The sequence below is a fragment of the Carex rostrata genome, chromosome 6, assembly GCF_964058835.1.
Source record: "Carex rostrata chromosome 6, lpCarRost1.2, whole genome shotgun sequence".
Lineage (NCBI taxonomy): Eukaryota > Viridiplantae > Streptophyta > Magnoliopsida > Poales > Cyperaceae > Carex > Carex rostrata.
This window is the reverse complement of record NC_135923.1, coordinates 8,529,772-8,601,860: the sequence shown is the minus strand read 5'-3', so window position 1 is coordinate 8,601,860 and position 72,089 is coordinate 8,529,772. Positions and strand designations below refer to the sequence as shown.

At 32.4% G+C, this 72,089-nt stretch overlaps 5 protein-coding genes and 2 long non-coding RNA genes across 9 annotated transcripts; 2 read left to right on the top strand and 5 right to left on the bottom strand.

The window, feature by feature from the left end:
- Positions 1-17,233: 17,233 nt before the first annotated feature.
- HEME2 (Uroporphyrinogen decarboxylase) lies at positions 17,234-19,969 on the bottom strand. The gene is made up of 6 exons (XM_078303653.1): positions 19,693-19,969; positions 19,499-19,620; positions 18,980-19,090; positions 18,333-18,521; positions 18,122-18,247; positions 17,234-17,924 (listed from the first exon to the last, which is right to left on the bottom strand). Exons 1-6 carry the CDS (start codon positions 19,802-19,804, stop codon positions 17,409-17,411), a joined length of 1,176 nt encoding a protein of 391 aa, XP_078159779.1. The 5' UTR covers positions 19,805-19,969; the 3' UTR covers positions 17,234-17,408.
- A 3,934-nt stretch (positions 19,970-23,903) lies between these two features.
- Positions 23,904-25,850, bottom strand: LOC144555941 (HMG-box (high mobility group) DNA-binding family protein). Its single transcript, XM_078304385.1, has 6 exons — positions 25,686-25,850; positions 25,386-25,589; positions 25,188-25,275; positions 25,017-25,106; positions 24,657-24,707; positions 23,904-24,281 (listed from the first exon to the last, which is right to left on the bottom strand). Exons 1-6 carry the CDS (start codon positions 25,754-25,756, stop codon positions 24,234-24,236), a joined length of 552 nt encoding a protein of 183 aa, XP_078160511.1. The 5' UTR covers positions 25,757-25,850; the 3' UTR covers positions 23,904-24,233.
- A 1,154-nt stretch (positions 25,851-27,004) lies between these two features.
- On the bottom strand, positions 27,005-28,217 carry LOC144555354 (EPIDERMAL PATTERNING FACTOR-like protein 6). Its single transcript, XM_078303652.1, has 3 exons — positions 27,999-28,217; positions 27,803-27,837; positions 27,005-27,309 (listed from the first exon to the last, which is right to left on the bottom strand). The coding sequence occupies exons 1-3, from the start codon at positions 28,069-28,071 to the stop codon at positions 27,085-27,087; spliced, it is 333 nt and encodes a 110-aa protein (XP_078159778.1). The 5' UTR covers positions 28,072-28,217; the 3' UTR covers positions 27,005-27,084.
- Positions 28,218-34,995: 6,778 nt separating this feature from the next.
- Positions 34,996-41,066, bottom strand: KT2 (potassium transporter 2). The gene is made up of 11 exons (XM_078303651.1): positions 40,854-41,066; positions 40,585-40,705; positions 40,114-40,348; positions 39,525-39,770; positions 39,369-39,422; positions 38,783-39,043; positions 38,644-38,696; positions 38,291-38,414; positions 37,894-38,148; positions 36,200-36,701; positions 34,996-35,708 (listed from the first exon to the last, which is right to left on the bottom strand). The coding sequence occupies exons 2-11, from the start codon at positions 40,621-40,623 to the stop codon at positions 35,177-35,179; spliced, it is 2,301 nt and encodes a 766-aa protein (XP_078159777.1). The 5' UTR covers positions 40,624-40,705; positions 40,854-41,066; the 3' UTR covers positions 34,996-35,176.
- Positions 41,067-59,422: 18,356 nt separating this feature from the next.
- LOC144555836 (uncharacterized) lies at positions 59,423-60,297 on the top strand. The gene is made up of 2 exons (XR_013512137.1): positions 59,423-59,661; positions 60,077-60,297. It is a non-coding gene; the product is annotated as an uncharacterized LOC144555836 (long non-coding RNA).
- A 120-nt stretch (positions 60,298-60,417) lies between these two features.
- Positions 60,418-62,442, bottom strand: LOC144555835 (uncharacterized). 3 transcript variants are annotated; one of them, XR_013512136.1, is made up of 4 exons: positions 62,228-62,442; positions 61,532-62,010; positions 60,985-61,059; positions 60,418-60,692 (listed from the first exon to the last, which is right to left on the bottom strand). It is a non-coding gene; the product is annotated as an uncharacterized LOC144555835 (long non-coding RNA). The 3 variants fall into 3 exon arrangements; XR_013512135.1 differs by having other exon boundaries at positions 60,985-62,010; XR_013512134.1 differs by lacking the exon at positions 61,532-62,010.
- Positions 62,443-63,804: 1,362 nt separating this feature from the next.
- LOC144555606 (uncharacterized) lies at positions 63,805-65,157 on the top strand. The gene has a single exon (XM_078304003.1). The coding sequence runs from the start codon at positions 63,872-63,874 to the stop codon at positions 65,018-65,020; it is 1,149 nt and encodes a 382-aa protein (XP_078160129.1). The 5' UTR covers positions 63,805-63,871; the 3' UTR covers positions 65,021-65,157.
- The last annotated feature ends 6,932 nt before the right edge of the window (positions 65,158-72,089 follow it).

Sequence of the window (72,089 nt, the reverse complement as noted above, 5' to 3'; positions counted from 1 at the left end):
AACTTGTTTATTTACTAATCTATTTAAGTTTCGTTCCTTCTATTGATTTAAATTGATAATCATGATTTCCTTGCTTCTATTGAAGTTTTATTTGAATTGATGTAGTCTCATGCGTGTATGCATTATATGAACATTGATTTGAATTTTAATTGTATCATTTACTGTTCAATAACGGATCTCGCATTATCTGATGGTCTGATTTGAAATGCATAGTTTGTTTTCTTTATGTCGTTGTTTTGAATTGTCTGATGTACGAAATTACATGATTCTATATTTTATTTTACAGTATTCGATTTCACATTCGAAAGAAGAACACGACAGAATTTTGTCGTCTCTGAAGTAGTCAATTAACACATACCACTTCAGATCTGGTGAAATACGTAGAGTATTTTTACATGATATAGTTGACATTTTTAGATGATATATGCACTATTTTATAGTATCTATTATTATTGATGTTTACAGGTTTATAGTATATAATTCACAATTTTACATGATATAGTTCACTATTTTAGATGATACATAGAGTATTTTATATGATATAGTTAACAGTTTTACAGTACCTACATGTAATAAATTCAATTTGTTACATTGTTTATTTTATTTGTATGCATGGTGATATCTCAAAAAAAAGTGTGGTTCTTGTGATGAGGCTTTTTACTCATCCCAACAATGTTCACAGTAGGTTGTTAATGTAGAAGTTTTATTTTTTCATAGTTTGTTTGATGCTATATTGGATGTTGAATGATATACTTATGTTTGGTATTGTGTGGTGAATATTATGGATGTGTTGAACAGATGCTGCTGAACTGATGTGTTTTGTTGAGCAATTGTGTATTACAATTTAGAATTGTTATATTTGTAGTTAAGATGTGTCATTTTACAGTATTGAGCTATTGTTGTTTTTTATTTTTTGATCTTTTATTTTGAATGTTCTAGATGTTATACACATGCAATTGATTTATAGTTTAGATATAACAATTTTATAGTATTGGTTTTTGTAGGTGTATTTTTTGTTTTTGTAGCTTAAGTTGACAATTTTATAGTATTGAAATTTTGTATTTTTTACATTTTGTTTTATTGTTTTCATCTGCTTATTTTATATTATTGAAATTTTATAGTTTTTACGTTTTGTTTTCACAGTTTAAATTGATAATTTTACAGTATTGAAAATTGATATTTTTTAAAAATTTTATTTAATCATTTTCATCTGCTAATTTTACATTGTTAAAAATTTATAGTTTTTACGTGTTGTTTTTACAGTTTAACTTGATATTTTTATAGTATTGAAAATTGATATATTTTAACATTATATTTTATCGTTTTCATCTGTGAATTTTGCATTATGTAATTTTATAGTTTGTACATTTTATTTTTATAGGTAAAGTGGTCAATTTTATAGTATTCAATATTTTGATGATTTATTTGTGTGTTCATTAAATCGAGAAAAAAGAATAAAAAAATTAATCGGAAAATTAAATTTTTCCTTTTTATCACTTTTTTTTATCAAAATAACTAATAATAACTAACATTAATTGCCAATAACTTTCTATAACTACAATATCCTAAAGTACAATTTTTTTGTCCTGTAGTGCAAGTTGCAATCTGTTTTTAACTATTATAGGACCACTTCAAATAGTTGCTGGACGTTTTGTGATTAACTGATATATTTTATGTGATATATTGTATAATTATACAGCATGTATATAAGTAGTTTTACAGTATTCGCACAAGTCAAAGATGTGGACAAATGGTGGACAAAAAAAGTATGTGAACAATTAGACACTTCCATTATATATAATTTTTACTAGTTGAGAACTATGATTCAAAATTTCGAAAACAGTAAAAAACAATGTAAAAATAGTAAATTTAGTGTCAATAAATTTTGATATGAAGATTCATTAAGCAGCTTGGATCTACTATAAAAAAAGAGAGAGAAGGAATTGCTTGTATATAGATCAAATAACAAGTATTTGTATAAATATCTAATGCACCAAATATTTTTTTTTTGAAATTATGAGTTGGAAGTCAAACCGTCTAATGCATTTTTAAATTTCTATATATAATACATAAATTTTTTCTATTTCGTGAGTTTTGAATTCATAGTCTCTCACATAGAAGACATGTAGTTTCATATAATACCTAAAGCACCATATTATTTTCTTCGTGTCTGAATGTGATCTATGTATATTATATCAATATCTTATAAGATATGAAGTTTTGTTTTGATTAAAAGAAGACCTCATTTGATGTGCATATATTTATAGTTTTTACTTGATGAGGACTACGATTCAAAATTTCAAAAACAGTAAAAAAAAAGAAAAAAAAATGTTCTGGTTTCTCGAGCAATCATATCCGAGCACGTCCTTCGAGTAATTTAATAGAAAAAACCTTCCAATGTTGTCTAACTTCTATTTTCAACGCTATTATTCAAACATTTAAAGCTATGTTTATAACATTTCAAAATGTTACTCGCAAATATTTAAACATCTATCTAAAATTATTTCTAGATAGTTTTAACTCTTAACTACTTTTGTCTTCAAGCTACAAAAAGAAAGATTATTTTCACCCACTCTTTTTTATTTTTTCTCTGATCATTTTAATCCATTTTTCTGATGATCCGTGATGAATTTTACGAATCTAAAAATACGAACGTTTTCTATTCGATTTTATCTGTCAAATAAGATCCATGAAAAAATATTTTTTTGTAATTTTGAAGTTATTTGTTTTTTTTAAGTAAAACTCATGAGAACTTAAAATTTTCAAGTTTTTAAATCTCAGTCTACAACCATTAAATTTTTCAAGGCTTTGTACATGAGATTTGTACATGCAGTATTATTGTTGAGGTTTATACACTTTGAAGTGTTATTGTTGAGGTTTAAATTCTTTGTACATGATGTTTATATGTTTCATTCTAGATATTTAAAGTGTTATTAATGAGGTTTATATGTTTACACATAAGGTTTATACGAAAGATTTGAAGGCTTGTAAACAGAGGTTTAAATTGTTTTGAAGCAAAATAAAAAAAAATTGAAAGTCACATAGATTTAAAGTGGTAAAAAAACGATGACACAAATATAATTCGAAAGTTATTCTTCATGAATCTCATTTGAAAGAAAAAATAGAGTAAAAAACATTCGTATTTTTAGATTCACATAATTCATCATGGATCATCGGAAAAATAGACAAGAATGATTAGAGAAAAAAAAAGTGAGTGAAAGAAATCTTTATTCTTTTGACTTAAAGACAGAAGTAGTTAGGAGTTAAAACAATCTAAATTTAGAATTTAAATGATTTCAGATAAAAGTTTAAATGCTTGCGAGAATATTTTAAAATGTTACAAACAGAGATTTAAATTTTTACTTTTTTAGATATTAGCACTGGAAATGAAAGTTAGAAATCTTTTATTATTATTATTTTTTTGTGAAAAACAAGTGGCTATGTTATGTTTAAATCTTTACCCCTAAAATTATCTACAAAAGAAGTGTAATTCGTATTTCATTTGGGGTCTGTGATATCTAATTCGGGTGATCGAAAATTTGTTTCCGATTAAATTTGAAGCGGCATTTATATATTCGGACAACACTTGATTTCAAGCAAACAAATCAAAATCAAATACGAAGTACAAAAAACAAAAATGGCAATGCACCGGACAAAAAGGTTCCTACTAGCTCCAGTTCCTGACAAGAACCAAGGCAAATATGGTCGTTATTTTGTTGGTTAGATTTCAGTGATTTTTAGATTTGGGGATGCATATGTGCCACACAGAAAGAGTATGGGTCAGATCGCAATATTTTTGGAAACCGACACTTGTTGGAGTATTCTGTAATCTGTATACCTGCCGCGTCCCTTTTGGTTTTCATTTTCAATTATGTGAATAAAACGCAAAAATCAATTATTTGGAGCACTCAACGTTCTCTATATCAGAATGTGCTTAGTAATTATATTATATTTTTAAAAAAAAAATTATTATATTTTCAGAATTTTTCAGAACAGTGATATTTTAAAAAATTCTGAAAAAATAATAAAAAAAATTTCAAAAAATTTAAAATTTGATCTCCAAACACATATTAATATGGAGAACATGTGGACTGCTACAGATTAATCATTTGGACATTGAAAATACAAAAATGACTTATAAGCATATGCTCTCATATGCTTATGGAAGTAGAGTAGCCAACCTCTTTCATACGAATATCCGATCCATATCCGTATGTATTCGTGTAATATCCAATCCGTATTCGGATACCAAAATTAAAAATGGATATGAATTTGATTTTACCACTACCCGATCCGTTTGCACCCCTAAAAATTTATATTTTTTTAGAGTTATTTTAATATCAAGTCGTGACATTTTATGTTAGAACACATAGGTCAGTCACGTGATATGTCCCCCTTTGATAAAAAATAGCATGTCACGGTATGTCACATAAACTAACCCGACTATGTCATATTACATCACATGACACAATACTTGACCAATGTTTCCAACATTGATTCTTCATTTTAATTTATTTTACAATATTTTTTTTATATTTTGTATGAACTAATTTCAAATATGCAGAAAATAAATAAATTACATGACCAGTCAAAACACGTCATTCGTGTGACATAATTGTCTTTCATTTTAGACATATCACGTCACGTCACGTGAATATTTCTTTTATCACATATCAATATGTGACGTGACCAAGTCACAATGTATTAGTTGTGTTACTCCTTTTCTTTGCCGAGTACCGACGGAGTCATTGACGTAGCAACTTTGTTGGTTGAAAAGACCACTACATTGCATACTACCACAATTGTATGTTTTTCGATGTCATTAACTAATAACTCTCATATAAAAGTTTCTAGTTGTAAGCGACGACATAAGCGACAAAGAAAAAAAAAAGCTAGAGTTTTGCCGTTTTGAGAGTCGGAGGCGTCCTCCTCTCCGCCTCCGCCCCGTTGCTCCTCACCCCGCCCCCATAATCAATCCATCCACTTAATTACTTAGCAGACGAGGTTCTCTTTTCGAGCTAAACCGACGAGGTCCTCCTTTCGAGCCAAGCCACCAAGCCGACACGATTTCTCCTTTCGAGTCGACGCTTCACCAATTACCACCATTTCGTTTTTGTTGAGCTGACGCTTCCACTTTGGATCTATTCGCGGCTCATTCACTTCACCTCGTTTTGCTCCGTCATTCCATCTCTAGTTGTGCCGCTCGGGTAGTCTTAGGGTTTGGTCCGCTCCGTCGTTAATATCGTTAATGACGACAACGAGGTGATAAGGGGGTTTTGAGGTCCACCACCCTACCTTGGCTCCTTCGCTTTGCCGCTCTTCACCTCTGTCTCGATTCAACAGGTTCTGATGAGGGTGTTGTAAATTCGTTCACCTGTACTATAGTATCTACTATATCAAAGTATAAATAAGGTATAGTTAGATGATGATGATGATGCTGACAATGACCTCTTTCTATCTCCTCCTATCTCCTTTCTCCGTGTTTTTTTTTAAATAACTCAGGTACAAAACTAATATGAGCATGAAGGCTCTCCTGGATACCCCTACCTCGTCTTGATTATAACAACACTACTTTGTGCTAATGACAATGAATTATGCAGATTCACAATCTGCTAATTTGATCATGAGCACAGAAAATCATGCAAGCTCGCTACCTATAAACTGCAGTGCAGCACAGAGGACGACTGCATTACTTTGTATTCTGTTCTCTTAATTCGGTCTAATATTAATTATTTTATGATTTGTCAGCAAATAATGCAGAATTTATTTTCATTATTGGAAAGTTATGGCACAAATGTGATCAAAATCCAGCTATTGTTGTTGAATAATGTTTAAATTTTAGATGAGATGTTTAGAGCCTGGAACTCCCGTACCCTTAACTTATTTTGTATATATAAAATAGGGACTCGATCTCTATTTTTCGTCAAAAAAAATTAGATGAGGTGCTTTTGCATATTTCGTTCAACTGGATATTAAAAAAACCAAACACTTTTTTTTTCTCAAACTTTTTGCTTCCACGATAATTTTGTGTACAAATGACAACCATAGAAGATTGTAGATAAAATCGGCTAACTAATCAGCAACCAATTTTTTATAGCAAACAACATGTCTAACAGTGTCACATCTTGATATAAAAGTTATAATTTTAAAGTTGCTAAACACAACTGAAATTGTAAGAATAAAGACCGTACAAATTTCAAAAATTTTAAAAATACCCTCAACCAAAAAATAATAAATCAAAAGACCACATATTTGGGAGAATTCAAAATTTATTCGGACCTCAACATGAAATGGCGGACCCCAAAGACTGGGACTGCCATTTGTCGTTGCGGCTCTGCAAAAAAAAAAAAAATTCAATTGATTCGGCCATTTTTTATAGATTTGTTTAATAATTTTAATAATAGAAAAAACAACTGATAATTTGAATATGTTAAAAAGAACATCAAACAAAAAAGATAAAACATCTTATAATTTAGATGTACTAGAAGAACTCCAAAATACTTTTTTAGACATGATTTTTCTGGATGTAAAAAGAATTAAATTATTTCTTGGCGTGTTACTAAAAAAAAAAAAATGCTTTGGATCTGAATTATTGGTCTCGGTTCAGAAGTCACTTCTAGTAAATAAAAAAATTATCATTGTTCTTCTAGTACATTAAAATTGTAGGGCACTCCATCTATTTTGAAAAAAAAATTGCTATCATCACAAAATGTCAAATAATTTATATTTTCAAAAATATATAGATTACCTTACAATTTGAATTTATTAGAAAGTTCACGATAATTTATTTATTTGCTAGAAGTAGTTTTTGAACCGGGATCAATAATTTAGATCCAAAGCATATTTTTTCCAGTAACACACAAAAAATAGTTTAATATATTTTTACAGTAGGAAAAATTCATGTCTGAAAAATATTTTCGAAGTCCTTCTAATACATATAAATTGTAAAATATTTTATCTATTTTGTTTGATGTTCTTTTTAACATATTCAAATTATTAATTATTCTTTTTATATTTGAAACTTGAATAATTATATTAAATTTAAACATTTTGGCCGAAATTTTGTTTTCAAATGGGGCCGCAACGTGATAAATAAATTTGTTATGGTGTGAATTACGACACAGAAAAGAAGTATCGCAAGAGAATATGTGACGACAGCACAATAAAAAAAATCAACTTTTGTCCGAATCATTACATAAGGTGTCCGGACGACTTAATTAACCATGATTTGAACGATACTTTGTCTTTAATTAGGCAATAATCTATAGGTTTGATTCCACTAATCATAGAGAATCTTAATTACTCCATTTAAATTGAGAGTTTTTATGTGTTATTTTTGCGATGCACCGTACCCATCAACTTGCGTAGTTACAAAAAAATAGACATCAACTAATTTGTCATCATTTTGATGTATTATGCTTAAAAAAAAAAAAATATATTTCGTACATGTGATTCAACGCATTAATTTGTCCATATTAACAATGTTATGCTGGAGAATTCCAGCATTAATTAGATGCATTAATTAATTGTTTAGTACGAAAATATGTCCTAAAGGACTTGTTGCTTTCCACGCGTCAATTAGTGCATCGAATGCATAAATTCACATAAAAATTTAAACATTGATCATATTTGACTGTAGAGTTAGAAGTGGAATAAACTTCTATCTTACAATTCTTACACACTTAAGTTTCCAAATAAAATGTGAAACATGGCGGATTGTAATATGAAATTACAGTGAAATAAATTAAAATATCTCCATAGACGAATTAACTTATTTTCTATTTACTCCGTATATATAGGATTTACTGTCAGAGATAAAGATTTATTTTTCAATTTTTCTAAACTTAGTAGTCGATAATTTCAACGCATAACTTAAGTTATCAAATAAGGAGTAAAATAAGAGAAAGATAGAGGGAAAGTACAACTTAATTAATCTCTCTTTAAAATTTAAGTAGCAACCAAACAGACTGCTGCTTAATTAGTCTAAAATTCTGAACCATTTTAATTTGTCATAACTATGTCTTCACTTAAATCCTTACTGATAACACTAATATATATGTAAATAGTAGGAGTGTACAACGGGTGGGTCGATGATATTTTATTAAAATTTGAATTCAACTCAATTACACCGGATTAAAAAAATTCTTTACTTGACCTACCTATAACCCAACCCAACCCATCTATTTTTTTTTATATACGGGTTATGTGGGTTAGACGGATTAAAAGGGTTATAATTTTGATTGAAAATTTTAATAAAATATCATCGACCCACCCGTTGTACACCCCTACAAATAGTTTGTTATTATTTTTGTTATTTTTGAACTAATTGTTTGTTATTATTTTTAAAAATGATAAAATATTTTTTTTATCTAATCATTATATTGTAGCTTGGACATATACTGCAACATTAAATCTTGGTTTTCAATATTTTTCAGACATCTAGAACACCCGGCTTTCTTAAAATCTATCTCTGAACGCACCAATATATAAATACCCAGCAAAAAATAAGGATGGGAATGTATGCCTAATGATTGTCATATAGTGTATGCAACAAAGGATCTGAATAACATGATTATAGTGATGTTGGTGAAGTCAAGTCCACGCCAGTTTTATAGAAGTTTGGCTCATTTATTAATTTTACTCCTGCTTGCACCTCTTTTTTTAAAGTTCAATCTAATTTTGAACAGTAAAGTTCCGGCCCATTATAAAGAATCTTGTCCGTTTCTTTGGAATGATATTAAAGGTTTATATCGTGGTCCCACTGTTCAGATCTTTCTTTCCTATTTTTGCATCCCCTTTCGTTTTATTTTCGAACCAGTGACAAAAACTCAATCAAATTTTCATCGAATCTGACAATTTTACCAAATGGTGAGGCCCAGTCAGTCAGTGGTAGGTTTGAGGCCGGGTCCGGGTATAAACGGGTTATTAAGATCAAATTCATGACCCGACACAGAGTAACGGGTTTGTCAAAATCCAACCCGTACTCGACCCAGTAACATCTCAACCCGGTAAAATACGGGTCGAGTCGGACGGGTCAGACGGGTTGGGTGGGTTGACAGTATTTTTGCACACCCCTAGTAAATAGTGAGGCTATAGTACTATGCATAGCGTATATTGACCCACGCTATAGATTCAAATCTTCGGTTTGAAAGTTTTAACGGTCGATCCGAACCGTTTAGTGCGGTCTTTATGTGAATATATATTTGTAAATTAAATTTTACATTTTTTAGATTATTTTTACTTTTTTTTAGATGAATAAAAAATCAATGTTTTTTTATGATCCAGAATTTTCAAATCAAGTGATTTTTTATCCATCTAAAAAATAGTAAACAAATTCTAAAAAATGTAAAATTTAGTATACAAGTACATATTCATACGGAGATCATGTTGATTGGTTCTGATCAACAGTTAGAATTTTAAAAATAAAAATATTAATCCGTAGTACGGACCAATCAACGCTATGCATAGTAATATTGTTTAATTAAGAGTCAATTAATTTAGGCGTAAGCTGAGGTTCAATTCAGAGTAGCTTCTTTCCTGACTATCAGATACATGCACCGTGTAAACATAAAGTTTTAGAGATGAACAAGGGACCTTTGGCGAAGTTTCCAAGTACTTGTATAATCAATAAATGAAGGAGAACTTAAAATTGCTTATCCCACCTCATTATTAGCAGCCCACGAGGACTATTTCACATAATACAGATTAAATTATGTTCGAGATTTGGACTTCAAAACCATCTTACATAAACAAGTTTGACTATTATAATTTATAATTTCAATTACGACCTACTTTCTTCTCAAGTTAAACTTTGAAAATACATTAATTGCCCGATGCACATGTTCAAACTTTATTAACAACATGCATTGTAGTTTGCAAGTTTGCTATTATACCTTTTTTTTTTTTTTTTTTGAGAAATCGGGGGTGTACGTAAGTGTTTAATTTAATTTAATTAATATAGCAACTTGATAATATTTATTTATGAAGACTTAGTCCAATATAGGAGTCATCATCAGGATAAAAATTTCGACTTTGTTGTCACTATTATTTGCTTGTTTATGTAATCTATTAAATTACACAAAACTATAGGCAATGGTTGTTTTTTGAAACATGGGTTGGAAGTCAAGCCACCAAATACATTTCAAACTCCTAGGTTATGTTCGGCAGCAAGGCTTTAGCCTCCTTAGAGTGGCTTTGGCTTCCTTAGTTGCTTAAGCTAGCCGAATAACAATTCTTTAGACAAGCTTAGAGCATCTTTCTTAAGTTTCCTTAGAACAAATTCTTAAGCCAATAAAAACCTAGTCTTAGAAAAAAGTGTCTTCTTAGAGCTCCTCCTTATCACCTTTTATTCACTTTAAGCTTCATTACTATAAACCTTTGTTAGCCGAACATCTCCTCCTTAGCACAGCTTAAACTCTTAAGCTGCAACACTCTAAGCTTCGTTGCCAAACATGACTCTATGTATTAATCTAGGGTATGTTTGGTTGGATTGACAATAAGTTATTATTAGAGTTAGGTTATTCGAAATAGTTTATTCGGTGTTTGGTTGAGTTAAAATAGCTAGAATAGTGAATCCAATTTTTTTTGTCTTATTAGAATAAACAATTTTTAAGAGTTTTGAGATTTGGCTATACTAATAAGACAAACAATAGCTATTCTTAATTTGACTATTCTAGCTATTTTTATTTTGCAATCAAACATATCCTTAAATGATTTCTCTACTTTATGGGCTTCGAACTCATGACCTTTCATATGGAAGTTATGTACTTTTGTTACTAGACTAAAGACAAGTTCTTGTAGACAATGGTTGTAATACATTTTTTTGGCAGGATAGATGTTTTTTTATTTTTTATTTTACCCTAATTAGTATCAAGCAGAGGCAATTTACTAGAATATGTTTGTTAGAATGGAATAGCTAATCAATTCAATTTCAATTTTTTTTTTCATTAAATCTGGCAATTCAACGTCAAATTACCCTCATTACATTGAGTGCGTATCCTCTGAGATATCTCAACTTTTGCGTGACCTACGTGTCCGGTTCCTATTCGGGGGTGATGTAGCGGGTCAGAATTATGTGTGTTTTGTGATTCGCGCAAACGTATTTAAACGGTTGGGATTTTCCATAAAGTCACGCAAAGTTTGAGATATCTCAGAGGATACGAATTCCATTACATTAGCCTCATTTAGATGCAAATTCATGCAAGTCAAGTGGTGAGGAAAGAAATAATTAATATATTGAGTTAGGCTGGGGTGCTATGGATAGCATAGTGGCCTCTATGCTACGGCTCAATATTCGAGTTTCTAAAATCCAAACGGTCAATCCGAACCGTTCATCTTATTCTCCATATTAATATTTGCTTGGAGACCAAATTTTATAATTTTCTGAATTTTTTTACTATTTATTAAGCCACTTTGAAAATCGCTAATCCAACGGTTTTACTGTTTTGTGCAGTCACCGTTGGATCAACAATTTTGTAAAATACTTAATAAATAGTAAAAAAATTCAGAAAAATATAAAATTTGGTCTCCAAGCAGATATTAATATGGAGAATAAGATGAACGGTTCGGATCGACCGTTTGAATTTTGAAAACTCGAATATTGAGCCGTAGCATAGAGGCCACTATGCTATCCATAGCACCTAGCCTAACTCTAATATATTCCCAATTCCGCCTGGGCCTGGACAAGTTCTAATGGAAGAAGGATTGATATTTGTTGATCTTTGACTAAATATGTTTTTGATCATGTCTTTTTTTTTTAAGGTCAGTTACCATAGCTTACTGACTATTTCATTAAAACGAAAAAAAAGGTCCTGTGCACAAATTATTTACACAACATACTCAGCAAAAGAAAATTACGATTTACAAGGCATACAAAACACTAATAAAAATGAAGTACAGAGAGTCATAATTGAAACCCCCCCCCCCCCCCGTCAGATGACCGCAATCCACTGTTGTATTTGTTGTTTAGTCTCATCCTTTAAACGATAAACGCTCTTTTCTTCTCCCACAAACGTCCTTTTGTTGCGTTCTCGCCACAACGCCCACACTCTCGCTGCCCATGTCTTCTTGAATTGTACCGTAGACTGTACGAAACTATATGTTATTTTGCTTCCTGTTCTAGTTGACTCACACATGTTTGTATGTCTAATTTAGTTCGATATGTTTCTTGTAGTCAGACGATTGTACCAGCTGGTTAACTAGTACCATGTTCTTGTAAAACATTTTGATTTTGATTTCTAATGATGAAGTCGGTGAACCTTCTCCAGAAAAAACTTTTTGTGTTACGCGAATCCTGGCAATCTGCCAAAATGAGTACTCAAATCTAATAGAAAAACCATCCAAAGTTTTCAAAATAATTCAAAAGTGACAACGAGATGTAAATGATCATACTTGAAGCAATATGTTAGGGTTTCTCACGATTTGAGATAGAAGAGAGGAAGAAACACTAGAGCGTAAACTTTTTTTTTTTGACTAATTAATTTTTTTCTCTTACAAGAATCTTAATATAAGCAACTAAATAGAAAGATACATGAGTGAGGCTATGGTATTATGCATGCATAATGCAGATTGGTTCATATTATTAATTAATATTTTTGTTTCTAAAGTTCGGATAGATGATCTGAACCATTCAATGTACGTGATATCCATATGAAAATATACTTGAAGATTACATTTTATAATTGTCATAATTCTTTTACTAATTTTTTTTTTGTAGTTAGAAAATTATTATATTTTAATGGTCTAGAACTTTTAGATCAAGTGAAATTTTTATCTATCTAAATTTTTAAAATGATAGTAAAAAAGATTCTAAAAAAATATAATATTTGATTTACAAGTACATTATGTATAAAAAAACATGGTTTAGAATGATTATTTAAATTTTAAAAATAAAAACATTGATCCATAGTATGGACTATTGTGCGCTATGTATAGTACCATAGCCTCATTCAAAATATATAGTCCAACGAGCTCAAATAACAATTTAGATCGTAACTATTTAAGAAAACTATAATAAGAAAATGGTCGGCTCCGGGCAAAATTTCACTGGGAAAAATGGAATGATCAGGGTCCACTGACAACATTTTATTTCAATCTATTGTTTTCTATTTAATTCCAGGTGTTTCCAACAAAAACTATGACAGCAATTATTGACAATTTAATATCTTCCCATGATTATATATTTGAAAACTAGTAAAGACCAAAAAACACAGTGATACCCAATCAAACATATTTTTTAATGCAATAAACAATCTAAGATACCATTGTCTATGAAACCAAAATATAATGCACCTCTATAATTGTACTTGATTTATCTGGTGTAGGCCGTGACCTATTTTAATATTCCAAAGATTCCATCAATATATTCTGGATGAATTCGTATCCTCTGCATTTTAATATGGATACTCTGAATAATAGAATGACATCAATCGATAATTTCAAATTTCTTTTCCTTTTTAAGTTAAATTGTCAACAATCAATTATGGAGGCAGGAAATAATTCCATACGTAATTTAGCCTCTTCATTCATCATTTGTAGTTTCATAATTTACCTGGCCTTAACTCCAAAAATAATGCACCGGGTTAATTTAAAGTAATGCAACATTTTAGGGGAATTACATGTATCTCGAAATTCAAATAAGGGTGAATTTCACGTTTACCCCTCAAAAACTTCAAAATTACGTATTTACCCCTCAAAATTTTAAAATTACATATTTCTCCCTCTAAACTTCAAAAACTCACAAATTTACCCATTTTATTGTCTTTTATATTAAAACTCATTCTAAATTTATAGAATACCCATTTTACCCTTTATTAAAAGCATAAAATACCCATTGGACTCAAATTTAAATCTGAAGGGTTCATCTACTGTCCGATCCATCTGCATTGAATTAAGATATGTCCATGTTGCTTCAATATACGTGTGTGTTTTGCTTCAAGATTAGTGTTGATTTAGTGTGATCAGATCTTAAAGCAATTCCGATCCGCACGCACTGCATTAAGATATGTGCACATCACTTCAAGATCTGTGCTTGTTCGCTTCAAGATTCGTGCTGATCTAGCGCACACATATCTTAAAGCAGTTCGGTTGATAGAGGAACCCTTCGTGATTCAAATTTAAATATGATGAGTGCTTTACGCTTTAAATTAAGGGTAAAATAGGTATTTTATAAGTTTAGAATGAGTTTTTATATAAAAGACAATAAAATGGATAAATTTGTGAATTTTTGAAGTTTAGAGAGGAAATACGTAATTTTGAAATTCCCCCTTCAAATAATATCATATTTAACCCTTCTAAATTTTCAAAAAATGACAAATTACCCAATTTATTGATTTTTCTATTACAACTGATTAAAAAATTTAAATACTCATTTATTTTTTTTATTATAAACTAAAAATATGTAGTCTATGTGAGACAACTATTATTTGTTGGCACAAAAAACTTTGAAAGAGTATAGCATCTTTTAAAGGTATTTCCATGGCTACTTTACATGATAAACTATTAACTCTAAGTCTCAAACTAATTGAACGAAGATGCATTCGCCAATCATTTCTTTTGTACATGTTATCAAGCAGCAACACCAATGTGAAGGAAATTGACACGAAGTGTTGGAATAAATTTACAAGCTGACTTGAAATTGTATGGTTGTCTTTGAATTAATTATTTTTTCAAATATGTGTTTGTAGGTCACCTACCAATTTTAACAAAAAAAAATCTCTAATAAATTTGCTATTGATTAGTGTCGGTTGGCATAGTAACAAGGTTTCTGAATAATGTATATACTGTTCTTGTTCAGCACCTTCTCGAATTAATTTCGAACTTACCGAATTATACGGAATTATACGGACGATAACCAATGTATTCAATATTATTAATGAAATTTATAAAAAAAAGTTTATATATTTTACAAAAAATATCATAGGTTGATTTTATTTGCAATAAATACAAAACAATGAATGAAGTACTGTTAAAAATTATGTCTGTAAATAAACCAAGGATTTTAGACTGCTAAATCATTCCTGAATTTATGAGCTTGTGATGATGTTAGCTGAAACTAGACATGACTAGGCACTACCAAATTAAATAGGATAATACCACAAGAGGCCTTCAAACTTTTGATCTGTTACAAGTTAGGCCCACATTTTTTTTTTATTTTGACTATCACCCCAATTATGTTAGCAATGACAATACACTCTTATGGCAGTTAATTTACTATTAATGTTCAGTTTAAACTATGAAATAACCAGAAAATTGCCAAAGTGTTGTAATTCAATAATATATATAAAGAAGGATAAATTTATCAAGGATATTCTGGCTATTTCATACTAAAACTTTAGCAATACACAGTAAATTAACAATCAAATGGTTATTCTGATGGGTCATCCAGTGACAATTGATTAGTTGGATAAATTTTATAAGCATAAAAAGTAACTTATATCTTTTTAAGCGACCGTTTTTTTTTTAAAACTTGGAAGTGGCTTCCAAGCAGGGGCGGACCCACTGTAGCACAGGGGGGGTCAGCTGCTTTTCGGACCTCTGCCCCTCCCTGGAATTCAAGTTGCCCCCTTGTAGCCCATTCTGAAATACTAATAGATGGAACGGAGCCCATATAAACTTTGAGCGAAACAAATTAGCGGAGCCCAAATAGGCGCTGATCCCAAATAGCGAAAATTAGTTGAATCAAAATGTTTTTTTTTTTTTTTGAATTCAAAGGCAGAGGCTGCCAACTTGAACCAAAATGTTGATTTCAAATTCCCTATAAATGTTGAATTGTTGATTTTTTTTTCAAGTAATTTAGGATTTTTATTATATTGATTGGTATTTTTTTTTGTTATGTTGAATTGTACCCGATAAGCTATTGGGTTTGAACCCGATAAACTATTTGCATCTGATTATTGCCCCGCCCTGACAAAAATCTTGCGTCCGCCCCTGCTTCCAAGGTTTTATTTTTAAGCGACCATACAAATGAAAAATGATTACAATTCTATGCAAATCTCACCGTACATTAAATTACATGAAATTTATAACAATACATAATTTTTAGGGAAAATTAGTTATTTGCCACTCCAAAATCTTCAAATTTGAAAAATATCATCTTGAAATTTGAAATTGTAATAATGTCACTCTAAACTTCATTAATTTTTAATTTTGACACTCCAAATAATTAATGACTAAAATACCCTCGGGCTCTTCCTCTCCACTCCAAAGCTGCCTCTGCTTGCTTTGTTTGAGCAGGCTCGACAGATCCATTATGCCGCCTCCGAATCCTTCATTAATCAGGTGCTTCTTCCGGTCTCCCCATCCTTTTTCTCCTAGTATTGCATAATTTGAGTTCTATCTGTTGAAATTTAGGATATACGTGCCTCGTGCTCTTGAAGGGAAATTTGCTGATGGATTTAAAATGTTTTTGTATTTGGATGCATGTTAGAACATTACTTTGTTATCTAATATGTAAGTTGTGTATTTGGTTGGAAAGGATACTGTGAGGAAATGGTGAGTAAGCTGGGGCTTTTCTCTTCAAATGAGACCAAGGATGATGTCAGCACTTCTAATCTCAAGTGGGAACACGGCAACTACTCCGACTGGATTGGAAGCTTATAAAATGAATAGCACTGTATCAGGCGAGGAGAGAAGAGGAAGAGAGTCGGATGAAGAGGAAGAGCCCGAGGGTATTTTAGTTATTAATTATTTGGAGTGGCAAAATTAAAAATGAATGAAGTTTAGAGTGGCCTTATTACAATTTCAAATTTCGGATGACATTTTTCAAATTTAAAAGTTTTGGAGTGGCAAAAAACCAATTTTCTATAATTTATATGGTATTGATGGACTGTCAGATGATTTTAGAATGGCGTGAAAATTAATACACAACCATTCTATAAATGAAGTGATGTATATATTATATTTTTTATTAAAGATTTTTGACATGATTTAAGAAACGCTATCAAGATTGTTAAGGTAAGATGTTGTCAAGGGATCCTAACCCTTATATAATATGCAAATCATAAGAGATAAAACTATGCAACTCATAAGAACTACGAAGACTGTACCATACCAATCAAGCTCGGCCCTGGTTTATATACAACAGGTTCTGTAATCTCCGCTCATAAAAATAGTATAAAAATGGGCCTGTTCAACAAAAGCCCATCTGTCGCTTCAGAAACAGGATGTTCCTTTTAATTGGATTTCAGCAATTGAGATGTTTCTTACGCACAAGAAATTTGCACCCTAGTTCACCCTTATTTAAATTTACAACGAATTCACTTACATTTTGCAACATTCAGAAAAATCGAGTAAAATAACACTATCAAAAAAGAAAAGAAAAATTCAGTACTTTAAAAGGAAGTATGCTCAGGCTATAAGAACAACAGAAGTATCAGCAAAAAAATTGATAACAACAACAAAATCAGACCCTAATACCGAATCCCTTTTGCGACCTCAAAAAAATGTGCAACATTCTCTTCAGGTGTCCCCACCACAATCCCATGCCCCAAATTCAGTATGTGTTTGTAGTTCCCTGCTTTCTTAACAGTTTCATCAATCCGCTTTGTTATAAACTCTTTTGACCCAAAAAGCACCCCTGGGTCCACGTTGCCCTGGACCGCCACATCAGCACCCAGCCGTCGCCTCCCTTCTGCCATGTCAACTGTCCAGTCTAGACTTACCACGTCAACTCCAGTTAGAGAGAGTCTCTCTAATAGTCCACCCGACCCACTTGCGTAGAGAATCAGGGGTAAATTAGGGTGTGTTAATTTTACTGAGTCAACAATTTGTTTTAGGTACGGCAAGCTGAATTCCTCAAAATCTGCAGGGCTGAGCTCAGTGGCCCATGAATCGAAAATTTGTACTGCCTGGGCCCCATTATCAGCTTGGTACTTTACGTATCTAGCCATGGATGTAGCAAATTTTTGTAATAATGCATGCAAAACCTACAAGTACAAAAATTACAGATGTAACACTCACTTTAGTATGAAAATTGAAGTAATAGCAGAACCGTGCGTAATTACATAGAAATTACAGAAAATTTCGAAAAGCACATACATGACAATGGTAAAAAAAAACAGAAGTGGTGAAATTAAATAGTGTAGTGAACAGAAAGAAATATTTATCTATGCCTAATTTTTACCTGAGGTTGAGAGAAGGCCATTCTCTTGATCTTGGAGAAATGCTTGGATGAACCACCTTCTACCACATATGAAGCTAGAGTGAAAGGTGCTCCGACAAATCCCAGCACAGCAGCTTCATTCTTAACCTGACAAATCACCCCTAATCATCAGACAGATTGCCAAGCTCAAAGCTCTCATCAAAGGTAGTAAAATGGAGTGAAAATGTCAAACCTCAGCTCGTAATGTGGTCAAAGCTTGTCCTACGTACGGTACAAATTCTTCTGGTACAAACTCTCTGACTTTACTTACATCCTCAGCTGTGCGCAAAGGGTCATATATGATCGGGCCTTTTCCCTTGACTATGTCAAATGGTATGTTCATGCCAGGTAGAGGTGTTAAAATATCAGAAAACAGTATAACCTGTATTGTAGAATGAAAATCACTGGTTATTATTAAATTAAATGGGAACTTAGCATTAATGAGACTTATGCAAGTTAGATCTATCATTTGACCTTGGATATAAGGCAACCAATATACTATATATTTGCAACTAGAATCCAGCCATTAAAATCAAGATTTCAGTCAATAAATAGCAAATTTGCATCGCCCTTATGAACTGAAGTTACAAAATGGGATGGCTTGATAAAAAAATCCGCTTGGTCTGATACTTTAAAGGGCTTAGGTAAAAGACAGTCCTATTGGTTTGATTTAGTTTAAAGTCTTAGGTAAAAAGAATGTCATACTAAGGTTTAGGACATATTGCCAATGTTTAAATACAACGAGCGATTAATGAAACTGTTAATTGCTTTTACCAAGCATATAAGACATATCACTATAATTTTCAAAAGAAAATTAGACAGTTGTCAGAGATCAATTACCCCGTCAGGCTTGAAGACCTTCCATGGCTGGAGAGAGATTTCAACAACTAGATCAACATTCTCGGATCTTTCGCGAAATGAAGGATACTTTTCACATATCAACTGATAGCTCTGTTAGGACAACACATATACCTTTATTAAACGAAAATCATGAGTACTACTATACCATAAGCAACATAATAGTACCAGGAAGTGTAAACGATTTTCATGTACGTATATGATATACGAAATTACATTCTGATGGTAATTATCAATGTAGCAATGTATTGTTAATTTCACTTTCTTTTTGAAGTTATTAATTTCACTTTCACTTTGAATTCCCCAAATAGTAACAAACATAACTAAAATTATTAAAATTGAAACTATTAATCTTACCAGCACAGTTTACCAGGACACATAGCACCTTTTTGCACTGTAACAGTACTGATAATTGATATGTTTACCAAGATAAGGCAATAATTCCACTTCCAGCTATAACCTCAAATAAACATAGATAATAAAATTGTAAATTAGACATGCCTTCATGTATCTCCCAGCTTGCCTCATCAACCAAACAGGCGGCCTCTCCACCTTCTCCCCTTTTACTGCACGAAGTAACAGCGGCTCAGCCAAGGCCGAAACTTTCGCCTCCGAGATTACCTCTGCATTGCATTTCCACAACTGTCAATTGCATCCAAGAACATCAAAACGAAAAAGTCAAAAGTTCAATTTACCTCCAACGGCGCATCTGATGGTGCTAAGCTTCGATTTAGATCGAAACGGAGAGATGGGATTGGAAACAAGAAACGAAGAGGAATTTGATACCGAGCTGCACATTGATGCCATCCTTCTCCTAATTCTACAACTATCTCTCTCTCCTTAGAGTAAAGAGTAGACTCGATTTCTTTTCGGATAAGAAAGGATAAATCAATAATTTGACGAAATAAATCACGACTTAACGATTTAACTGGGACCGTTAGATAAGGGATCGGAGCGAGTGGAGGAAACTGTCCGAGGTTACCTTTGCGCGCGCGAGAGGCAGCAGCAGTTAGAAAATGGTGAGAAATTTTGGTAAATGTCACGGTGGATCGACCAATCGGAGTATAGATACTGGATTGCGGCGAGATCTCTCGGATAGTAACGGTCAAGGTTAAGAGCTATATTTTGGGCCTCAAGTAACAGCCCAATTTTGGCCCAAAATCCATGTTCTACAAGAATATAATCTCATTCAACTGTTACAAAACTATAGTGAGATTGTCTGCATTTAACTCAGCCGTTTAATTTAGCGGGTTGCTAGTGTTAGCAGTAGCAGAACAAGCAACAAACAGAAAATACACATCCCCATTGAAAAAAAATGTCACCGCGGGATCTTATATATTAAATATACAGCAAAAGAATCAATACATACAAAGCAATAAATAAACAAATTTCGTTAATAATTAACTGTTACAAATCTTATGTCTGAAAGGTGGAAGTTGCATAATCTTTTATCATTGCGTGAATATAAAATATAGATTACGTTTTATATGTCGGGTTTTAAATTTATAAATTACTTCTATTATTGTCAAATTAGTTGTCAACTTGTCATCTATCCGAAATCATTTTGGATTAATTTAAGGCTTCTAATTACTTTTAATTAAACATTAAGCTGATAGTACATATATAATTATTTTGGAAAGGTTGACGTGCTAGCATAGTGATATTCCTTGCTACCTTCTCACAACCCTCTTGAATAGATTTCAAACGATGAATCTAACCAGTTGAAACCGATCTACTTCAAAAATGTTGTATTTACATATAAAAATTATAATTTTTTTGCATTCACTTAATATAAAGTCAAGCTGTCATAAAATAATGAAAAATGAATATATTAAAATTAATTTATAATTCTTCATTTTTTTACCGTTTAACTCTATATCAATTGAATTCAAAATTTTATAATTTTTGCATGTAAATGCATCACTCAACGATTTGGATTCACTGTTGAAACATATTCAATAAGTTTTTGAAGAATATTACGGCATGTCACTATACTACAGGTAGAATGCTAGCCTTGTTTAATTTATTTTACATATAAATTTTATATTGGATTAATGATCCAGCATATTAATTAATGACCCAACATGGTAAACTAATTCTTTATCAATAAATTCTCATTCTTATAAAAATTAATTAAGTGGATTAAATTTATTAACGGTCCCAGGAGGGCCTGATTGAACGCATGCACTTCTTAACTTTTTCTTTATCTTAGACTAATATTCCTTCATATGTCTTCCATCAATAACTGTTTATACAAATGAAAACTGTGTGAGCCAAAATATGATTCTTGTGAAGAAATTGCAATTGTTATATTTAATACTTCCTTTTTGAACTACTTCGAAATTCTCGTCGCTGTTAGATTGGTTACTAAAGTGGATGTGTTATTCGATAACATAGAACTCGTGCATTTAAGACAAACATGCAACCAAATAAAAAACTATAAATTTATAACAAATAGAAAATACCCACATAATAAAGTATATCAGGTAATGTACTTGCTTTATACAGAATTTTGTAATTTTCAAAATTTTAATATTTGTAGATATATTTTTATTACTGAAAACTTTCATTTTATTACACTCATAGATTAGATCTAATTTGTGAGATGACTATTTTTTTTAAATTAAGAGGATGTTAAGAGGAATTATTGAAAATTTTGCCTAGGATGTTAAGAGGAGTTTTTTTTAATAATCAACAATTGTGTGTTTATTTTTTATTTTTAAAAAAAGGTACCTTGTGGTTTTGACTTTTGATTAATTATGTGTAATTTTCTCCATTAAATTTTAATTAATAATATCATACTGGCAAAATTAAAGACGTTATTCTTTACCTATTACTAGCACTTGTCATCATTTATTAATTTTTTTTTTGTTTTCTTGTAGATCATTTTTTACTTATCAATCGAGTTGAAGAACTTGAAGGAGTTAGATCTTTTTTCGTAGAAATAATGAGAATAGAAAAGTGTAGATGAATATTCTGCATGATTTTCTGTTTTTATATAGCAACGAAAAATGAGGTTAATGGATAAATATGAAACACGAGAAAAATTTGGAGACAGAGAAAGCTTTATGGTGATGCTAGTTTGTCTCGAGGAAGCACGAGTTAAAAAAACTAACATGTTTCGTCATGATCATAATGGAGAACCGGTATTTCTCCAGAGAATTTGTACAGGTACTTTAAAGGAAAATTCAAGTCAAAATTCAAGTTTGGATATGCCAGTTAGGAAACATTGGCAATGAAAATGGACATGTACTTAGTTAAGTCATTTCAGCATGAGAGCTGTATTAATTTTGGTGCTATAATTTTTGTGAACCGATTGCAAGGTGTCATTTGGGTAGAAGACTTTTAGCCTCTCTAAGATAATGAACGTGCATAATGTATTCCTTAATACACTTTGTTCGTCCCCATGTTTGCATCAAATTTTTATATATTTTACATCATGATATTTAAACGACATATGTAAACTTCTTTTGCTCTTAGTCATGTATCGAGCTCAACAATTAATTTTTTGAAACGTCATTTAAAATATCCAAGGTCCTAAATAGCAATTATTGTGTCATCGTGGAGAGGCTAAACAAAAAGCTATCGTGAATAGCATAGTTACAATGAAAACTATTGTAAATATCATTTTTTTTTCTCTTTTCAAAAATTATATTCTATATTTCCACTAATTATCAATATTATCAACATTAGAGATATGGAGTAACAATCAAATGACAACTATTCTAAATTTATATTTTTTTTTCAATCATGCAAATAAGAAAAAAAAAAAGATTAACAAGATAACATTCTTTAATAGTTCATACTTCATAGTATTATTGATTATAATAGAGAAAAAGTAATTAATTTTACAAATGAAATGAAGCCGGTACTTATTTGATCATTTTACATATTATAATAATTGAATTTAGCTTTCAATTGAAACGAAGGGCAATAATTTTACAAGTGAATATTAAACGAAGAACAAACAAAAGAAAGAATTATTATTTGAATATTTTTCGATATAGAAGGAGATACTAAATCACAAATAGAACTTCTTGCACAGAGTTTGATTTATCATACCTAGCATAGCGGACCATGTAGCATCACAAAATAGGAACATAAGCATAGAAACTCATGTAAATTGCAAAAAGAAAAAAAAAAAAAAAAAAAAAAACTCATGTAGCATAGCGATCCGCTATAGCGCATAGTGCTTAGAGGTAATAGCAGTCCGCTATTACAACTACAACAATTATAACTGAATTAACACACTTTTATCTCATACCTTAGATTTTATAATCCAATAAAACTATAGCGCACATATATCTAGCTATTTACAACCTTAAAAATATCTGTTACAAATGCAGTTAACAAAAGTTCCGAGTTCAAACTAAATTAGATATATCTATATTAATCACAATGGATCAAGGATAGTGCATAATTTCCTCAATATTTATTTTTGTAAATGTTGAATTAACTAAAAAAAACGAATTATAATTCGAACGAGCTCGAAAGACAGTTTAGCTGATCAGTATACGCTATCACTAATTAAGCATACCAGTTTCATAATTGCCATCCATGTGTTGAGCCCCGTTTATTAATTAAACTTAAAATTCGACTAATGACCTGCAAATGCTGTTAATTGAATTGTCTTTTTCTGAAAGCTCTGTTAATTGAATTGTCATAATATCTTTCGGATAGTAACGAAACGGGCTGTGGCTGCATCCCTGAATTATATGTTAATTGGGCTTTGATGGGCCGAACGACTCAAAATTTGACCCAAAATTAATAGCTGCTGAATAATGTTCAACGTAGATTGTACAAATTGTGGGAATCAAGGCCATTATATCATCCAACAAACGAAAGGAAGAAAGCAAACTAAGGCATCGAAAACCAAAATTAATTAAACAAAGTATAACAAATGCCTGATTAATTAGTTTAGTAAATGCATTCTTACTTGCAAAAGAAGCTATACAAATGATCATTAGTTCAGCAGATATTTGAACTTCATAAAATGGTATCATAATATAGGGCATGCCAGAGAAATCACTTTCTACAAAATATAACCCCCCCTTTCCCTGGTACATATTACAGTGAAATAATATTCACTTATATTAGCCAATCTGACTTGCCTTTTAAAGCAGCTCCGCTTGTGCTAGCACTAGCAGAACAAACAAGAAACAGCAAATTCATATCCCCCTTGGGACCAGAATATATCATCACATATAGTTTTAATGTTTTATATCTTATAACCAATCTAGTAGTAGCTGCTATAGGAACCGGATTCTGACAAATCTTCATCATGCTGCAAGTTCACAAAAGATATGAAAATTTTAGTTACTAACTAAAAGAAATAAAATTAATTTAATACAATCAAAGTGTTAATTATCTTTTATGATAATTTTTTGTCAAAAAAGTGGCAAACTCGACCCGTTTCTGTTAAAAAGAAATTATATTAAAGAGGAAAAGGAAAACCATAGCAGTACTGATCAACACAAAACTAACCTAGCCGCAATTGGTACCAAAGGTAACCCTAACAAGTCATCAACATAGCAAAACATCCTACAACTTACAATACCAATCCAGCAACCATAAAAATTAAACAATACAGAGATACAGACCCTATAATTTAAACAAATGTAAACTACAACAAGGTATGTTTTAATTTAATAGAGAGTACCTGACACAGACGGATGCTTGCTATGGATGAATTTACTTCATCATCTATCACCTGGAGTTATAGTGTAAGAAGATTATGCGGTGCAATACATAATTTACAAATATCCAAGGAGATCAATGAGTGTCAGATTTGCTTTTTTTGCATAAAATTTTTACGACTCAATTTAGTTATGGACATTAGTTCTTCGTCAATACACATAAATTTGTTGTGCATTTCAGTCATAAAGACGAAGCAAACACTTGAAAAAGCACAAGAGACTTGACATTTGAGAACATATTAACCAACTATCATGAGGCTTAAAAAATTGAAAAAAAAAAAACACACACACACACACACACACATGAACAAATTGAGATTTACCTTCCCCATTACATCAGTCTCCTCTCGCCGTATCTTATTTTCATAAGGCACATTAATTTTTGAAGCTATAACATCATATCGAGTTCTTTCCTGAAATACAAACTAACTTTATATCAACATTCAGAGGTACAATTCATAAGGGAAATTGTAATTTAGAGAATATGAAATTACCTCAGATGACATATTCTTCCAGGTTTCGAATCCTCTTTGAGAAACCTCTATCAAAAGATGACCTTCAAAATCCCGACTAAATTCTTCCCTGAACATGTGAAAAGACAAAACCAGGCCCAAATAATAAGTAAAAACAATAACTAAATATGCGAAGGACAAAATACAAAATTAATTTGATGCTGAGATAGAAAACCTTACATAAAGAAACAAAAAGGCGATCTAGGCTGATCTCTAAATTCTGAAGATATCATTGATTCTTTTGTGATGGTTAACAATATCTTCTCGTCTGGTTCCTCTTGAATCCCACACCATTCATCATACTTTCTTCTCCTCTTTACGTTGAACTCCTCACAGTCGTGCATATCAGCTAGAGCGATTGGTACTGATGCTCCACATAACTCACTACAATAACCCCAATCAATCAACCGCAAAGATAAATCAGCAAAATAATGAAAGAAAACCATGAAAAATATGAGAACTCAAGAATAATACTCTCACCATTTGCTAAAGGCGCTTCCATCAGGGGCGCGGAGAGGGGGATAAAGAGCGTGAACACGCTTCCTCGCCATTATCTCTCTTTCTATCTCGCGCAATATAATAGAGAAAAGTGCTTTAGTAATGCAACTGAAAATCCGGGTTTTAGAGGGAGCCAGATCAGAAAACCGGCGGACAAAAGCGCGCAACTTGAAAAGTGAAAAGTTTTGGAAAATAAAAAGGTTGCATCATTTTTAATGCGCGGGGAAAGGATGGATGGTTGGGGCAATTTGTGAAATTTTCGGGCGAATTTTTAATTGGCGCGCGATTAGAAAACATCTCAACAGGGCGCCACGATTGCTGCTTAGCTGTCAGCCTGTCAGCGAATCTGAACCGATGGGAGGTGATCGTACGGCATAAAATTGATGGGAGGACGTCATTTGATGGGATCGAGATGATTCAATCGTACGGTGCAAAATTTTCTTATCCGATATAAGGTCTTCAATCTTCAATTTTAAGAAAGAATCTGACTGATGAGAGCGTCGATATCGGATCAGACGGTTATGATCAAAGCTACAAATCTGGACAATTTAAACAGCTCTCTCTGTAACGCTTTATTCAGCTCGTGAGATTAGAAACAGAGAGCAGAGATGTTGCAAGGTCTTATCTGGTGTTTGACAAGTTTGAGGGGATTCGACGATGTTGTGTAGGACCCGCGCAGGCAGGAAACAAATTGTTTCATTATTGTATTGATTATGTTTGGGCCAAGGCCTTCTTAATTTTTCCTGGTAACTTTGGGCAAGGCCTTTTTCCAACGGTCATTGGGCCTAACTTATAAAAATCAGGTTCATCGTGCTAATTAAACTGCTAATTTATAAAATTTAACAAATGTTCAACCTATCCGCTTCTTATTAATTTATTGCAAAAATTGCTGAAATGATCCGATTTTAGACAAAAAGAAATTTTGAGTTATTTCAGAGAAGACGAACTTAACTTATAAAACACATGAAATAGTTCAACACAAGCAATGAAATAAGAAAACGAGGCAACTTTATATGTTTTGACTGGTAATTTTTACTCTTTTAAGGTGTTTCTTTTACCTTGTAATTTTCTTTCATTCCAGGCCTAATTAAAAGGAGATTATGTCTCGGCATACTTTCCAATAAAAAGAACAGATACACAAGAAAGAGAAGGAAAATTTAAGCAAATATATATTTTCAAATTATGAAGAATGCATGGCTACATAATCTATAATAACACTATATATCTTAAATTACTACTTCAAGTAGGTACACTAAAATAAGAAGTAATTACTACGCTGGATCCATCACATATATGTACATCACTAGCTAGAGTTAGTAAACTCAAATAAAAATGCCCTTAATGAAGTAGTATATATCTTATTGCTCAAGTGATATAATTATCACGGAATATAGATATAGTTGCTGCACTTGCAACGCCATGCCTCGGGGTAGTACTCGGTCGAGGTGGTTGCACCAGGCGGCACCGGAATGTGCACCGGATGACATGGTGTGCATGACCCACACTTTCTTGTGCAAGTTGGTGGGTGTGATCCGGGCCCCGCCTTGTTCAATGGTAGCAACTTCTCCTTCATTGCTTCTCTGCTATATTTCTGAGCGTGATTATCCTGTAAAATTTAATTCAAAAATAAATTAGTTGGATTTGACATCGTGTGCCTTTTTTTATATATTTTTGAAATCGTAAATGCTATGAAAAATATATCATTTCAAGTTTTCAACACAAGATTGTGCAGCTAAGTGACTTAATGGATTGCTATGTGATTTATATTTGGGTTGTCTAAAATTAATTATTTATCTCAAGTGATGGTGATGGTTTGCTGGTATATATTTAGTTATATTGATAATATGATAATAATGTAATTGTTCTTCTTCCTTGAGTTGAAGGAAAAGGAAAAATGGATTTGAATATATATTTGCATTCAAATTATTTATGTTTATTCTAAACATGGAAGCGAATGGCTTAATGTAATGGAGATAGGAGGAGGAAATTACAGATATGAATGAGAAATTCCGTTTCTTAATTATTTGTAAAACTAAAAGAAAAACCATGTTTTCTCAACTTGTTTCATTCTTAATAAACGAGTGATTAAATGTGGATACCTTCTTGTAATGACTTATTCTCCAACTCTTCAATTCTGGGCAATGAAAAAGAATAACAAATGAAATCAAATTAGTAAAAAAAAAATGGTTGTTGACCATTCTGCACTTAGCACTTCAGTACAATATAAAATCTTATTAATCATCCCAGGAGAAATATAATCAACATTACAACTATATATGAAGCTTGCTTATTTACCTTGGTAAGAATGTCCCTGGCTGGTTGCCATGAGAAGAGCACAGATAATGAGAAAATACAATTGTCCACACATCAGGCGCAATTGGAGAGAGAACACACACTACAAGCACATAGACAGCTAGCAGATATCTCAGAGACTCAGACGTGTTAATATATTCTTCAAAATTTATTATGTGTGCCAAAATTGCTTATATGGAGAATTATCTGGTTGGATGTCCATGTGGAGAATTGGCATAGGAGGAAAAAGATTCAAAAAGCTGCTGCTAATATTTTTTGCTATCAGAAGAAAAGTCTCTGTTAAAGTGTTAATAGTATTTTTCCCTTTTCACGCTAAAGTTTATTAGTCTCTGGCTCTCTGTACAAAAGTTATCAGTGGCAATTCGGACAACAGTAGTCAGTAGATGAATAAATCAGTAAAAGTAAAAAAGAAAAGAGAAAAACAGCAATATTAATTCCTTCATGATAACCCAATGATAAAAGACAGCACTAGAAGTTTTTGGAATATTTTTGCTAATTTTGTAGAATTTTTAAAAATCATTGTTTTTCTAAAAATTTTATTATTATTTTATTTAATGAAAAACTGTGATTTTCAAAAAAAAAAAATAGTGTAAAAAAGTTCCAAAACTGTAAAATTTGGTCTCGAAGTACATTTTAATATGAAGATTATGTTGGAAGGTTCGAATCGACTATTTGAACTTTGAAAATGAAATTACACCCTATATTTTCAAAGTTTTCAAAGTCCAAACAGTCAATCTAAACCATTCAACATGATGGAAATATTAAAATGTGCTTGCAGATCAATATATATATATATAACGAGAATGGGTAAGTTCAAAACGTTTTTTTCCTAGCTTCTGGAACAAACGACTCAATTTTCCAATTTTCAAAGTCCAAACAGTTGATCCAAACCATTAGATATTTAATCTATATTAAAATGTGTTTGGTGACCAAATTTTACATTTTTTTTAATTTTTTTACTATTTATTAAGATGGTTTAAAAATCACTATTTTTATTAAAATTTTGCACTATTGAAAAACAACGATTTTTAAACTATCTTAATAAATAGTAAAAAAATTCCAAAAAATATAAAATTGGGTCTTCAAACACATTTTAATATATATTGAACATCTAACTGTTTGGACTTTAAAAATCAGAAAACCAATTCATTTGTTTTGGAGGCTAGAAAAAATCGTTTTGAACTTAATTAGCCATTCTCTCAATAGGCTATGACGCTTTTGTTGAGTCGGTTGCCGATTCAGTTATGATAATATTGATCCAAAGAATATAATTCGGTCTCGATGATTGTCTTTTAGCTACTCCAGTTTTGCTGACATGGCAATAACCATTTGCTGGTTGAAAGTAATGTTCTTCTAAAATGACTTATTCTAGGTTAGAACTAATTATGGATTCATTGTATTTGCAACCGAAAGTACAAAATGTTTGCAAGGTTCAAAATCGAATTTGTAATATCTAAATAAGGTTATGAATTTAGGTCCCATATGGATGATAATGAATATATTTCGTATTTTCTAAAAAGAGACGCATTTAATTTTTATAAGAGATTTGAAAAATATCGGAGAAAATGAGGTCCTTTCCAAAACAAGAAGTATTTATGGTTCATAGTGAAAACCAGAAAGGCAGATAAAAATCATAGGATCAGACAATCAGTAAAAACTGTATTATACATGCATCATTTGTATAAAATAATTTCGTGTAATTACTTGTGATCGAAAATAATCAATTAAAATAAGTTCACCGATGATAGCTTATCCGAATGAGGAGAAATGAAATTGTCCTCTTTTATTTTTTATTTTTTCTGTGTTTCTTTTAAAATAACTCAAGTACAAAATCAATCTGGCTCTTTTGAATACTCCTCTCTCGTCTTGATTACAACAACACTACTTTGTGCTAATGACAAGGAATTATATAGGTCCACAATCTACCAGTCTGAGTATGAACACAGAAAATCATGCAGGCTCACTATGTACTGATTTGAGAGCAGTAACTCTTGGTTCCTTTTTTTTTTTTTTCTGATTTTTCTTGTCTACTTTGTAAAGGGGTTTCAATTGTAATAGTATAAGTACTGATGCAAATGTTGTATGTACTAGTACGAAATGATATGTAACTAGTTTTGTCCTGATTAATGAAATATTGCCTACGGATTTTCAACCAAAAAAAATGAAATTGCACATTCCAAACTAGTCAAATGAAAAATAAAAAAAATTCAGAAGTTATTTTTATGGTAATTTACTTGCTCAAATCACAATCTCTTTTTGCTGTCAGAAAAATGAAAGTTTTGTTTTTCAAGTTTCAATATTCATAAAAAAAATGTTAACGGATTATAAAATGCGATCTTTTACATAAAAAAAAATTGTTATCTTTATCATTGGATTAAAAAATTGTTTCTCAAAGCACCTCTCTAGAATATGAAAATTTTGAATATTTATAGACAAATTTTAAACCGTTCTCTTAAACCAAATGATTCAAGTAAGATATTATCTAATAGTTTTTTCAGTACTAACAGCAAATGTTAGATTGGACGTGTATTGTCTAATCTAAAATAAATGGACTAAATTTATGTGGACTGGACGAAGTTGGTACGGCTGTAGATGTAGTGGAGCCAACCTCATTTACTGCATCACTTTCCTACTGTAGTCTGTAGCGGTGTACTACTGTAGCCTGTACCCTGTACTCCTGTAGGCCTTGGTAAACCTTAATTTTTCCTCCCAAGTCTCATCTCTTTTTGAGTCTACATTCTAGGTAACAGAATATTTCTGTTTACATCAGGACCGTCCGATCATAATTCGGGCCAATCTGGCTCAAGGTAAAATGTCCGGGGCACCTTTAATTCGTGCCTTTGCTGATCACACGGTCCAGATCTAAGCAGAAATATTATGTTACCTTAGGTAATATGAAGTGCATCTCTTTTCAGACTTATGTGAAGTGAATTAAGTGATGAAAAGTGAGATGGCTACTTTAGTTAGGGTTTTGTTCTTTAGTCTTTGTTGGCATCCTTCCTGCAGAACCTTGTCTATTTTTGGGGTCGCATCCCTACCCCAGCTTGATTATATATATTTTCTCAAGTACTAGGTTTGGTTAAATTTTCTTTTTTGGTCTTAATCTTCTTAGATTCAATTGTTTTCCTTTTGAGGATATTGGAGTATTTCTAAAAAGGCTCGTTCGTGCATTACCAGTAAAATTAAAAATTAATATACATAAATTTTGATGCGATAAATAGAATGAATAATGTATAATTATAAAGAGAGGGTTCAAATGTCTCTACCATGCCTCTATTTTTAAAAACTTTAAAACCTCAAAATTTAAAACTTAAAAGTTAAAATAAAACCGTTGGATCTAATCTATATCATTTTATCTATTCACATGTAAAAAAATTATGATATTTCAATTTTGTTTTGATTGTCAACAAGAACTTATAAAAAATCTACTAATGTGGACAATTTCTAGACATTGATTTTTCAACTAATTGATTCACATAAAAACAAAATTGAAATGTGATAATTTTTTATGAGCACATAAAGAAAATAACATAGATTATATCTAACGGTTTTATTTTAACTCTTAAGTGTTAAATTTTGAGTTATTGAAGTTTTAAAAAATGGAGGCATGATGGAGACAAAAAATGGAGATATTTGATAAAAAAAATATTTTAACGCATTAAATAACTAAACTAAATTTGTCAATGTATTAAAGACTTAAAGTTCTTGTGTGCGGTATTAAAAGAATGGGTTGACAATTTATTTCTTAATAAATATTAGAGTGACATTATATTAAATTATAATACGCCAAGACAAATTAAAAATTAATCATGTACAAATATAATATTATACATAATTCATTCTTTCTAGCACATCAAAATTCGTTCACACATGTTCTCTATTTTTATATAACCCTTCAGATGAGCATTAGACAATCACCGAACGAGAGTCCAAATCAGCTGAAATATTCAGTCAGATTTCTGGGTCTGAAATCCTCTCCTCTCTCCTCTTTCTAAGTTAACCCTACTCAGAATCTTATTTTTCCTAACTAATCAAAGAAAAATATTATCTTTAGGAGTAATTCGGACTTGTCTATACAAAAATAATTTTAAATTTTAAATATTTTACATGCAAACATTAAGGTAGAATGATTTCAATGATTTGGATTATTTAAAATCAATCCAATAGATTTTAGAGTTGAGTTCACAAAGAAACATGGTGAACTTAAGAAATGAAAAAACAGTAAAGACATGTTTAATTGACCATCTCCATAAAAGTTTGTCCTCAAATAGTATTATATATCTAAATAAAAATGAAGGAATTTGTCATTTTTGCAAATATAACCCTGTCAATTGTTTGGTGAATACAATTTGTAAAGAAGAGGCAGAAAAAAGAGAAACAACTGAAATAAATCTATCTTGGATAATAGAAAAGAGATTAGGATATTGGTGTTGCAATGGTAGTTCATCACACCATCTATCAAGAATATCCTTCAGTCTACCAGCTGCAGAGTTATCTAAAAAACGTATTCACCACTTGTTAAATGAACTAGTAAGAGTTTGTTTACTGATCGACCAGTGTTATGTGGTCGTGGAATTTTCTTTTAAGAATTTTATTGTGGTATATTATTTAACAAATGTACAAATCAACGAGTATAAAATTAGATGCGGTATATCTATTGTGGATTAGTTTATTTTCTATCAAATAAAAGTATCAGATTTTATATATAAATTTAACAATTATGATAATGAAGAACATAGTAAGATCTTCTATCTTATATAGAAAAAAGCCAGTTAAACAGTTTGTTTTAGATGAAAATGAGAATTTAAATAAAGCCCATTCATCATTTAGAAAGAAGAAATAATTGTCTCTCGCTAGTCAAAATTTTAAAATTTAGATTTTCAAAAGCTAAAAACGGTGATTATGATTTTATGGATTTGATATAATTTTATTATTATTAAAACTTACTTTATAAATTAAAAAAAAAGGTAGCATGTGCAAGAGAATGTTCCAGTGTTCTAATCGGTTGAACTGTAATGACAAATGATTAATTTTGCTACTCATGACACACGTACAATTGCATTTAGACCCACGCTAATGTGTGCGTTACAAGAAAATAAATTATTTACCATGACAAAGGTAACTAATTATAAGACCAAACCAATTTCTTATACATGTTACATTTTTTTTTTTTTCTAATGAAAGAATAAAATGAAAGCGTTATTAATGTTAGACAAATTTAATAAAAAATAATAAATGATATAAATGTGGGAGCTTTTAAAATATTAAATGATAATATGATATTATGAATTTAAAATTATATTTTCAAAAGATATAAATGACATTCGCCCTTCTATTAATCTATCTAGAGCTGTTCGCCTGTTCCACTGCTTTTATTTCTCATAATGGAAGACATTAAACTTCTATTCATGCTCCGAAGTCCAAACACTTGTTTACAGATGCGTGCAAGATTGCACGGGACGAAATGTGTATGTACCAGTATATTCTCTGTGCACCGCACAGATATACATGCCACGGTGGGCCCGGGCCCAGTAGGTAGGGACAAACGAAGTCGGCACCAGACAACAGAACTGTGCCTGTACCAGCATAATCTCTGTGCACGGCACAGATACATGACACAGCATAGTATCAAGCATTCATTGGTGGAACCAATCCACCGAAAAATCTAATAGACCCTCCCTTTCCGTCCACAACCCATCAGATGGCCCATAATCAAACGGGCTCCACATGGGCCCCAGACATGACAAAGAGTTTTAAGGACTGGTTCTCCCTCCCAATTGATATTGTCAAAGGTAACAGAATATTTCTGTTTAGATCGGGACCATCAAATCAGAATCTACACGAATATTAAAGGATACGGTGCAATTTACGGGCTGTATTAGCACGGATTTTGATCGAACGGTCCATATCTAAACAGAATAATTCAATAACCGTAGAGGATATGGATTCCCTCCCTCCTCCTGTGTGAATAGGGGTGTCAATTGGTACGATACGGGTAGGGTGGAACTATCGTTATACTCATACCCACTAAGAATTGACCTTACTCGTACTTTACCCATACCCGTTAAAAATTTGTCTTATCCTACCAGGGGCAGAACTAGAATATTGAGATGACGGGGGCTAGAAAACAAATAATAGTGTAATTTTATTTTATAGAGGGGGCTAAAAGTATTAATACATATAAAAATTATAAAATTCAATAGACAAAATTACAAATTTTCAATAGACGGGGATAGCTAAGCCTCCTTTTGAAACCATTACCTTCCGCCCCTGTATCCTACCCTATTCATACCTGTTAAGATTAGTGAGTAACGAAATGGTAATAAACGAATAACGAATAATACAAATAATAGTTTTGTTATTTTTACAAATAAACCATTAAAACATATCATGTCATACATATGCAATCACAATTACTAATATAAGATTAAAATATAAATCGACAATTAATTGTAAGTAATAATTTTTTATTAAGCCAAAAAAAACAAAATCATAAATATCTCTTCTAACAAATTCAATTCCTTAGCTAAATAATAAAACATTCAAATAAAAAAGTAAAATATTTAGCATAATATTCTTCTTATGATATAATTTATTTTATATAATTACCCGTTATCCAACGGATACGAAATAACTTTTACCTGTATCCATATCCGTTTATTTAACGAAATAAAATCATTACCTATACTTATACCCAATAAGTTAACAAAAAAACAATCTTACCCATACCCGTCTTATCAAATACAATACGGGTAGGGTAAACGGGTGTCATTGACACCCGAATTTAATGTCAGGCTGCAATGAAATCATTACCTTCTGAGATAAAAATACAGCGAAAGGATATTTCTTGTTATGGTCTCAAGAAAGCCAGTTAAACTAACCTTAATTAATAAAATTTAAAGCTTTTTAACTGTTACATTGTGTTAGCAAGCCAATTTATGAAAAAATCAATTGGTGCCGGAGAACACAAGATTCCTTAAAGTTAACAAAACTGTCTCACTTTGATTCCTTCAAAAACCTTCTCGTCTACTGGAACTAAAAAAGTATTTCAGCAATGACACCAAGTTACTGTCACTACAAACATTCATGTTAAGGCTCTTCAAATCCACAGTTGTCATGCAAAGATACCATTTTGCACATAACCCCCAAACACTAGTTATTTATAAAACATACACCATTCCCACCTCAAGTAAAGAAGCAGGCGGCACTTTAAGCGCCACATCAGGCCCTCTACAATTTCTCCTCAAAAAGTTGTACCCAAAATCAATTGCCAATTTTTTTATCACTGATGAACCTGGTTTTGTCTGCACATGTGAATGCCCCAAAATAAATGCCATACCAGATTCCTTTGCCTCGTACAACTCTTCGAGCTCATCTCGTATCAGTTTGTCCATTTCATAACTATTATCCTTCTCTATCAAGAACCTGACTTTTTTCTTTTTGACTGGTTGCTGTACCGGTTCTATTGAATCCTCGTCGGATTCTATCTCAAATGAGATGCTCGACCTTTTACAAGTACCGATTACTGTCAGAGTGGAATCATCTTCATGAACTGGTTGATCTTGTTGGAAGCTTTTTTTCGTCCCCTCAAGTCTTATAAAGTCAGATAAGCTGTCAAATAGTTCTGACTCGAAAGAATCAACATCTTGGTGCACATCTCGGTACCCATACCTCACAATGCATCGGTATGACCTGTGCATGGTGTAAAAGTCATAGTTTAGTATATGCTATAGCAGTCTGCATATGCCAATATTACCATGATGGCAGAGAGTTGCCATTATTAATCTAGCACCGTTTGATCAATATGACATGGATTACGTGCATTACAATGAGGCAACGGGGGCGGGGATATTTCTAAATTTAGGATAACTGTCCAATTTAGGTTGTACAGCTCATGCATAGAATGGTATGTTTGCTGGTCATCATTTTGTAATGGCAGCTTACTTGGAGTCTGTGCTGCAATGTTTTGGTAGAACCGGACAAGGTTATAGCTAATTTTGGCATGCTCACCTGACATTTGGCAAGATAATTACCAGTACCAGACTCTGGAAGCATGAGCACCACAGTGGCTGGTATTTATAGGTACCTGATGGTCAGGCCAATACAGGTACCAAAAAAGACTCCACAGCTGGGCTCAGTATTGTATTTGTGAAAAACACTTTGGCACAATACTCTTCACGTACCTGTGGTTGGGAGGCCCGACCCGGCCCACCAAGAATCGCTCAGTAGGAGGCACATATGGCACCGGTACCCATTTGACACAGACAAAAACCAATACTTTATGAAAAGCTGGCAAGTTCGTGACAAATCTTGAGAAATTAGCTGGCACGCCAGATATTATATCGGTATACACAAGGCCAATTCCAGGTACCCGCACAATCCCTAGTTTATCTCCCAAGGCAAGCAACCAATCCAGCGTCACCTTGTTCTGTATATCATACTCGTATATTTTTATAGTTGCATAATGCCATGTGAACATGACAGTTACTAAAATCAGGGATAGCAAGATCGGAAGCCACGCTCCATCAAGAAACTTTATGAGAGAGGCTGAGAAATAGAGAGCCTCGATTGAACCGAAAAAGAGAAGGAAGCATAAGGCAAGTATAGGCGGCTTTTGCCAGCACAGAATTATTACGAGTGATGTTAGACATGTCGTGACAAGCATGACAGTTATTACAGCTAGGCCTGCAGTAAAAAAAATAAAAAAAATTAAGTAATTTGTATTGTGAGCAGGACGACAGAAAGTATTGGAAAAATGAAAAAAATAAAGTGAATTTGAAAAGATGATAAGCTAGGAGACTCATTTTTGCTTTTTGTTCCTCAAGCTTTTAGTTAAAACATTTTTAGCCACCAAAATTCCAATTTCTATCATTTTGGTCCCGGCTGTTATCTTCCAACAATCCAACCAAAAAATATGTATAAATTTGGTTGACCTGCCTGTAAATCAATTCAATTTGACAGAGGGTTGATCTATCAATGCTTTCCACTTCAGCTTCCAAGTATGATAAATTTCAGATATTATTTAAAATATAATGGTGAGAACCAGAATCTTGGTCATCATATCATTCAAGGCCAAAATAGGGAAACATTTTAAAATGAGTGATAATTTTCAGCGAGTGTTGTTTATTTACTAAGGAAGCAACTGATACCATTCCCAACAAACCCATCTTATTTGTATTACTTTCTAACCAACCCATGAAAAAAAATTAAACAAATGAATAATTGAATATTGGGCACAACTTATCTTGTCCTGTAGTTTAAGAGGAGAACCTACAAAATCTTATCCTTCACTCGTTTTTACCTTTTCTTATTTAAAAAAATAATCTTTGTTTTCTTAGTATATCCAATAATTCAGTAGGCAAAATGTCACCTCAGGACAATACCATACAGTACTATGTTATGTAATATTAAAATAATGCCAACGAAGAAGATATTTTGCCAAATACAATTTACACCAATATTGTCACTTTGCCTTCTTTCTTTTGGATTATATATACTTTTTGTTTAATTTAACTCATGATAATGGCCTACTGTATTTACTTTGTAACACTAGAACACAAATAATACCAACAAAAAATGATTCTACATAAAACTTGCATGTAATAACATGTGGTTTACCCTACTTTCTTTCAGATATAAGAGCATTTTAGTATCAAATTGTACCTAGAAAAAAGCTGCACTTAAATGAAGTAATAAAAACTACTGCTCCAAAGATGAAAAAATCTCCCCTGAGTTACTGTAACTGTTTTTCTTTATAGATCTTTACCTAGTTGTCAGTCTCTGGTATATGGCTCATTTTTTTATTATGATGATATACATTACCATATCTAATAAACTAGAATATTGAATAAATGAAGTGATTGATAGAGTTGAGTACCTGAAGCATTGCTTATATGCTTGGTGTTTCTAAATCCGACAGTGACGGCTATGCAGAGAATCATAAGTATCCAGTTGATTTCAGGGATGTAAATCTGGCCATGAATTTTGTTGGAGGTATGGACAATTTTAACCCTGGGAAAACAGCTCAGCGACTGGCTCTGATTTATTATTGAAAAGGTTCCAGTTATTATTGCTTGGCTACCAACTACAGATGCTAATATTGCCACCACCAGTACAGGCCACCTCACACTCTCTACAAAAAGGTTCAATAAAACAAATCAAAAATTTAGGTTTATATAAAATATCCATGACTTGCGAATCTTTTTTCACATGATAACAAGCAAATTGGGACCGTTCAATATAAGAGCACATCAGGAGAGAAATCAGAAAGGAACCTGGAACAGAGACATAAAAGCCGATTTGGTAGGTTGAGTGAATTTTATGATGCCTTGACAAGTAGGCAGCTTGGCCCATGTATGCCAGAATAAGTGCCGGGTAAACAACTGATGTGAATGCAATCTGAATAATAAAAATATAGAAAGAAGAAAGATGAATATTAGAAAAAGCAGAACGTTGCAAAATGATATCATCTGATCAAGCATTGCAATCCCTCTGCAGTATAAAAATTGCATTAAGAAATGTTTGCCATTCATTTGCTTTTGAATTTCCTAGAGAAAATGAGGCAGTGAAAATGCAATTCAGATTACAGGAGGGCTTTTTTGCAAAACATCCCAAAGATTCACATTACCTGGATGGCAGTATATGAAAAATGACCAAGATCAGCAAACATAGCCTCCGATCCTACAGTTAAGCATAAACCATTATTTTATGAACATAGTATATAGTTTATATAATTTCCAATATTTTTTCTTTGATTTTGTTTCTACCTGTCATGCAAAGTAGGATTCCACCAAGAGACATCCAGCCAGACTTCTTTGTTTTCTTCAAGAAAATGTACATGTAATATGGTGAAATTGCTTGATAGATCTTAGGGTTCCAGTGGAGGATGTTATAGATTCCAAGGGCACTAATGCATACTAGCCAAGCCAGAATTACTGGGGCGAAGAGAAATCCGATCCGATGAGTGCCGAAATGTTGGAGTGCAAAGAGACATACCAATATGAAGCATGTTATTGGAATAACCGCATCTACAATTTGCAAATGGAACATTTTAGAAATGCAACAGCATTAATGCTAATTACATCGGGTCAAATTGAGGTCTTAAAAGAGCTTGTTTTAAGATAATTTTGCAAAAAAATTGAAACTGGAAGCCCATTAAGTGACCCAACAAAATTATAGTGTGATGTTTAGGTACTACTGATTACCATGTTGAGAGTAATAGTTCAAGAAAAGTAGGATGAGCTGATGCCTGATTGTGTAATTATGCTTAATTACTAATAAATTTGGGGGTATCAGGTAGAGAACACAAAATAGAACATTATGATGTTTAAAAGAGAAGAATATAAATCTTACACTCATGATGGTTCCTTGACATAGACAGCTCAAGCCCTGATACAGCAGAAAACACTACAAAAAAAAGGGAAGATGATTGTCAAATAAATGAAAAAAAAAAAAAAATTAGCTAACTTTTGTTATTAATCAAATAAGACATGGCAAAAATGAATTTACCAGATATAGCCGGGGTAAGAACGCCATCTCCAATAACCATACATGTACCGAGCATGACCACTACTAAAAGAGCTATATGCAGATTCCTGTGTTTCTCAAGCCAAATCTTCATACGAGATGAGTGCTTTGTTTCTTTTGGGTACTCCAATTTGTAAGTGGAGAGCTCTTCATCTGCCACCTGGCGGTTCGGCAGCAGACACACATTTGTGTGCCTACATATTGACGAATACAGCGCGAATGTACCACCTGCCAATATTAATATACACACTTAAAAGCCAATAATTTGCAACACAGTCCATATAAGAATTAATGTTTCATTCATTCCCCCACTAATTAAATAACTTAAAATCAAATGTCCTTCTAAAGCATAAGAGCATTGAGGGCAGTGGGGCAGGGCAATGAGGAGCACCTTAGGTTTCTCCTTTTAACTAAAAAGAGAAAGACAAATAAACAACTATCTTCAGTTGGGGGCAGTTTGGGGATTTTTCAGTAAATCTGGATTGTTGGAGTGATACGGAAAGATAATTTTATATTCATATATGATATATAAAAATAGAAAGCACAAAATGTATTTCAAAATTAAATTCACCTTCGCCATTGTCGTCGGCACGAAGAACTATGAATACATACTTGAGGAGGGGTATAAGTGTCAGGGTCCAAAATACAAAGGAAAGAACACCATAAACCTCTTCATTTGTCTCAGAATGTGTTATATCTTCAGCAAATGTACTCTTGTAGACATACAAGGGCGAAATACTCAAATCGCCGTAAACTACTCCAAGGCTCTGATATGCTAATAATAATGTTCTTCGCCATGAATCTTTCTAAATAATTTAAGACAAAAAAGATATTAAACGAACAAATTTAGACTTGAAAAGAAATTGATGTAATGCACTCATCTGAACTACAACTGACCAATTAATTTTGCTGCATTTTATTTTCTAGAACAATTTTATGCGAACATTTTGAGGGCATAAAAAGATAATACTACCACTGATATTGATAATTTCCTCATAGGATTGAACAAAAAAGGATAATTTAAAGTAAGTAATCAGCTCACCACTCGAGTTTTAGCAATATTCCCACATTCCGGGTCCATTTTCAAGCTAGAAATATTATTTCAATCAACACACATCGTTTGTACCGCGCCTCATAATTAAAGCTTCTCCCTTTGAAGTTAACTGCAAAATAAAAAAGAAAAAGAAAAAGAAAAAACGCAAACCATAATCAAAACCACGACAATGCAGACCTCTAAATTTCAGTAAGCACAGTAAATATTAATGGAATAAAAGAACTTGTTTCAGAACAAAAGAGAGATTGTGAGCATACAGGTAAGAACTGGTTTGGCAATGTAGACTGAAGAGAAGAGAAGAGAAGAGAAGAGAAGAGAGAGATAAAGGAGGGTAACAAAAGAGAGGGGCCCCGTTTGTATTGGAATTAATTAGTGAGATCCAAAGAAGGAAGCAAAGCCACGTGAGAGGCAAATACTCTTAACATGCTCGCTCTCTCTCTCTCTCTCTCTCTCTCTCATCCCTGCGCCAAGCCGCCAACCACTAAATTCTCGTACCATGCATTCTTTCAATATTTAACCAACGGTTAAAATGTAAAACAAAAAGTTGGTAACTTTTGCACAGTAAACAAGAAAATAAATTAAACTAGAACGCTCTTCCCTGGATAAGACACAACACGAGAATAGAGAGATGAAAAGCAGTTTGGAATCTTTGAACACACCAAACTCACCGAACGCGTGAAATAATGGAACAGGGGTCCCAAAAGGGCCAAAACCCATTTAACTACAAAAGGCGCAAATTTTGTGATAGCCAGGGGAGGCTGGATTTGGGAGGCAAACTGTTTGCCTAACTTCACTAATAAACAATAATTATAGTCTATAGTGATATCTTTTCTAATGTCATCTCCAAATCAGCATCTTCTTTTTTATTTACAACAATTGAAATCGTAGAGTAACAAATCTCTACTAGACGCTTCGTTGGGACAGTAGCAACCTTAAAAATCGAATCTTTATAAATAAATAAAAGCCAATTGTTTATACATCAAAACAACAGTGGGGAATGAAGATCGGATCTCTTATCTTACCTTATTTTAATGCTCGAAGCTTCTACAATATCTTTTAGACCATCTCATTATACTTTATGATTCCTATCTAGATCGGTGGCCTATAATGGCGATATCTATCTCTGCCTCAAAAATGAATGTGCCTACTGAAACGATTAGTTGTCTTAAATCGAGAGATTGTAAGATAAGAAATAAACAATTGGAAAAATCAGGTTTCGCAGGCGGGAATGCGTCAATAAATAAATAATAAATGTAGCATTTTGTTGGGTATGGTTATAATATTTTGATTAACAACGTAACTAAATTGAAAACTATAATCGATGAAAGTTTGTTCCAGCTACAGACGCGTGTTTTGCGGAACAAAATATATTATCTTGCTTTTGCTTTGCAAAAGAAAAAGATGGTGGAGAATTGAGGTAGACGAATCCGTGAAAGCTGATCAGGCCCCCACTACTTGTCGTTACATATTGAAATCCATTGAACATATACAAACCGTTACATCAAGAACACGAGTTCCATGGAGGTTCATTTCAACTGTAACAGGCGTTTTAAATTGTATGAAAAATAATTATTATCAATTTCATTGGTATCATAAATTTTGGACCTCATCTAATTTTTAATTTTTGAATCTGTTACTATGTACAGAATTTTTTCATGTGAAAAGAATTAAGATCATATGCGTAGCAAATGTGGGACCGAAAATAAAAGGTTAAAATATTCCTTATCTGTAAATTATTTCTGTACAATTTAAAATAGTGGAAAAACTGGTTACGTTCTATCCAGAATCGTGTGGGGCCTATCTTCCAAGGTCTCAGACCTTTTTTTTTTTTTTTTGAAAACTTGGTAGTAGTTATCAAGGTTCGTGAGGGGGAATCGAACTCTCGACCTTTGGGTATAACAATTCTAGGATATTTTCCTAGCCAATTGTAGAAAACATTTTTTACGGAATGGATCATTGAAAATATTTTTAAATCAAATGAGAAACTTACTAATAAAAAATAGGGATCGACTAATTATCCCCCAGCCAATTTCCCCCATTCATCCCCCAGTCAATAACTACTTGTGGGGACCATTAACTAAATGTACTATATTAATTACTTAGAGGACCACTTAATATTTGATAGATACCAAGTATTTCGAACAAAAAACTGGACACATCATACACACATCTTCTAGACATTTTTAGAGTTGGGTTTTTTTACTCCGTTCAATCTCGTCAATATTTCTAACAATATGTGAGAAAATTTGGAAATCTAAAACCATGGACGTCTTCTACGTAATTTTCTTTTTTCAAATGAGATCCATGATGACGTACTTTCGGGTTGTCCGTCGTGCAAGTATTCATACCTCGTCATGCAAGTATTCATACATAGTCGTGAATATCTTGTCGTGTAAGTATTCATATCTTGTAATGCATGTGTATATAATTCATGTCTGAAGTGTTTCTACCTGACATATTTTATCAATTTTTTTCCATACGACACAGGATGATGTCTGAAAATATTAATATTAAGTAGTGCAAGTATTTTATACATCGTCATGCAAGTCTAAATAGTTCATTTGTTAAGTATTAGTAACTAACAGAATCTATGAAATTTTTATTTTTATTTCCATATGGCACGAGATGATATATGAAAGTATTAATTTCAAATATACAAGTATTCATACCTTGTCATGCAAATGTTAATAGTTTATGTATCAAGTGTTTTATCTAAAATATTTTATCAACAATATATTTTTTTTTGACATCAGATGACGTTTGAAAGTACTAAAATAAAGTATGCAAGTATTCATACATTTTCTTTTCATGAAAGTGTAAATAGTTCATGTATCAAGTATATCTATCTAACAATTTTTTTTTCATATGGCATTAGATGATATCTGAAAGTATTAATATAAAATATTGTAAGTATTCATACATCGTCATGCAAGTGTGAATAATTCATGTATCAAGTGTTTTTATCTAACAAATTATATCATTTTTTTCACATGACACTAGATGATGTTTGAAAGTATTAATATCAAGTATTCATACATTATCATGCAAGTGTGAATAGTTCGTGTATCAAGTGTTTGTATCTAACAAATTCTATCATTTTTTTTTCATATAGCACTAGATAATGTTTGAAAGTATTAATATCTAGTATTGCAAGTATTCATACCTCGTCATGCAAGTGTAAATAATTCATGTATCATGTGTTTGTATCTAACATATTTTCTATATTTTATATCTAACATATTTTCTATATTTTATTAGATGATGTTTAAAAGTATTAATGTCAAGTATTGTAAGTATTCATACTTATAACTGAAGTATGAATTGTTATGTTGGAAAGTATCTTAATTTAATATTTTTTACAAATTACTATGTTTGATGCTTGATTGTATTAATACGTAATATGAAAAATATTCATATCACGTCGAACAAATATTTTTTCCTTATGTATGACGTTTGAAAGTGTTATTATTAAGTGTTATAAATAATCATACTCATAATGTAAGTATTCATAATTTATACGCGGCAGCCAAAGTTAAAAAAAAAAGATATAATTTTATTAGAATATTTCCTAAAAGAAAAAAAATATATAATATTTGAAGTCATCATCTACTGCAACTGTCGATGTCAGTATTTTTATTTCTATCCTTGTTAAAAAAAACTAAACTGTTATTATAACATTCGAGTATCAATTCCAATAATACTGCACCTTGAATCAATTATCAAATATGATAAATTTTTCACAACAATATTTTTCGAAAAAAAAAATACATGAATTAAACAAGTTGCAAAAATCATGATAAGTATGAGACAGAGATAGAATATACATGTTTCTGAAAAATTGAAGTGGAAGAGAGCCAATTGAAAATAAATCACACACATGGAAAAATCTGAGTAGGGAATCATCGGTACCAAATTTGTACTGTTAACTCAAATCTAAAAATTTGCCTAAATGGCTTGATTACTCTTTACCTCCCATTATGACGAGACCCGCCATGATATTGGCAAGCCCACAGTGCATTTAGTCGCTAGCTCAGGAGAACTCAAATGAACAACAATGACGAAAATGGAGGAACCCAGTTATATCCGAATGGAGAGAACAAACAAAATGAATCAAAACCACTTCTCATATGTGAAAAGAATCGATTTTTTTTTCTCTGACATGATCTCCATTCTAGCTGGAATTGCACTCTCCATTTCTGAGCTGAAAATTATTTTTTCTGCACCTGGGACTCCTTTGCTGAAGCAGCATTGGATCTTTCCGGTGATCTTGGTGAGGATCTGGGCCTTCCCACTAGACTTCTACTCGAAAGACTGGAACTTGCGCTGATGATACATCCTGTTCTTTCCGATCAATATCTCTTCGTCGAGGAGCCTCTACATTTCGGTTAGAGATGAGACTACGGAGGACGAATCGGAGGTGAGATCGGAGAAGAGATCGGACACATGGTGGTTGAAGGAGGAGAGATTGGAGGGATCATGACGGTAATGGAGAAGGAAAAGGAAAAAGGCGGAGAAATGAATAGGAAGGAGATAGAAGACAAATGGAGAGAGAGAGAGATTAATTAATCAGTTAAGTTGTTAGTAATGAGTCGGGAGAAAACTGGAGGAAAAAAATCTTTTCTCTAAAAAATAATTGTAGACACGGCATTAGCGTCGTTAAATGGTCTTGTATAAAATATAAAATTAAATGCAAAGATCATTTGATGCTTTGTGAAAAAAAAAATTGATTTGGCGAAATACATTATTACAATTCTTTATTTGTATTAGAATGTTTGGATATACTTTTTGCTATATAAAGATGTTCAGTCAAGGACAATCTCCAACCTCTACTAAACTGGAGAATCCATATCCTCCGAGTTAACACAATATTTATGTTTAGATCTGGATCGTCCGATCAGAGTCCAGACTAATTTGGTTCAAAGTGGAATGCACAAGGTCTCTTTAATATTCGTGCAAATTCTGATCGGATAGTTCGGATCTAGACAGAAATATTTTGTTATCTTAGATGATATGAATTCTAAACTGGATACATCAGTACTGTCAGTCACTACAGCGTTTTACACAGATTTATCCACAAAATGAGAGCAATCTAAAAAATTAATTGACAAGGTTTGAACCATCAACGGAAATTTGTGGCCAATTAGTCTCTTTCACACCGTTGGTGTTAAAACATGTACAGGCCGGTGAAGACTCAACTACAAAGATATAAATAAAAGGGAAAATTTCTAGTGTGCTTATCTAAACTTTTGAAATAGCTAATATTCTCATCAAAACACTGTAATAATAAATATCTCCATACAAATTTAACATTATTTTTTTTATCCCCTTTTAACTACTTAATATTTTATTTAATCATTTTAAAAATTAGATTGACCAATATACCCTTTGATTTTGAATGGACATATCCATTATTTCTTAAAAACATCTTTCTCTCTTCCTCTATGAAATCATCTCCCTCCTCTGTTTTTCTTCTTGTTCCCTGTTAATATCCCCTTCCCTCCCAATTCTATAATGTGTTGAAGTATTACTTGTGAATTGTGATTAGTCATTTAGTTTAGATCTTGATTTTCTAACTAGAGAAGAACATAAACGATTGTAGAAAATTGGTGCTGTAATAGGAAGGGAGACAAAATTTGGCTGAGATCACCTCCGCCAGAAAACTAAACAAGTTGACAAATTTGATGTGATGATACAATTATAAATTTTTACTACAATTATAGATTAATAAAGACATCGCTTGGCCAAGCTTTTTCCAAAAGAGTACCGATTAATGCAAAAGTTCATTTTTGATAGCAATTAATTAAATAGACGAATAGCGATTTGATTTTGATCGAGATTTTATTTGATGTGATGAAAGACTCGTCTGACGAGGATAATATTACATTCTTTATTCAAACCTTGATAAAGTCTCCTTGCAAGAAAACGGATGCGCGTGCTAACGGCTTTCGCGCTAGCGCTAGTGTGCTCAATCCGTTGCTACCTTAGCGACTTCACGAGGGACTCATACTGCTCGATTGTGAAGTCGCGACTCTTGCCGCTCGATTGTTTACCAAGTGTCACATTGCTCATGATGGATTCCATGAGCCACGGTTGATTTGGGAAGAGCTGTTAAGAAATAATAGAGATGGTGAGAGAGATGGAATTGAGGTAGGAAGAAAGAAGTCACTAAAACATAATGAAGATGTCCATTTAAAATTAGAGGTACATTAGTCAATTTAATTTTTAAAATAATTAAATAAAATATTAAATAGTTAAAAGGAATAAAAGAAATAACGTTCAATTTGTATAGATATATTAGATATTATAGTGTTTTGATAAGAATATTGGTTATTTTGAAAATTTAGATGAGCACACTAAAAAATTTTCCTAAATAAAAATCGACACGTGGACAACATATCTGCAAATCATAACTTCATTTTATTAATTACTTGTTTGAGATTTTAATATTGCGTGTATGCCACTCGGAAGGAGAAAGAAGCCAAGTCGGGCATGCTAGCTAACCATTCACTTAACGAAAGATATTATTATTATTATTATTAGTAAAAATTTGAGATCAAGTCATTCAATTATTATCTACGAAGTATTATCTTTTTCGGATTTCGAATCTATAAATTTTCATATGAAAAACATTGTTTTTGCCATTAGACTGAATGATAATTCTCTATATTTTTTTACAATGTGATGTGATACAATCTTTTCCATTCTCAATTCTGACAATTTATAAAAAATACCTTATTATTATAATCTTGTAGAGTAGAACTAGAGTGTGCTTAAGTTCATCAAACCTCTTGGTGAACTCAAGTCATCAATCAAATTAGTTTTAAATGACAAATTCGAACCGTTGAAACCTGCATATCTTACGAGTGATGCGTCTACATGTGAAAATTTTAAACATTCAAATTAATTTAGTATAAAGTCAATCGATCGAAATTAGAAAGTTAATAAATTAATTTTAATGCATTCATTTTTTGAATATTTTTTGACTGCTTGATTCTATAGTAAATTAATTTGAATGTTTAAAATTTTCACATTTAGACGCATCACTCGTAAGGTATGCGGGTTTCAACAGTTCGGACTCATCATTTGAAACCGATTTGACGGATTTTAGACTTGAGTTCACCAAGGGACTTGGTAAACTTAAGAACACCATAGTTCTACTCATGATTGTATTATTAGAGTAGAACTAGGGTATTCTTGAGTTCACCTCTAAAACTCATCGAATCGGTTTTAAATGATGAATCTGAACTGTTGAAGCCCGTTTATCTTACGAGTCATGCGTCCATATGTAAAACAATTTAATTTTGAAATTAATTTTGCATATAATCAAGTGGTCAAAAAACGTTCAAAAATTGAATGCATTAAAATTAATTTATTAACCTTTGAATTTTGACCGTTTGACTTTATATTAAATTAATTCGAAGGTTTAAAATTTTCACATATAAACACATCACTCGGTAGGCGGGTTTCAATAGTTCGGATTCGTTATTTAAAGCCGATTCGATGTGTTTTAGACTTGAGTTCACCAAATAACTTTGTGAACTTAAGAACACCCTAGTTCTACTCGTATTATTATATACAAGGATGATTATTATTATTATTATTATATAATTATTTACTAATGTTCATATCATTATTTGGAGGGCCACGTATTTTTTTTATAATCCTATTTGAATTGCTCCGAAAAAAATGTAATTAAAATTGTCAAAATAACCATAAACATGTGATATCTCCGTTATATCTTGTGCACATCATAACTTAAAAGTTGGATTCTATATACAATTTTTTTTTTATTACCGTCAAAATTGTGAATTAATATATATAAAAAAATTCAACCTGAAACTTATCCATATAATATAATTTTCTACTCCAATCCAACACAGCGAAGACGAAAAAAAAAAAAAAAACATTTATGACTGTTTAAAACCGAGATAAGGTAAACAACAGGCATAAAACTTGTATCTCCACTCAAAAAAGATTATACTTTCTCTAACTTATCCCTTAAATTTCACTTTTCAGACCTTAAATTTCTCCAACTTTACACACCCTCTCCTTTTTGTTGTTGTTTTCTTATCCCTCTTCATTCACACGCAGAAACAGCCTTTTTGATGATCGCTCCATTCATTTACCGTGAGATCTTTCTACTATGCGAAGCCTAATAAAAGTTCGCTGAGAAGGGAACAAATGTGTGATAAGACTAGCAAATTTAGGGTGTGATGCACTCATGGTGAACACAATTTTAAAAGTTTATCAGATTAACTTCAAATCATTAAAATTCATCTACTTTATAATAAGTGATGCATGAAAATGAATTTTTTTGAAAGTTTCGAATTCATTTAATACGAGATCAAGCGGTCAAAAAAATAAATATTTTATAAGTTATTTTAGAAGTTGTTTTATGTATTCATTTTTCATCATTTTTTTTATCACTTGACTTTGTGCTAAATAAATTTGAAACTTTCAAAATTTTATATATACATGCATCACTCGTAAAGTAGATAGATTTCAACAATTTGGATTCGTTACTTAAAAGTCAATTTGATAGACTTTTGAAATTGTGTTCACCAAACTTTTTTTATGAGCATATCACATTCTAGCTTTGCTCTGATAAGACCACAAGAAGTTTTAAGTTCAATTCAATCTCTTGTTTGTTGTTTAATTGTGTGCTTTATTTTTTTTGGTGGGCACATCACACTCTAACTTTGCTCTGATAAGACCACAAGAAGTTTAAGTTCAATTCAATCTCTTGTTTGTTGTTTAATTGTGTGCTTTATGTTTTTTGATGAGCACATCATACCCTAACTTTGCTCTAATAAAACCACAAGAAGGTTAAGTTCAATTCAATTTCTTATTTGTTGTTTAATTGTGTGCTTTATATTTTTTGGTGAACACATCACATCTTAACTTTGTTCTGATAAGACCATAAAAAATTTAAGTTCCAGTTCAATCTCTTGTTTGTTATTTAATTGTGTGCTTTATTTTTAGCTTATTGCTATCCATTCTGCAATAGTTATTCTCAAAGAAAAATCATTGATATTTAATTTTAGAATCTTCATTTATTATTAATTGTAAACAAATTTTGCAAATAGGCACCTCACGGTCCTCACTAAAGAAAAATTATGCATTTTGATTCTCTGCCTAAGAGCTGAAAAGTATATATTTTTAATTTAATACTATCTCTATAAATTTTAAATTATATTTCATGATAGATATCAAAACATTATTTTAACACTTGGCCACTATTGATTTATTGTCTTTCCAAACAGCGAAGGGGTAAAGAAACCATATCCTACTTTTTGACAGGAGCAGCCAGCATGTGCTCTGTGCAAATATAACACGTGTCATATTCAAGCCAGAAAGATCGTAACCGACTAGCAATACTGCAATACCATGCATTTAGGGACGGTCGGTGCTAATTATCGCTCTTTTTTTTTATCGTTCAATCTTTGTCGTTGAGGATTCGTTTCTTTTTGAAGATTTATTCTTTTATTTGCTTTAAAATTCATACAAAATTTACTATAAATTTTGCTTTTTCAATATAAAATCAGTATTTGTTTCTGGTTGCAGAGGTAATTTTATCTGTGAGAAAAGCCACGCGGTTAAAATTTAAATGAAGAATTATTTGTAGATATTAAATAATTAAGTTGCTTGACTTTTAATTTTTACTAAAATAATTTTATCTTTTTGTTAATTAAAAATATAGGTTTTGTAATGAATGAAATTTATATATTTATATATTTTTTTTCAAAACAAGTAAAATCATTATCCTGAATTTACTACATAACTGCATGAATGGTACTTGGTCCCATGTGGTTCTATTTGTTTGTTTTAAGCTCACAATGACTACAAAGGTGTTTTTCATTTGAATTTTTTTTTTCTGTATGGTTGAGACTTAAAATTAAGTCATAATTCAAGTTATTTTTTTATTTGAATTAAGATCTAAAGTTAAATAATAACTTAAATTGAAATATTTTTTTTTTTTTGTATGCAGACCACCGAATACTGTGCACCAGAAGACAATGGTACCGACTGGTTCAAGGAGGTGTGTAGATGGTGACATAGGCGTAACTAAAAAAATAGATTGGAGGATTGAAATGTGAAAGCATAATGTGACATCTGATATTTGAAAGTATCTACAGCTACAAAGTATAATTTTATCCATTAAACTACAAGTAAATGTTTAATATTTTATGAGATAATTAAATTACTTAATTAAGTTTTAATATACATAATTAAAAATAAATAAATTATAAGAGTAACTAAGTATCGTAAACTTGCATTAAGATCTTGTTTTAAATGGTGATAATCATAGATGGATAGTACGGTGATATGCAGATAATTAACCCCAACAACTGTTGCTATAAAAGATAGTCGATCTGATGAGTCTTGTGAAGGCTACAATACTTGGTGTGATTTGTAAAATTATAATTTTCAGAAAGAGACCATTCATCTTTTTAATGTACTATACGCAAAATCGAAATCAAGACCTCAAACATGAAGTAGAGACAAATTACCTACCTTTTACTGGCTCAAAAAAATTACCTACCTTTTAAAAGCACATTAGAAACCAATCAATATAATTTCTGATATAGAAAGTAGCGACTGCTCTTATTTGTAGTCAGTCCTCACTTTATAAACATTTTTGGAACCGAAATTTTCGCTCACATAGTGTCATGTGGACAGAAAAATCATGCTAACGAAATTCATCCGTTCATCTATTTATTATTCGAACGGTTATAATTTAAGTATGAAGAATATTGAATTTTTTTTTAAAAAAAACTGACGGATAAATGGAAGTTGTTGGCACTTGGCACGATTTTAAAATCGTACTCACTAACTGATGTTATCAGAATGGTCACCGATCAATAAGACAAACTTCAAAAGATGATATACCTCTTCCCTAATTGACAAACCATAAACTGCATGCTAGTTAAAATGTCTCATGTCGTTTATTCCTCAATTGTATCTCACATTGTTTTTAAAATCTAAATAACCGATTCGAACTATCCAACATAATCTCTGTATTAAAATGTGATTGGTGACCAAATTTTATATTTTTTTGAAAATTGTTTATTATTTTGGATATATACAAAATCAATGTTTATGAATGGTCCATTATTTTCCTGAAAAATAGTAAAAACATTTCAAAAAAAAAAAAAAAAACTTGGCCTCCAACTACATTTTAATATGGAGATAATGTTGAGCAAATTGAATCGACCGTTTAGACTTTAAAAACAAGAATAAGGATGTGAGATACGATCGAGGCATGAAAGAAACATGGAATTCGATCCCTACTCATGATAATCATATAAATGTATTAAAAAACAATTATTTTGTGCATATATAAAAAATATAGTGAAAACATTTAAAAAATGTATAACTTCCAAGCATATTTAAATATAGCGATCATGTTGAGTAAATTAGATCGACCGTTTAGATTTTAAAAATAAAAAATAAGGATGTGAGATACGATTAAGCCATGAAAAAAAGAAGGCATTCAAACCCTGCTCATGATAATCATATAACTATAGAATATTAACCATTACGATGAGGATGATTTATACCATATTTTATAAAGTTTATTGAAGTATAAATTTATGACAAGACTAATTTATACAATATTTGATATAGTTATATTAAATTAGTAGTTTAACATTAAACACTTTTTCAGGAATCAGACATTAATCGATCTAGTGGTAAAATGATAACATCCACCGCATAAGATTTATAGAGCCCGTGGTTCGAAAATCTGAATAAAAACTCTACACGAATATTGCAATTTAAAAGACCAGATATCCATCTTTCTTAAAAAAAACATTATATACTTTTTCATGCTTATCATGATAGACTTGTAGCTTCAATTTATATGTGCTGCTTAAATTTAGGTTTAGTTTAGTTAATTAGAGCCTACTTTTCACCTTCCAAAGTCCCAGTACTGCAAATTCCTTCAATTAGGAGGTCGAAATTGTGTTTAATTGATCGCCATGAATTGAAATTGACAAAAAAAAAAAAAAAATGTAATTTACATTTTGTTGGCCTGCTTTGAAAGTCCATTGGAATTTAAATTCATCGTCAAACTTCTAAAATTTGATTTCCTTGTTTTTTGTCCTTGCAGCTCTAAATATTAAGGAATCAAAAGGTAATATTAATTAATTGTACTTAAACAAAGTTCAGAGGTTTGACTGATACGTGCAAAGATATTCCAAACTCCATACAACCAAGAAATAATTAATGATTGATGTGAAAATGAGATCTCCCTATAAAAAGTTGCTAGACCTAGATATATAGATAAAGTTTCTATAAACCTTTTGCTATGATGTAACAAATTACCTTACCTCCCACTACATAGTTGGCTACGCCATCAAGTCATAAGCCAACAAGAGATAGAAATATATTTTATAGTGGAGCTACCAGCATGGTATGGATGTATAAATTTTTTAATTAGTAGCACCAGCAACTTGCATGTTTTAGTGGTTGGTCTTTAAAAGCTCCCAAGGAAAAAGGACAAGAGAATGTTCTCCAATTAACAAAAATGTGAAAGCGATGGTTCCATATGCCTTGCTTAATTGCATTCCCCTGAAGGGCATATGGTGGAGTAAATATATAGATGCACCATTGCTTGCATCATCACACGCCTAGTTATAATAATGTATTACTTTGGCTCTATATGTTTATCTTATCTTAAGTACATACAATGTAGTGGCTACCAATTACTATTGTGGTGGTAGTACATTAAAACAAGTCAATGTCAAACCAGCTTGTGGAGTACAACTGAAATTATAAATAAGTGGATACTTATCAAAAGCGAAATTGCTAAAATTGTTTAAGCAAATAGAAGAGCATTTACATTGCAATATTAGGGCTATGTTTGGTTGACTAAGAGGTGGAGTAAATCTCTTACACATGTAATATTTACAGTGTTAATTATATACGAATTTAAATTTAAATAAAGTTGATACTTAATATAAGCTGAATTGGTCTTCTTCCAATTCACGAGGCTTGGAGAAAAACCAGGAGAAATTTATCGGAGTCCAAGTACTTTTGGGTTCTTAATAGGCCAGATATTGATAGAAATAAAAATGAGGCCCATTTTCTCTTATCTCTAATTCTGCATGGGCTAGAGTAATCCAAAATAATTTCGTTAGTTGTGTTTTGGTTAGAAGCCTGTTTCATTGTTATTTACAGTTCCTTCAATACACAAATCCTTTTTCAGGAAACAACACAAAAAACTGTGTATAGGGGTGCAATGGGTACGGGTAGGGTGGAACCATTTTCACACTCATATCCACTAAGAATTGATCTTATCCATACCCTATTCATACCCGTTAAGAATTTGCCTTACCCTACCCTATCCATACCCGTTAAGATTAGCGGGTAATGAAACGGTAGTGGACGAATAACGAATAATACAAATATAATAATTTTATTAATTTTTTAAATAAACCATCAAAATTTATTATGTTATACATATGCAATCACAATTACTAATATAAAATTAAAATATAAATATGCAATTGATTCTAAGTAATAGTTTTTAATTAAGCAAAAAAATAAAAATCACAAATATCTCTTCTAACAAATTCAATTCCTTAACTAACTAATAAAACATTCAAATAAAAAAGTAAAATATTTAGCAAAATATTCTTCGTATGATATAATTTATTTTATATAATTACCCGTTAGCCAATGGATACAAAATAACCTTTACCCGTACCCATACCCGTTTATCTAATGAAAACAAATCCTTACCCATACCCATACCAGTTTATCTAACGAAAAAAAAATCTTACCCATATCCGTCTTATCGAATACGATAGTAGGGTAAACGGGTATCATTGACACCCCTAACTGTGTATGGTGATTGGTGAAGTATAAATTTTAAACAAACATACTACAGAAAACTGCATATCAACAATTTTGTTTTTTCTTCTATAAAAATTAGAAAATATATATATCGGAAAGTCCAATGGATTCATGAAAATAAAAGTAATTACAGAATTATATGGACTTGGCTACGGTGCTATGGGTAGCTAAGAGGCCTCCCGTGCTACGGCTCAATATTCGACTTTTCAAAATTCTAACGGTCGATCCGAACCGTTCATTTTGTTCTCCATATTAATATGTGCTTGGAGACCAAATTTTACATTTTTTGGAAATTTTTTACTATTTTTTTAGATTTATTGAAAATCGCTGTTTTTCAGACAAATCTGGACCATAAAAAACAGCGATATTCAATAAATCTAAAAAAATAGTAAAAAATTTCCAAAAAATGTAAAATTTGGTCTCCAAGCACATATTAATATGGAAAACAAAATGAACGGTTCGGATCGACCGTTAGAATTTTAAAAAGTCGAATATTGAGCCGTAGCACAGGAGGCCTCTTAGCTACCCATAGCATATTAGCCAAATCCGAATTATATATTGTATATACGGCACCATCCAATAAAATAGCCTAAAAGGAGTTAAAAACAGACTAAAAAAAAATGAATGAATCTCCATCCTCATAACCTGAGACTTCTCTTGTATCGATCCCTGATGCACAGGCCGGTTCCTCTCATCTCCAACCAAATAATAGCACACAAATTAATCAACTATTTAAAATTGAAAATGTAAAAACCCAACAACAAAGGTTATAATGTATCATGTGAGATCAGCTTAAAAAATCAAGATGCACAGGCCGGTTCCTCTCATCTCCAACCAAATAATAGCACACAAATTAATCAACTATTTAAAATTGAAAATGTAAAAACCCAACAACAAAGGTTATAATGTATCATGTGAGATCAGCTTAAAAAATCAAGATGCACAGGCCGGTTCCTCTCATCTCCAACCAAATAATAGCACACAAATTAATCAACTATTTAAAATTGAAAATGTAAAAACCCAACAACAAAGATTATAATGTATCATGTGAGATCAGCTTAAAAAATCAAGATTTAAAGAAGTGTTAGGATATTCCTCAATCAAAAACACGCATTTGGCAATTAATCACGCAAAAACCGTCATTTTGATCAACCGGGTATCATGTGAAGAATAATAATTAATAATTGCGGCCAGCTTCGAGCACCAGCTGATCGACTTCATTTGAGAACAAATCCAAGCAAAGCTCACCATAGAAGGTGCAAACCAACTCAATAAAAGCAGGGGATTGCAATTGGTCCATGCAATACAAGAGTTCCTCTACATCCAACAAATCTCTAACCTTTCTCTCTTCCAAAAGCATCTCCGTTATGTACTTCTCAAAGTTTTTACATGCTTTCTGCACCTCAAAATCTTCTTTTGTTTTCTTTACTTCAACGCCCTTCAGCTTTGTTGCCATTTTTACATAAGGAGGGGTGAGTGGGGCGGTACGAGTCGGTTCAACCTTTGTGTAAGAGGAGGTGAGAGGAGGACGAGCTGGTTCCACATTTGCGTAAGAAAAGGCAGTAGGTGGAGTCGGTTTGGCTGTTGTGGAAGAGGAGGCAGCAGGAGGAGGAGTAGATTCAATTTTCGGGTAAGCGGATGTGAGAGGAGCCGGTTCAATTGGTAGCGGTTGAAGAACCGCTACCGTTACAGTCTCAGTCTCGGGCAAAGGCAAGCCAGGGAGCTCAGTGGCACGTTCTCTCTCATCTGACCGCATGGACATTAGCGGCCAGAAAACGGCATGTACCGAGCGGAACCTTCTAGAAGACCTCCTTCTTTGGGCATTGCGGCGCAAATACCTTAAGAACTTCGAAAAGGGCCGGGCACTAAAAAGTCCGAGCAATCCTTTGCATTTGCATGGTTTCATTGGAGTGCAATTGAAGCAATGCTGTGAGTTTGGCATCTTGGTGCAACGGTTTAATTAAGATCGGTGTGGAGGTAGCTTGAAGGTTACTTGAGACCGTTAATGGAAGTTTGGTAGAGAGAGAGAGGTACCTTCATGGTTACTTGATACCGTTAATGAAAGTTTGTAGAGAGAGAGAGATAATAGGTCTTATGGCTTACGCGTTGTTTTGGTGGGATCCACGTATTATAAGTGGATGGTCACCTAATTAAGGGGGCTAGCTATTGGATAATAATCTAAAATGATATCTGTCTAAAATAATACCTTCTTGTTTAAATAACGGGAAAATTGAAGGATAGCTAGCAAATTATAATGACATAAATATTACTCGTGTACGTATGTTCTGAGATATTCGTCTAGAGACATCTCAATTGTTTGTCCCTTCAGTGCTTAAATAAATTGAAACAATTGACCATTTGTTAATACAATTACAGCATTTGCAAAATTAATTTGAGTTAACTACTCTTGAATATATTTTAATAGTTAGAAATTCTATTAAAAAAATATTTGACTCAGGATTGGAGATATATAGTAGATTGTGGTGGACCATTTGGTTAGCGAAACAGATTATGCTTGAAAAAGCTTTTATGGTAGACAAGTGAAGGAGAAGGCGCTCCAAGTCTTACCACCAAATTAATTAGGTAGACCATTTGGTTAGTGCTTCTGATGTTTAAGAATGCGAGTTGTAACTGGAACATTGTAACTCAGACTTTGGAATTAATGCTTATGCCTACGGGCTTCAAAAAAAGAAAAAGAAAAAAGAAGTATCCGAATCCATTTTCTCCGGGGTAACAAAATATTTCTGTTTAGATCCGAACCGTCTAAGCAGAATCTGGGCCAATCCGGTTCAAGATATAATGTACGGATTCTCCTTAATATTAGTGGGGATTCCGATCGGACGGTCTCAATCTAAACACAAATATTCTGTTACCTCAGATGATGTGAATTCAGTTGTATCTCTCCTACAACTGGTGTAGTTTTCGATAATCAGAAATATGGAGGGATTAAATGCAAAAATAAACACCGCAGTTGCAATTACTGTACCCTAAACGGGCCAGATAGGACCTTGATTTCTCTATCTAGTCTCTCCCAGTGTTATCAGAATCGGACTGGACCGGTAATTTAATTGGAAAAAGTTGGACCCGATCACTAGTTCAGTTTAGTTCGCTTAAAGAACCATTTATATTATTGGACCGGTCAAAACCGGTTAAATCAGCCGCTTTTACTAAAAAGCCGTTGAACCATTTCGAATACGAATCCGGTTTAATAAAAAATTATTTAAAATTTCAAATTCAGAGTGGTATTAGTTGGAGGAAGAAGATGAGAAATGAAAAAGTGGAAGAAGGAGAAATGGAGAAAAGAAGGAGAATCTGAGCGGTGAGATCCATGACTTTAAGGCCATGCTTCAAATGAAGGGAGACGGAAGAAAAGAGGTGAAAATCACTGTGGAAGGGAGACTCTCACTCCAGACCGTCTCTATCCGAAGATTTTTCTTGCTCCGGAAGAGAAAAATTGGAGAGGGAGCCGAGGTGAAAAACTACTATTCAGAGAGGAGAGCGGTATCGCATAGCCTTGATTTTTTCCGAATTTTGTCACTCCCAAATTGGAGTGTAGAAACTACTGTTCCGAGGGTAGCCACCCCCCTCGTCCTCTCCTCTTCCTTCCCTTTAATGAGGGTTTCCCCTTCGTTACTCGAGCACAGCCTAAAGGTCAAGGAAGATATCTCACACTCATTTAGAGACTGAAAAAAGTGAGTCCATTAATTTATACTTTTAGAACTTTAATGCCAAATTCATCGTGGATTAGGGGTGCAAACGGGTTGGATATTATCTGACCGTATCCGCATCCGTATTCGAAAATTAGATACAGATATTTGATATTTGAATATCTATGCTAATACGGATACGGATATAGTTTTGAATTTTAATTATTTGTATCCGAATATACTATATAATTTATCATAAATTATGAATATATATATATATAGAGAGAATGGCTAAGCTCAAATCGTTTGTTCCTGGGCTCAGGAACAAACGATTGGGTTCTCCAATTTCCGAAGTTCAAACGGCCGATCCAAACTGTTAGATGTTTAATCTATATTAAAATGTGCTTGGAGACAAAATTTCATATTTTTTGGAATTTTTTTACTATTTATTAAGAGGGTTTGAAAGTTGTTGTTTTTATTAAAATTCTGCACCATAAAAAAACAGCGACTTTCAAACCCTCTTAATAAATAGTAAAAAAATTCCAAAAAATATAAAATTTTGTCTCCAAGCACATTTTAATATAGATTAAACATCTAACGGTTTGGATCGGTCGTTTGAACTTTGGAAATTGGAGAACCCAATCGTTTGTTCCTGAGCCCAGGAACAAACGATTTGAACTTAGCCACTCTATATATATATATATATATATATATATATATAGATAGGCTAATGTGCATTCGAATGTATATGGTCCGAAGTGCTTACGGTCCAAATTTGATTTTTCAAAATCCAAACAGTCGATCTGAACCGTTCATCTTGTTCTCCATATTAATATGTGCTTGGAGACCAAATTTTACATTTTTCTGAATTTTTTTACTATTTATTAAGTATTTTACAAAATTGTTGATCCAACGGTGGCTGCACAAAACAGTAAAACCGTTGGATTAGTGATTTTCAAAGTGGCTTAATAAATAGTAAAAAAATTCAGAAAAATGTAAAATTTGGTCTCCAAGCACATATTAATATGGAGAACAAGATGAACGGTTCAAATCGACCGTTTGGATTTTGAAAAATCAAATTTGGACCGTAAGCACTTCGGACCATATACATTCGAATGCACATTAGCCTATCTCTATATATATATATATATATAGAGGAGGGTTCCACTGCCTCAATTGTGCCTCCAAATCTTAACCGTTCATCAATAATTTGATCAACGGATCTGATCAGAAAACGCTTCAGCGAAAAAAATTGTTCAAATCGTCTCCATTTCAATTCGAATTAGCCTCTCTCTCTCTCTCTTTCCTTCCGTCACTCTTTCCCTTCCCCCACCACATCACGACCAGCACCCCTCCGCCCACCCCCCTCGACGCTCCTCGGCGCCCCCATCCAGCGAATCCGGCTCCCGACCCTCCTCCCACAACGAAATTCGTTTGAGCAGCCCCTTGCGTGCTTCCTCTCGCAACCTCTACCTTTTTCTCTCTTTCCCGGCGTGCCCCTCCTCCCTGACCTCTGCGCCGACTGTCCTCCGCGTTATAGGAATCCAAAGAAAATAATGTAAGTCTCTCTCTTTCTTTCCCTGCATAATTCCATGTGACTGTTTTTTTGCTATTTTTATTTTCTTAGGGGTCGTTTTGTAATTTTTTACTGGAACACATGTACCAGTAATGGTACTGAAACATTTGTACCTGTGAGAACAAGTCCATTAATACTTTCAAATTGTCTTTAGAAACCATACCACTTATATCAGTACCATACCAGGAAAAGAAACCATACCCCTAGTTTCTATGATTACAGATTCATGAAAAAATGGGACTGAATTGGTATCATGAGACAATGAAAAAATGGGACTGAATTGATTTTGTAATTTTGTCTAATTTGCTTTCTCTTATCTTATAGGTGGTCTAATTTGCTTTGCTTTGTCTTACTCATAAGTTTTGTCTTCGCAATATATATTCTGGTTATATTTCAGGCATGCTCTGGAGCAGTTCAGTATCAAATGATGGATATGATTCATCCTGGCGTTGCTATCAATGAAAGCAATTTTTTTTCTTTTTGGCCTTGTAAAAACATTCTTATTCTGAAAGTAGTAAACTTATTTATATGAACATGTCAATCTGTTTATTTTTTTATTGTATGAATCTATATGCATTTGTAACAAGAACTATTGAACGATTGATTTTTATGTATCTATGCTACAGCTCTGAATTGATTATGTAATTTTATCTAGTTTACATCTTTGAGATATTAAAATAAACTAATTAAAATTTATAAAGTCACTTAAACAATCGCATAATTAATGTTACAACATCAAAGCTGCTTAATTTTCAACAATCTATTTATAATGCACCCAGATTGACACACAGATATACATCCTTACAAGAAAATAAGAAATCAACAAAATCAATCACTCTACAATAAAATCATCAAAAACTGTAATAGATACACAGATTCAACACTACTATCAGATAAGTTCAACCTTTTTTAGAAAAAAGAAATAGAAAATGTGAATAAATGTTGATTCTTTCACTCGAAGTAGTCTTCTTTGCCATCTTCATTGTCATCTTTACCGTCATCTTCTTTTTCATCTGCATTGGATGGTCATTACCAATAATTTGTTAGTGGTACATTGGTAGTTCTGGTTCCAAACTATCCATAATTTGTTGCAATCATTACCAATAATAAAACTTAAAGGACTGCTAGAATGAAATTGACTGGCTTTACTATCGTAGCATGCACCTAATCCCTGACCCGAGTGGTCTGGTACTGAGCCAGAAACTGACCAAATAATTTACTTTTTTTTTTTGTATATGCATTATTTTTTGAGTTTATATGCTAAAAAGACTTCACATTTTTTAACTATTTGTTTTCTGGTTTTACCTTTGTGTCTTCTCTTTTTTTGTCGAAACTTTGTTTTTCTTTTCCAGTTCCAAGCCCTCTTCTCCCACTTCTTAACTGTGAAATTGGTTTTCAATCAATCAACTAAAATAGAACCAGTAAGCTAAACTAGAAAAATAAAAGGATGTTATGATTTTTTTTAGTTAATTGTTGATATTTTTACAGTGAAGTTTTAAAAAATGCCAAACCTAAATGAATGAAAATCAAGCTTAAAAAAATTTCAATCAGTACCAGTAGTGGCAAAAAAAATTCAATCAACAAGTAGTAGAAAAAAAAATTCAATCAGTGCCTGAAGGATCACTTTCCATTTGAACTACCAATAGGAACATATGACACATTTAGAAGTTTGAATGGGCACACTATAAATTCTCCAAAAAAAATGCAAGATAATTAGTCTCTACATAATGAAACAAGTACAAGAAAAGGATGAACTAGGTAATTTAGTATAGTACTGTTTGTTACACTAAAAGTGATAAGCACGGTAATAATGCAAATAATGGAAATTTCAGCTAATTTGAAGCAAACTCACAAAATTAAACTAAGTTTGAAGAACATCAAGCATTAAACTAATTTGAAGCAAATCTCATCTTCAACATCGAGTTGTACATATCATACCAGTATAAGCCTTCTTCGATCTATATGGGTATTAGATATTTTTTTTTCAAGCTGCTTGAATTGGTAACTGCCGAGATTGGGTTGGCTGTGGTTCGAGTGAAGTTCAGCTAACAAAATTTTTGTGTGTGTTGACCGTAAAATAAATTAATCATTCCTTTCTTAAATTATAGTTATTCAAGAGTCAGAATGATGCTTAGGTATAATGAATTGATCAAATGACACCAAAAGGCCTGAAACACCTTCAGTCCTTCATCTACTGGTAATAAACCAGGATGATACATCTACATCTAATTAGTCTAACTAATTCAACAAATTCATCAAGGTCTGAATCTGAAGCCTTGGATTCCATTATAAATAGAAGGTTGATAATTACATGAAGATGAAGCTCACCATCTAGGAGAAAAGAGAAAACAAATTAGAAAAAATTACATAATTTGTTCATAACCATTTTGCACTATCTCGTGGCCAAATTTATAAAAAAAATGAAGCAAGAAAGCAAGTTACCAAATGCCTGAAAGTAAGAAAAATAAATAAAAACTTTGCAACTTAATCATGCAAGGAAATATTCAGCAAATAATGAAAACAAAAATGAAAATTTTCTTTATCAGACCTGATGATGAGCCTCTCGGAATCTAGGGTTTCATCAGGTGGTGAGCAAGAGGGGTCAAGGAGAGGCTGTGTGTGAGAGAGAGGGGGTGGCGAAGAGGGGGTTAGGTGGCGCAGAGGGGAGCGAATAGTGGTGGCGGAGGAGTGCGAAGTGTGGTGGCGAAGATGTTCAGGAGTAGAGAGGAACGAAGAAAGAGAAAAAAACTGGAGGCGATGGAGAAAACTAGAAGCGAACTGGAGGGATTTTTTTCGTTGAGGAGTTTTTAATCCAGTCCGTTGATGAATATGGTTGATCTACGGTTTAAAATTGGAGGTTAAGTGGAGGCATGAAAAATTGAGGCAGTGGAATCTCCTCATATATATATTATAGATAGGCTAATATCAAAACGTTTGCACCAATTTTTCCCGTGTAACCAAGTCATTTTCCGATTTGCAAAGTCCAAACGACCAATCCAAACCGTTAGATGTTTAATCCATATTGAAATGTGCTTGGAGACCAAATTTTACATTTTTTGGAATTTTTTTGCTATTTATTAAGATGGTTTGAAAATCGCTGTTTTTATTAAAATTCTGCACCACTGGAAAACAGCGATTTCAAACCATCTTAATAAATAGCAAAAAAATTCCAAAAAATGTAAAATTTGGTCTCCAAGCACATTTCAATATGGATTAAACATCTAACGGTTCGGATCGGTCGTTTGGACTTTGCAAATCGGAAAATGACTTGGTTGCACGGGAGGGGTTGGTGCAAACGTTTTGATATTAGCCTATCTCTATATATATATATGTATATATCTACGGATATTCGCTATCCGATCCGTATCCGTATGTATCCGTCTCATATCCAATCCGTATCCGAAAATTAAAAGTGGATACGGATATGGTTTTATCACTATCCGATCCGTTTGCACCCCTAATCATGGTGGATGGATGAATAAGTAATTAATTTTCATGTATATTGTGACAAAAATAAAATATTAATTCTTCTTATTTTCATATTAAGTACAATTTTCTTATTAATTGCAAAAAAATAAATATATTTTGTACTTTCTCAAATGTTTATTTTTAACGGGTAACATTTTATTTTATTTTGTAAAATAAAATTTACAATTTAATTCTATTGAAGTTTTTATTAATTTTAAGTTTATGTTGTTGTATTGTATTTAAAATTGAATTATATGAATATAGTTTTGGATTTAAATATTATGCTTACAAGATCAGATATAGAAATTGACATACTAGTGTGTGCTAATCAATATACAAAAATTAAAAAAAATGTTGTTCTAATGATTTATATAGTAAATTATAAAAAATACACCGGTGTACACTAATTTAAATTGGTAAAAAAATATAACTATCATTTGGATTATTTATGTAATGAATTTTGTTAAAATTAAGCTTTATGCACACATATTACGGTAATTAATATTGTAGTAAGGCAAGAGGTAATAATTCAATATCAAATTCAACAATTTAAAAAAACCAACGGTTGAACTAATTGATCCAAACCGCTGATCCGAAACTCTATCGAGTCAATGTTGAGTGCAGTTCTGATAACATTGGTCTCTCTCTAAAACCCAAATCAGAGCTCCTTTTCCTTCCTCTCCAGGCTCCAAAGCCGACCAAAACCCTGAACCCTAGCTAGGAAATGGGGAAGAAGCGCTCCGCTGTTATCGACGGAGGGGGCGCCGCCAATCAAACCACCACCACATCTCCTCTCGACTTAAAGAACCTAATCCACGAGCACTCGCTCTTCTTCGACCAGCTCGTTGAGCTCATCCCGGCGCGCTTTTTCCTCCCTTACACCTCCGATGACAAGCCATGGTTCCCTGGCCTCTCCAAATCGAAGCAGGAGAAGATCAAGGCGCAAACCAGAGAGAACATCAACAAATCTCGCCGCAACCGCCTTGACCCAACCCGACCTGCCTCCTCTACGCTCGATCTGTTGAAGAAATCTATAGATGAAGAGAAAGAATCGTCTTCAGATGATGAAGAAGAAGACGACGTAGACGAAGAGGAGGAGGAAGAGGAAGAAAATGAAGAAGAGGAAGTGGAGAAGGATCAGAGTAAGACATTGTTGACTGACGAGCGCCCAGTGACATATGAAGAGCTACAGAAGCGTCTGCGACAGAGGATAGCTGAGCTCTCGTCGGGTCGCAACACTCGACCTGAGGCAAAGTTGAAGCAGGAAAGAAAGAAGGAGATGAAGAGCAGCAAGAAGAAGCTCAAGGTACAATCAAAGAAGAACAGAGAGAAGAACAAAGAGAAAGAAGCTGCTTTGGCGGATAACACTGGTAAGAGAAAGAGAGAGGATGGAAAGGATGAGAACTTTTCGAAGAACAATAAGAAGAATAAGGTTGGTGAACCTACCGATATTACATTTGGTCAGGTTAGAATTGATGGAAGAGAGAATAAGAAGAGAACGAAGAAGCTTCCCAAGGAGAAGGAATTGGAGAGAGCAAAGAGGCTTGAAGAGGCAAAGAAAGATCCTGAAAAGGGGAAGAAGGTTTCTTGGAAAGCGGCAGTTAGTAAGGCAGCGGGAGAGAAAGTGCATGATGACCCCAAATTGCTGAAACAAAGTATCAAGAAAGAGAAGAAGAGGCAGGAGAAGAATAAGCAAAAATGGAAAGAGAGGGAAGAGACAGTGGCAAAGTCCAAAGCTGAGAAGCAGAGCAAGAGATCTGGGAATATAAAGGAGAGAATTCATCAGAAAAAGATGAGAAAGATTGAGAAGAGGGAGAAGAAACTCATGAGGCCGGGGTTTGAAGGAAAGAAACAAGGTTATATTAACGATTAAGCAGGGAAATTAATATTTTTGGTGGGTTACCTATCTTTAATTTTATTGTTGTCTTTTTTGTTTTGTTGTTTTGTATCATTTGCCCAAATTCTGGGGCATTGTTCAATGGAACAAGATTTCTCATTTTATATCTTTCACTATATGCTTCTTATTGCTCCACAAAATGTTCTTTGTTTCAAAGTTATGCGAGACTTGTGCATTTGAGTTTGGACTTTGTGGGAGAGAAGGTCTAGCTTCATTTGTAACCTTCAATAGTTGAAACTAAGCACTCAACGTAGAGAAATGCTTGCATATTATGGCTTCAGTTACAAGACATATTTTTCTCAGAATCTAGATGTGGTACTGGTAGAAGCTTGATGCAGTTCCACTGACTATTGTATGTGTTCTGATATGATTATATTTTTCTCTGATAATCAAGAAAACTGCTTCAGCATGTCGCTGCGTGTATTGCATTATTGGAGAAGAATTGTTAACACAGTCTTTCTCTCAGATTTATTTTCTCAAGAAGCAGACTTAGTTTCTCATGAAGTTTTTGTCTATACTGGTACGAGTATATACTGGTACGTGTTTAACTGGTATTATTAGCAAATTTTGAAACTTTTTTTTCTGAATGTGGTTCCTTCCCCTCTTTTATTTTATTTTGCTCTCTTTATAGTTTGTTGCCCTGTCTTGTCTTAAGTTTTACAATCTAATTAATGGAATTACCCCAATATTCAAAAGGGCAATTTTAGGTCAGAATTTTGGGACAAAGGTGAATCTGCATAGGCCTGTTGAAGTTGCAGCCTTTGCTGTGTTCTTTTTTCCGAAGAAAATGGGATACTTGAGAATTAAATTTCTTCGTTTAAGATTCTTACTGTATGTGATACTCGTTGGTTATTTGATATTATCTCAAGTATTTCAAAGATTTGACAACTGCAGATAAAGCTTGTGATCTAAATTGTAGAAATTGGTTCTCCTTTATGGGGACGGGAATTTGTCCAAATGGCTTTGGACAAGTCTTCTCCAAAGCGTTTCTTTACTGTTTGATTTAACTTCATCAAAATCTTATCAAGGTTTGTTATTTAATACTTACGGAAGTTAAAATGCCTCCGCTAGACAAATAAAGAAACTACTCTTTTCTTTCTTTTCTCTATTAGACAAACAAGAAAATGACATTTCCTTCTTCCTACTTATTCGGGTCAAATAGCTCCAAAAAAAGAAAAATAACTCTTCTATTCATTTTTCCATCGCCTTGTGCTCTCCTGAGATACGCTCCCTGTCACGACTTGAATCTAATCTGAAAATTACTGCTAGCAATTTGGACTTAGTGAAGAATCACGATGAAGAAGAAAAGAAAATGGTTAGCAGAGCAATCTAATTGGGCCAAAATGTATTAGTGCGCTCATCTCTGTTCACTGGGCCCCTGAAGTAAATCTAACCATAGCCGTAAAGCACTCACTCAATGCCTCTAAATCGTATGTTCGGACTTTGGTTTCAATCTTTGTTTTTTAAGTTATTTGATCCTAATCAACTAGAAAGAAGGAAAAATCATTTTTTTTGTTTGACTAATAAGGTAGAAAGGAGTAATTTCTTTATTTGTCTAACGAATTTGCCTAACGGAGACTTTTTTAGCTTCCACAAGTATAAAATAGCAAATTTTGATGAAATTAAATCAAACGGTAAATAAATGCTTTGGAGAGGACTCTTGTCCAAAGCCATTCGGACAAATTCCCGTCCCTCTTTTTATGTACCTCATTAGCTGCACATCTGGAGGTCAGAGAGACAGAGGCTACAAAGGATTTACTTTGCCAAATGCTGCTTCTTGATGTCTGTCAGGTTACCAATGATGAGCTCGATGCACAGCATTTTTTTTTTTTTTGTCACTGCTTGCTTTGCTGATGGGGAATTACCAAAATAGAGACCAACTATAGCTATTTAAGATGCTCATGTCAGTCATGAGGAGCAGTGGTACGATCCATTATTATGATGGTACCGATGCATAATAAAGGTCTTTCTTCACCAGTTCATCATATATTTTCATTTAGTTTTGCTTCATAGCTGATTAGCTGGTACTGGAATGCTTGTACTAAGTCAAAAGCTTGAAGAAACTTATCTTAATTTTATAGGGGACGCTTTTTATCTCTTTTTTTTTTTTTTTTTTTTTTTTTTTTTTTCATTTTTTCATTTTTTCATTTTTTTCATTTTTTCATTTACGCTTTTATGGGAATTTAGTGCTCAAATCTCGTTTCCCAGGAGAATCACCGTTCCAAATATTATACTGGCCATCCTTTTTTACAGACCAGATACGGAAGATAAAATTTGCATTCTCAGACTCCATTAGAACCGAATAGAATCTGAGTTTCTTCTTTATTTAAACAAATAGTGATGGGATCGAGGGCGGTTCCATGGGCATTGAATCAAATTAGGTCCGATGTCAGATCAGTGCCTTCTGATCTGCATTAAAATTAGTGCGTACGGCTTTAAGATTCGTGTGGATCAAATGCACACGAATTTTAATACAAATCAAACTGCTCATACCAGGCTTCAGACCGCCCCCACTCCAATTGTGACGTGGTGGTTTGATGAGGAGAATAAAATTACAGTGAATTCTCACCCCTAATACAAATGAAATTTCGAAGTTGAGGGATCAAGTTTCTGAATTGGAGAAAAGTTGTGTAATTCTGAGATTTGTGTCGGTGAACTAATCTATGGGCATAATATGGGCCTTGTTATCTGCTCTTTAGATTGGGCCCAAATGAGTTCTATGTATTTTGAGCGTGTTGTTCCTTGTGTGTTAAGTCCATGATTTAAAAATAAATAAATTTAAGCCTAGTAGGCCTGATAAGAGTGATATAGTGTATTATATCATGAAGATTTAAGATTGAATCTTGGTATAACCCAAATTGGTTAGGATGTCAATAAATATAAATAATCCGATAATCCGATCCAATTCGTATATTAAAATTTGCATTGGATCTGGAAAAAATATATCTAGTAAATTTTTAATCTGATTTGGATCTTAGAAGATAATCCATGTAATTCATTGGATTACCATTTAAATTTTGTAGGAGTTAGAAATCGGAATCCATTAAAAATTTGATAAATTATATTGATAAAAATAACTTTTCTCTAACTTTTAGTTGCAAGTTATGTATTCGTGAATGTAATATGTTAATAGAATAATATCTTGCTATTCTTTGCACGTTAATTAGTTATGACAAAGATGTGTTCTTAATTTTTATAATCCAAAATGATTACATATTCATTAATGTCATGCAAGGATAGATATGAATTTAATACAAGATTCAAAATATAAATAATATTTGAAATCTGTTAAGAAAATAGATATGAATTTATATTGGGTTCTCAAATTTGAATTGAACACGAATTTGTATGTAAATTTTGCAAACTTCTAACTAATTTGAATCATGTGGGAATCAGATTCGAATCTGATATATCCTAATTGAAGCAACGATTACAGCGTGTCTACAAACTTCCTCATAAAAAAAAAATTGCAGCCCCGTTATAATACATTCTATTAAGAGGAGGGTTCAAATGTATTCAAATTTTTGTGCATCCAAATGCACCCTATCTTTCAAATATTTTTGTCCGTTTTCAAAGTCTAAATAGTCAATCCGAACCGTTAAATGTGATCTATATATTAAGATGTGCTTGGAGACCAAATTTTACATTTTTTGAATTTTTTTTTTACTATTTATTAAACCACTTTGAAAATCGCTGGTCCAATGGTCCAGAAAATGTAAAATCAACGATTTTCAAAGTGGCTTAATAAATAGTAAAAAATTCCAAAAAATATAAAATTTGGTCTCCAAGCACATCTTAATATATAGATTGCATCTAATGGTTCGGATTAACTATTCGGACTTTGAAAACGGAGAAAAAAAATTTGAAAGATAGAGTGCATTTGGGTGCACAAAAATTTGGGTGCATTTGAACCCTCCTCTTCTATTAATTAATGATACAAGTACGTCGTTATCTCCTAAGTGTGCCACGGAAGCAAATACCTGTTATTGGTTCAAAGAAATTTCTCGAATGGCATTATAAAAATAAATATTTCTCCAAGATCTCTCCCACCTCTAAATCACAGTATGACTAATCAAAATATTAAACCATGACAAAAATATATGCGCTCCATGAAATAATAAAAGCTACCTACCTTATTCAATTGGAATATTTACTATTCTAATCGGATGTTTTTCGTGGAATATTTATGCCTTCAGTGATGAGGTTCAATTGGAATATTTACTAATTCTATTTTTTTTTACCGCACGATAAATGATAATCCTGCTGTGCTTCTGAGTTAAAAATAAGTTACAATGTAATTCATAAAGCAAAATGCCAAAATGTACTTAGTGAGGACAGCCTATACGAGAGATTGATCGTCTCTGTCTCTCTTCGTCTTTGTAGGAAAAATTGAACTGACATGAGATATTTGACGAAAATTAGAATTTCGGTTTGGACTCAAATCCGTATTCAAACTCGGATTTGGGTTCAACTTGCTTTGAGAAGTGTGCATCTATTATTAAAGAGGGATCATATTTTGAGAATTGACCAACTACATTTTTCTAGAAATATTAATAGTTGTCTACATTTTTTAGAAATATTAATAGTTGTTTACATTTCCTAGATCGTTTTTAATATTTGCTTATTTCTAAGTTTACATTTTTTAAAAATATTAATGATTGATTACATTTCCTAGATAGCTCTTAATATTTGTTATTTATGTTTTGCTTATTTCTATGTTGCAATTTAATATCTCCTTATGGTTATAAAAGGAGATGTCATGTAAGAGAAAAAAAAAACTTTGATCAATATATTTTTTTCTTGAGAGAGTTTTTACTCACATTTTGTTTTTTAGCATTTCTTGTTTTCTATTCCATTAAATCAAGTTTGAGACCTGTCACTAGCGGAGTTGAGATACGAGATCGAGATTGCGTCAAGTGGTATCTGAGCAAGTTCTTTTATTGTTCAATATCTTACTAAACCAAACAAAACCTGTACACGCGGAGTAAGTTTGGGACGTGCAGTCGTCAAGTGGTATTAGAGTAAGTTCGACAACCACCCCGTTCGACATCCATCTTCAACAACCTTTCTACCGACAATGGCCAACCCAAACCTTGTCACCATCCTCGATTGAATGCAACAAAATCATAATGCGTTAATTGAACGAATGCAACGAAACCATAAAGCATTGATCAAACGCATTATCGGAGTTAGAGAGTGCCTTAATCTCAACGAAAACCACTAATAACATAACAAACCAACCCTCAACCGCAACAATCCACCTTCACCTCCAAATCAAACGCCAACCATACGTTGACTAATGAATTCAAGACAAAAATTGAATCCATTGAGAACTCTTCAAACTTTGATGAAAAAAGTGTTGGTGATTTATTGATGTTCTCGAGTGATCTTGGAAATACTTTGTCCATAGAGGTTAGAACTAATATTTTACTTGTGTATTCGATCAACAATGAGGTCTTAAAATCCAACTACAATGATCCATATTTGCAACCAAATTTAAGATCAGAAAATGCGAGGTTTTTAGTCAACAACACTCTTGCTTTTATCATAAAATTTGATTATGCCATGTTGGACAAATATATCAAATTCAACCTGTTAAAAATTGAAGTCGATTCTAGTTTATTGATTTTGAGAGTGGTGCAGCGGAAGCATTGCAATTTATTGGCATTCTATGTTTGTGCTCAAGATGAACACGTGTAGAAAAACCAATGTGAAGAGGTCTACAAAAATGATTTAATGGTGCTTGATCTAAAATTGTATTGTTTGAAAGAGATCTACAAGGAGAATAAGAAGAAGAGCTTCATTCGAGGTGAAAATACAAGCTTGAGGTCAAGCTTTCATCAACCAAGGGAGTATGACGACAACTAGAATTTCGGCTTGGACTCAAATCCGAATTCAAACTCGGATTCGGGTTCAGACTTGCTTTGAGCAGTTGTTATTAAAGAGGGATTATATTTTGAGGATTGACCAACTACATTTTTCTAGAAATATTAATGGTTGTCTACATTTCCTAGAAATATTAATAGTTGTTTACATTTCCTAGATAGCTTTTAATATTTGCTCATTTTTCAGTTTATATTTTCTAGAAATATTAATGGTTGTTTACATTTTCTAGATAGCTTTTAATATTTGTTATTTATATTTTGCTTATTTCTATGTTGCAATTTAATATCTCCTCATGGTTATAAAATGAGATGTCATGTAAGAGAAAAAAGAACTTTGATCAATATATTTTTCTTTTGAGAGAGTTTTTTACTCGCCTTTTGCTATGTAGCATTTTTTGTTTTCTATTCCACTAAACTGAGTTCGAGACCCGTCACTAGCGGAGTCGAGATTCGGAACCGAGATTGTGTCAAGTGGTATCAGAGCAAGTTCTTTTATTATTCAATATCTCACTAAACCAAACAAAATTTGTACACGCGGATTAGAGTTTGAAACGCACAGTCGTTAATATTCTAGGAGGTAATGGACATGCGTTCAAATATGTTGAAATCTGAGCTTGGAATTTCAGCTGATTCCAAATATATAAAATTGATTTCTTTAGACTACGCACAGAGTCTTTTATGGAATAATTTATGGTTTCTGTTGAGAACTCTGGTTCCCCTGCGTTACTTCACCGTTTCAGTTTGAATATGTACCATCCGATTCATGCTAATATATAACGAATGGGATCAGATTCAAACTCAAAAGATGAGTTACCATGGCTTGTACACACAAATGAATTCCTTTGAGGGTATCATGCAAATGAAAGATGTATGTCCCATAAATATGAGACCAAATTCACTTGATGGTTGGTAAAAAGTAAACACTTTTTTTTTGCATGTACATTATCGCTTAATCTATCAATCACCTGACCTTACAAATTCATACAATTAACTTCAACAATCTACCTCTTTAATTTCCATAAAACAACAAAAAGATCTACACATAAATGCAGAATTTTTTATTCATAAAAAATAATATAAATAATGGATGGATAGAAAGAAAAATTTTGATCCATAGAAGGAACCGTGTTTTTTTTATTCCTTTAAGATTTTGCGTATTG

Coding starts and splice junctions, on each gene's coding strand:
- HEME2 (XM_078303653.1), bottom strand. CDS start 19,804: ATGGCATCAATGTGCAGCTCGGTATCAAATTCCTCTTCGTTTCTTGTT. Junction 19,091..19,498: donor AAGCTGGGAGATACATGAAG/GCATGTCTAATT, acceptor TTGTCCTAACAG/AGCTATCAGTTGATATGTGA. Junction 18,522..18,979: donor AGGTCTTCAAGCCTGACGGG/GTAATTGATCTC, acceptor TCTACAATACAG/GTTATACTGTTTTCTGATAT.
- LOC144555941 (XM_078304385.1), bottom strand. CDS start 25,756: ATGGCGAGGAAGCGTGTTCACGCTCTTTATCCCCCTCTCCGCGCCCCT. Junction 25,276..25,385: donor TCGCCTTTTTGTTTCTTTAT/GTAAGGTTTTCT, acceptor TCACATGTTCAG/GGAAGAATTTAGTCGGGATT. Junction 24,282..24,656: donor CAAGCATCCGTCTGTGTCAG/GTACTCTCTATT, acceptor GTGAACTTGCAG/CATGATGAAGATTTGTCAGA.
- LOC144555354 (XM_078303652.1), bottom strand. CDS start 28,071: ATGTGTGGACAATTGTATTTTCTCATTATCTGTGCTCTTCTCATGGCA. Junction 27,838..27,998: donor CCAGGGACATTCTTACCAAG/GTAAATAAGCAA, acceptor TTCATTGCCCAG/AATTGAAGAGTTGGAGAATA. Junction 27,310..27,802: donor GAATAAGTCATTACAAGAAG/GTATCCACATTT, acceptor TAAATTTTACAG/GATAATCACGCTCAGAAATA.
- KT2 (XM_078303651.1), bottom strand. CDS start 40,623: ATGGACCCGGAATGTGGGAATATTGCTAAAACTCGAGTG. Junction 38,697..38,782: donor AATCCTACTTTGCATGACAG/GTAGAAACAAAA, acceptor GCTTAACTGTAG/GATCGGAGGCTATGTTTGCT. Junction 38,149..38,290: donor CTTTTATGTCTCTGTTCCAG/GTTCCTTTCTGA, acceptor ACCTTTTTGTAG/AGAGTGTGAGGTGGCCTGTA.
- LOC144555606 (XM_078304003.1), top strand. CDS start 63,872: ATGGGGAAGAAGCGCTCCGCTGTTATCGACGGAGGGGGCGCCGCCAAT.